General features: G+C 44.5%; 1 protein-coding gene across 1 annotated transcript; it reads right to left on the bottom strand.

Moving 5' to 3' along the window:
• Positions 1–22,263: 22,263 nt before the first annotated feature.
• Positions 22,264–61,945, bottom strand: FLCN (folliculin). The gene is made up of 12 exons (XM_073636313.1): positions 61,872–61,945; positions 59,432–59,723; positions 53,259–53,405; positions 51,231–51,452; positions 47,883–48,043; positions 43,260–43,351; positions 40,250–40,431; positions 38,454–38,567; positions 36,825–36,948; positions 31,957–32,085; positions 29,862–29,967; positions 22,264–25,656 (listed from the first exon to the last, which is right to left on the bottom strand). Exons 2-12 carry the CDS (start codon positions 59,672–59,674, stop codon positions 25,455–25,457), a joined length of 1,722 nt encoding a protein of 573 aa, XP_073492414.1. The 5' UTR covers positions 59,675–59,723; positions 61,872–61,945; the 3' UTR covers positions 22,264–25,454.
• Between the last annotated feature and the right edge of the window lie 10,144 nt (positions 61,946–72,089).

Genomic DNA, 72,089 nt, shown 5'->3' with positions numbered 1-72,089 from the left:
TCTAATAATGCTGGCTGTTGGTGGGGTCCATTGTTCCTGGGTTGGGTCTGCTGCAAAGTGATATTTTGTTGCAAGCAGTCTATTGTTGCTGGGGGGATCTGTTATTGTTGGGGGTGTCTTATTGCTGGGGGATCTATTTTTGTTGGGGGGGGGGGGGCACTATTGTTGCTGGCTGCCTGGGATCCAATTTACTGCTTTTCTTATTATAATTACCAAATTCCATACAGATTTCTTAGCATCCCAAAATGATACTTGGGTCTGTTTTCTCTAAAAGATGTGGTACTGGGAGGTGGGTAGGGGGTGGAAACAAGGGACGGTGCTTGGAGGTGGGTAGGGGGCGGAGAAAAGGGGTGGTGACTTGGGAGAGGGGAGTTCCTGCACCCATTCTCTGAGAAAAAAAGCCCTGGTTATCAGGACAAATGGAAAGGGTGAAGTTCCCCACCAGGGAAAACACAGACAGCAATAAAACCTGATGGAGCTTCTAACCCCTTACACCTTCTATCCAAAAAAAAAAAAAAAAGTTTTGGCTTTAAATGCACTTTAAATTTTTCATCAAAAATAAAATGGTTCATTTCCTCTCGTACATGTTAGTACATCTATAAGTACATTTCCGATCTTTATTTATTTTGGGTTAGTTAAGCGCTTAATCATTTCAGCATTGCCCCACACAAGCGCACCGTCATGGCATTATGTTGTACGCCAAACAGGGGGATGATGGTTTAGATCAGGAACGATAAATCTCTTGGTCTTGGGAAAAAATAGTGAGTCATCCCAGCAGTGGAAGAGATGTGTTTATGTTCCTAGCTGTGAAATATTGTTCTCCTAGCGATCGTTTCATGATGCCGTTCTCTACGCATTCAACATCTGGTACATATGTACATCTCACCGTTATGATTCACACGGTCACGTGACCTCTGCAGACACCAGAAAAATAGAACAGGACAGGCCCGTGTTATGTTTTTTTTCCAAGAGAGTTGACAGGAACAGGAATTGTTGTCTGGAAAGAACAGAGTTTTAGAACGGTGTGCAGGATAATGAGCATGGCCTCTTACCGCAGGAATCTCCATTGCTGGAAACAAAATGGCGCTACTCTTGCCTTAGGCTACATTCATGTAAAACGTTGCATATGATTTATTAATGTCTGGGTGATTTATGTTTTTACAAAAGTAATTACCTGTCGTCAAAAAGTGTGAGGATTCTGGACCAGGTCTGCGAGAAACAGATGTTCAGTCAGGAAATGTGTTGAACCCCATCCAACCCATGAGGCCTCACCTTGGTTATGCAAATGAATTCAGCACTGAAGCTGCATGGCTGGATCCCTTGGTGCGGTCATCCTTTGAAAGGAAGGTTTGTGAATTAGAAGTTAAAGCGTTGCCTCACCCTTCATACTACCAGCACTCTCCAATGAATCACAATGCATTGATGTCTGTATCTACTGTACCTGCCTCCTGTTTGCTGTGTATGGTGACAGCTGAAGACCCCCTGTCTGTTGCTATACTCAGAAAATAATGTTTTTTGTCTTTGCTTTTTACTGAGAACTGAATGCCTCTTCCATGTATGCAGAATGCCTCCTGCCTTCTGCGTATGCTGGGAGATGAATGCCTCCTACCTTCTCTGTATGCTGGGAGATGAATGCCTCCTGCCTTCTCTGTATGCTGGGAGATGAATGTCTCCTGCCTTCTCTGTATGCTGGGAGATGAATGTCTCCTGCCTTCTCTGTATGCTGGGAGATGAATGCCTCCTGCCTTCTCTGTATGCTGGGAGATGAATGCCTCCTGCCTTCTCTGTATGCTGGGAGATGAATGCCTCCTGCCTTCTCTGTATGCTGGGAGATGAATGTCTCCTGCCTTCTCTGTATGCTGGGAGATGAATGTCTCCTGCCTTCTCTGTATGCTGGGAGATGAATGCCTCCTGCCTTCTCTGTATGCTGGGAGATGAATGTCTCCTGCCTTCTCTGTATGCTGGGAGATGAATGTCTCCTACCTTCTGTGTATGCTGGGAGATGAATGTCTCCTGCCTTCTCTGTATGCTGGGAGATGAATGCCTCCTGCCTTCTCTGTATGCTGGGAGATAAATGTCTCCTACCTTCTGTGTATGCTGGGAGATGAATGTCTCCTGCCTTCTCTGTATGCTGGGAGATGAATGCCTCCTGCCTTCTCTGTATGCTGGGAGATGAATGCCTCTTGCCTTCTGTGTATGCTGGGAGATGAATGCCTCCTGCCTTCTGTGTATGCTGGGAGATGAATGCCTCCTGCCTTCTCTGTATGCTGGGAGATGAATGCCTCCTGCCTTCTCTGTATGCTGGGAGATGAATGTCTCCTGCCTTCTGTTTATGCTGAGAGATGGATGCCTCCTAACTTCTATGTACTGTATGCTGGGAGATGAATGCCCGGTGCCTTCTGTGTATGCTGAGAGATGAATGCCTCCTGCCTTCTGTGTATGCTGAGAGATGAATGGCTCCTGCCTTCTGTGTATGCTGAGAGATGAATGGCTCCTGCCTTCTGTGTATGCTGGGAGATGAATGTCTCCTGCCTTCTCTGTATGCTGGGAGATGAATGTCTCCTGCCTTCTCTGTATGCTGGGAGATAAATGCCAAAAGAAAAACGTGACAAGCACAAAGAAACTCTTCTATGAGGACAATTCAGTGATATAGGTACAAATCTTTATTAAAGACTATCCAAAAGTAAAATTCCGTATATAAATGACTGTTAAACTACAACCCTATTCCCAGTACACATTAAAAGACCTAAAGTCTGGAGGAGGAAAAGGTGGCCACCATTTTCTAAATCACCTCATACAACTCTCATTCTCACACACTCACATACACCAATAGATATTGATTGGTCATACAATCTGTTTGGATTGAAGGTGAAGTCATCAGGTGATAAATGCCTCCTGCCTTCTCTGTATGCTGGGAGATGAATGTCTCCTGCCTTCTGTGTATGCTGAGAGATGGATGCCTCCTAACTTCTATGTACTGTATGCTGGGAGATGAATGCCCGGTGCCTTCTGTGTATGCTGAGAGATGAATTCCTCCTGCCTTCTGCGTATGCTGAGAGATGAATGCCTCCTGCCTTCTGTGTATGCTGAGAGATGAATGTCTCCTGCCTTCTGTGTATGCTGAGAGATGAATGGCTCCTGCCTTCTGTGTATGCTGAGAGATGAATGGCTCCTGCCTTCTCTGTATGCTGGGAGATGAATGCCTCCTGCCTTCTGTGTATGCTGAGAGATGAATGCCTCCTGCCTTCTCTGTATGCTGAGAGATGAATGCCTCCTGCCTTCTCTGTATGCTGGGAGATGAATGTCTCCTGCCTTCTCTGTATGCTGGGAGATGAATGCCTCCTGCCTTCTCTGTATGCTGGGAGATGAATGTCTCCTGCCTTCTCTGTATGCTGGGAGATTAATGCCTCCTGCCTTCTCTGTATGCTGGGAGATGAATGCCTCCTGCCTTCTGTGTATGCTGAGAGATGGATGCCTCCTAACTTCTATGTACTGTATTCTGGGAGATGAATGCCCGGTGCCTTCTGTGTATGCTGAGAGATGGATGCCTCCTAACTTCTATGTACTGTATTCTGGGAGATGAATGCCCGGTGCCTTCTGTGTATGCTGAGAGATGAATGCCTCCTGCCTTCTGTGTATGCTGAGAGATGAATGCCTCCTGCCTTCTGTGTATGATGAGAGATGAATGTCTCCTGCCTTCTGTGTTTGCTGAGAGATGAATGTCTCCCGCATTCTGTATTTGCTGAAAGATGAATGTCTCCCGCCTTCTGTATATGATGAGAGATTAATGTCTCCTGCCTTCTGTGTATGATGAGAGATGAATGTCTCCTGCCTTCTGTGTATGATGAGAGATGAATGTCTCCTGCTTTCTGTGTATGATGAGAGATGAATGTCTCCTGCCTTCTGTATATGCTGAGAGATGAATGTCTCCTGCCTTCTGTGTATGCTGAGAGATGAATGGCTCCTGCCTTCTGTGTATGCTAAGAGATGAATGGCTCCTGCCTTCTGCGTATGCTGAGAGATGAATGTCTCCTGCTTTCTGCGTATGCTGAGAGATGAATGTCTCCTGCCTCCTGTGTATGCTGAGAGATGAATGGCTCCTGCCTTCTATGTATGCTGGGAGATGGATGCCTCCTGCCTTCTGTGTATGCTGAGAGATGAATGGCTCCTGCCTTCTCCGTATGCTGAGAGATGAATGTCTCCTGCTTTCTGCGTATGCTGAGAGATGAATGTCTCCTGCCTCCTGTGTATAATGAGAGATGAATGGCTCCTGCCTTATATGTATGCTGGGAGATGGATTCCTCCTGCCTTCTGTGTATGCTGAGAGATGAATGGCTCCTGCATTCTGTATTTGCTGAAAGATGAATGTCTCCCGCCTTCTGTGTATGATGAGAGATGAATGTCTCCTGCTTTCTGTGTATGATGAGAGATGAATGTCTCCCGCCTTCTGTGTATGATGAGAGATGAATGTCTCCTGCTTTCTGTGTATGATGAGAGATGAATGTCTCCTGCTTTCTGTGAATGATGAGAGATGAATGTCTCCTGCCTCCTGTGTGGGTGGCGGGTACCTGGTTTTGACAGTTCTCCTCTCCCCCTCCCTCCACTCCATGCCTCCTGCCTCCTGTGTATGGTGCTGAATTCCTCCTGCCATCCGTCTATCCTGAATGCATCCTACCTTCTGTGTATGCTAAATTTTAGTAATTAATTTCTAATAATTTAATATTGCAAGATTAAGCTACTGAAATTCATCTGTGTTGGTCTAGCCTTATAACACCAATGAACCCAAGGTACCTTCCAAAATAGTATCCCAGATTTTCTCAAATTTTAATTTCAAACTCACGAGAATTGCATTGTTTTTTTTCTCCAACAAGAGTCAGAATGAAATACAGATTGCTGAGCGGCCTCCATAGTGATGTTTTAATAGCTACATGGTGGTATTGCCACTAATTCCATAGTAACTAGGGGGAGTGTTTCTTCTGCCACAGAGTCATGTCTTATCTGCAACAACAAGGGCGACGTCTAAAACACAAATGTTTATTGTCCTCTTCGATGTCATTTGTTTCTCTAACACTTTCCTCTAGCTGTGTTATTAGTGCAGCCTGTCTCATTAGAAGAACAAAGCACAGAGTTGTTTTAGGGAAGGTATAATTATATATGCCTACTAACATAGAAATTAGTAACTACCGAGCAACTCTGTGCTGCCTATGTCAAAAACGAAATCATAATGTGAAAATTAACTAAAGATTAAAGTGGATATAAACTCAAAATAAATGGCATCTAGCATTCTAAAGCACTGTGTGTGATAAACATTTTTTTTTAAATAAAATACTTGTTTTGATCTTTTTTCATTCTTTGTTGCATCTCGATGTTGCTGATCTCCTGCAGGCTTTTTGGACGTTGTCGAAAGATTTACCGATCGACTTCTGTACAACCAGCCAGTTGGAAATTTTTTGCTCGATCAGTGTCTCCAGCAATAGCCAGCAGTGCTAATCAGTGTTCTCTGATGGCGGAAAAAACTCCCAGCTGTCAGAATACAATAGCTGCATGGGAGGGATTCCCTCATCCACCGCGAATGTGTAGATGGGGGGGAGTGGGGGGTGAAATGATTAATTTTCTTTTGTTCAACTTGATGATTGAACAAAAGAAAATGAATCATGTATGGCCTGCCTTTTGCTACCTGTATGCACCTCAAAGTTGAAGTGTATCTAGCCAAGACTTTTTTTTTTAATTTTTATTTTTTTTTAATTATTTAACTCTTTATTTAGGTATTTTCAACATACAAAAAAAACAAAAACCAGAAAGAATTACAGGCATCCAACATTTGGTGCTAAGCCTAGAGGGTCAGCACATATTTCAAAGCCCTACAGAGACTTACATATAACATATAAAAGAAAAAAAAAAGAAAAAAAAAGTGTAATACAAAAAGTATAGTAAAAGCAAAAAAAAAAACACAGATGGTGTCCTCAAGATAAAACATAGAGACCCACCTAAGAACCTGAGATACAAACTGGTGGGTGTGTAAAAAGTAATTCACCCTAACGAGTATCACTAATAGTGATAACACAATAACATGAGGCAATAACCTCAATAGGATCTCCAATACAGGGTCTGCCTGTCACCTCTAAAACGCTATCGGGGGGGGGGCTGGTCAAATCCGAAGACAACTTTTTGGGTTTTTTCATTGGGTAGAGTATGGAAGGGGTAAAACCCTGTCAAATTATTTTTTTTGTTATTTGTTTGTATTGGGGAAATATCCCTTTGCTTCCTGTCCCAGAGACCCATCACTTAGTTAAAGAAAGTGAGGAACATTTCCATCTTAGACAGGTGTCCCATTGGAAGACCCCCCCCCCCCCCCATTTCCTGTTCTGGGTACTACTGGGTACTACTAAATGTATGATTTCCCCTCACTTTGGCCACCACTACTAATAAAGGCAGAACTATAAACTTGACATCCCAGCCATTCTCAGTCAGGGTTCCGTAGGGTCCCAAGGTTCCTCCAGAGCTTAATAGGTATTTCTTGAGGAGTGGCTGATTGAACTCCCATTAGATGGTGTCTCCATAGTTCCAGAGCAATTGGCAAAGCCACCTGCAGGTCACTGTTCATCCTTTTAGCTGTCTGTAATGTTGGCCATAAGTGTTTTTTTTGCTTTTTTTTGTTCAGCCAGCAGGCTGAAAAAAAAGACAACATATTCTTCCATCCACACAAATGAGGTGGATGAAGAAATCCCCCTGGCCAGGACATTGTATTCTGATGCCGAGTACACGCGAGCGTAATTTCCGACAGAAAAAGTCAGACGGGAGTTTTTCATCGTATATTCCGATCATGTGTATGCCCTATCGGATTTTTTTTTACGTAGAAAATTCTGACAGACCTAGAAAGAGGACATGTTCTAAATTTGTCCGACGGAACCAATTCCTTTCGGGAAAACCGCTCGTCTGTATGCTGTTCCGACGTACCAAAAATGACGAATGCTCTAAGCAAGTACGAGACGGAAGCTACTGGCTATTGAACTTCCTTTTCTAGTCCCGTTGTACGTGTTGTACGTCACCGCGTTCTTGACGGTCGAACTTTGGTGTGACCGTGTGTAGGCAAGACAGCTCGAGCGGAATTCCATCGGAATTCCATCAGGGAAACCTTCAGAGTTTATTCCATCAGAAAAAACGCTTGTGTGTACACGGCATGACAGTTGCACACACCGCTATCAGAATACACTGATTAGCGGCTGCATCCACTGGTCAATGGAAAATCTTGCACCATGTCACTTCTACAGAATTCGATTAAACAATCGACTTCTGTAGAGCAGGGTAAGCCACAAATTGATCGAAATTCAACAAGTCAGTGTATAACCAGCTTAAGGGTGGTATTCAGACCAACACTGTAAGGCATTCTTCCCACTGACCACTAATGTAAGGGGCATTGTTCCCACTGACTACCAACATAGGGAGCATTCTTCCCACTGACCACCAATGTAAGGAACCTTCTTCCCACTGACCACCAACATAAGGAACCTTCTTCCCACTAACCACCAACATAAGGAGCATTCTTCCCACTGACCACCAACATAAAGAACCTTCTTCCCACTGACCACCAATGTAAGGAGCATTCTTTCCACTGACCACCAACGTAAGTGGTATTCTTCCCACTGACCACCAACGTAAGGGGCATTCTTCCCACTGACCACTAATATAAGGGACATTCTTCCCACTGACCACCAATGTAAGGAACCTTCTTCCCACTGACCACCAATGTAAGGAATATTCTTCCCACTGACCACCAATGTAAGGAGCATTCTTCCCACTGACCACCAATGTAAAGGGCATTCTTTCCACTGACCACCAATGTAAGGGGCATTCTTCCCACTGATCACCAATGTGAGGAATATTCTTCCCACTGATCACCAATGTAAGGAGCATTCTTCCCACTGATCACCAATGTAAGGAACCTTCTTCCCACTGACCACCAATGTAAGGAATATTCTTCCCAATGATCACCAATGTAAGGAACATTCTTCTCACTGATCACCAATGTAAGGAACATTCTTCCCACTGATCACCAATGTAAGGGACATTCTTCCCACTGATCACCAATGTAAGGAACATTCTTCCCACTGATCACCAATGTAAGGAACATTCTTCCCACTGATCACCAATGTAAGGGGCATTCTTCCCACTGATCACCAATGTAAGGAACATTCTTCCCACTGATCACCAACGTAAGGAGCATTCTTCCCACTGATCACAAATGCAAGGGGCATTCTTCCCACTGATCACCAATGTAAGGAACATTCTTCCCAATGATCACCAATGTAAGGGGCATTCTTCCCACTGATCACCAATATAAGGAACATTCTTCCCACTGATCACCAATGTAAGGAACATTCTTCCCACTGATCACCAACGTAAGGAGCATTCTTCCCACTGATCACAAATGCAAGGGGCATTCTTCCCACTGATCACAAATGTAAGGAGCAATTTTCCCACTGATCACCAACATAAGGAGCATTCTTCCCACTGACCACCAACACAAAGAACCTTCTTCCCACTGACCACCAATGTAAGGAGCATTCTTTCCACTGACCACCAACGTAAGTGGTATTCTTCCCACTGACCACCAACGTAAGGGGCATTCTTCCCACTGACCACTAATATAAGGGACATTCTTCCCACTGACCACCAACGTAAGGAGCATTCTTCCCACTGACCACCAATGTAAGGAACCTTCTTCCCACTGACCACCAATGTAAGGAACCTTCTTACCACTGACCACCAATGTAAGGAATATTCTTCCCACTGACCACCAATGTAAGGAGCATTCTTCCCACTGACCACCAATGTAAAGGGCATTCTTTCCACTGACCACCAATGTAAGGAATATTCTTCCCACTGATCACCAATGTAAGGAGCATTCTTCCCACTGATCACCAATGTAAGGAACCTTCTTCCCACTGACCACCAATGTAAGGAACCTTCTTCCCACTGACCACCAATGTAAGGAATATTCTTCCCAATGATCACCAATGTAAGGAACATTCTTCTCACTGATCACCAATGTAAGGAGCATTCTTCACACTGATCACCAATGTAAGGAACATTCTTCCCACTGATCACCAATGTAAGGGACATTCTTCCCACTGATCACCAATGTAAGGAATATTCTTCCCAATGATCACCAATGTAAGGAACATTCTTCCCACTGATCACCAATGTAAGGAACATTCTTCCCACTGATCACCAATGTAAGGAATATTCTTCCCACTGATCACCAATGTAAGGAACATTCTTCCCACTGATCACCAATGTAAGGAATATTCTTCGGAATGATCACCAATGTATGGGGCATTCTTCTCACTGATCACCAATGTAAGGAGCATTCTTCCCACTGATCACCAATGTAAGGAGCATTCTTCTCACTGATCACCAATGTAAGGAACATTCTTCCCAATGATCACCAATGTAAGGAACATTCTTCTCACTGATCACCAATGTAAGGAACATTCTTCCCACTGATCACCAATGTAAGGAACATTCTTCCCACTGATCACCAATGTAAGGAACATTCTTCTCACTGATCACCAATGTAAGGAACATTCTTCTCACTGATCACAAATGTAAGGAGCATTCTTCCCACTGATCACAAATGCAAGGGGCATTCTTCCCACTGATCACAAATGTAAGGAGCAATTTTCCCACTGATCACCAATGTAAGGAGCATTCTTCCCACTGATCACCAATGTAAGGAACATTCTTCTCACTGATCACCAATGTAAGGAACATTCTTCCCACTGATCACCAATGTAAGGAACATTCTTCCCTCTGACCACCAATGTAAGGAACATTCTTCTCACTGATCACCAATGTAAGGAACATTCTTCTCACTGATCACCAATGTAAGGAACATTCTTCTCACTGATCACCATTGTAAGGAACATTCTTCCCACTGATCACCAATGTAAGGAACATTCTTCTCACTGATCACCAATGTAAGGAACATTCTTCTCACTGATCACCAATGTAAGGGGCACCCTCCCTGTTCTCCATTCAGTACTGAAAAGGTTTTGCCTAGAGATACACTTTAAACGTTTTGACTGAAGTGTAACTATGCAATTATTTTTAGCAGATAAGTCTTGAGTTCACCTACTTTTACTCTAATCTGGTCATTATGGGCACATATGCATCCAGCTGGTCTTGTGGGGCGTCTCTGAGAAATGTTCCAGCTCACATGGTATGTAATTCAGGACTTTGGCACTAATCCTAATGTGAAGGTCTGCGTAGTGTACCAGCTGTACACCAGCGGGGTTAGGACCAAGGCACCTGTTCTATGTAGCAATGTCTTAACCCTCCCTCCCCTCTTTCAGCACATACACACCACCCAGCAAGCGCTAAAATGTTTATTATATTATCTTGCAAGAGGCACATTTGATACCCATAAAAAATTTGGAGATTCAGAAATTCCTGAGTTCCTTTTGTATCGTATTAGTCTCCCAGGCATGCTACAATTTTAAGGGGAACATGCTGCTTTTTTAATAGTTATTATTGTAATCTTTCCAGAAAGTGCACTCTGACTTTTACATTTTGAAGGGTGGATATCACCAATGAAATTCCACTTTTCACAATAAATATTACAACAGATTGCACTTTAGTTTTCTTATAATTTTTTATTAGGTCTGGGTACTAACCAGCTGTGTGCAAGGTGACAGTGATGGAGTAGGACATTCTGTAGATGATCATCTGAGATCAAAATAGTTTCCCCTTTTTTTTTAATTCTTTTAATAAAGTGGCAGGAATACACTTCTGACCTATTGTAACATACAGCAACATTCTCATTTTTCTGAAAAGTTTCAACTTTAATAATCAAAAATCCATCCTGAAGCTCCAGTCGGTGACTTTGTCTAGACTGAGATGATGTCATCATTCTGCTGCAGGCAATGAGAACCATTTCCTCAGTCTCCTGATCAGACTGTACATTATCTCCTGATCAGACTGTACATTGTCTCCTGATCAGACTGTACGTTGCAAATCTGTAGCAAGTCACAAGGTGAGAAGCTGCATCGGAAGGGTTGATCTGTGTCAGGCATTTATGAACACAGCACAGGCACCAGGATTTCCATGATTGCACCATCTGTGATGGATCCCAAAGTCATAGTTCCCAACTGTCCCTGATTTGGAGCAATGTCCCTCATTCCTCCTCATTTGTCCCTCATTTTGGGTCTGATCTATATAGATGTATATAAAATTCACTTTTTATCTATTAAAAAGTGTTTTCCAGCGCTAAACCTTTCGTCTGATTTCTAAATTGCTTCATTTGTAAATTCCAAAAGCCAATATAAAGGAATATTAGTGGTAAAAAAGCATATGTGGGTTTAACCAATCTTGTTTTTTTTTTTTTTTTTTGTACAATTCTCCTTTAAGGGGGAGTGGCAGGGGGTGTGTCCTATGCCTGCATACTTTTGCTGATAGGTGTCCCTCATTCCCATCTCAAAAAGTTGGGAGGTATGCCAAAGTTCCCACAAGAATCTGGGTGGCCATCTTGATGTAGAACCCTCCATGACTAAGCCCTGTGGGCGGGATGGACCGCGTCAAGCGGCGTGGCATGCATTTACTACAGAAACTGCTGGGTCATAATGGGGTATTTCTTCCATATACCTGCATCATCTGTGAGTTGGAATCTCAGTCCAGGAAATAGATGGTGACTCTGGATGATGCCTGAAAAACGATGGCACTGTCCTCCTGGCCATACTCTATTCAAATTTCAGACGGTTCCTGATGAACCGACCAAAATTTGCTCAGTCGGTGACCCTGGCAGCCAACTCTCACCTGACATCCTTCAATTAAAAAAATTGAAGGAACTAGGTGGAAGATTGTTGGCCTAACAGTGGCTGCATCCAACCGAATGTTCAGGTACTTTGACAGCTGTCTGGACCCGGCTGTCAAAATACAATTGCCACAGCAAGATATTCGTCCATCCGTGCCATGCACCATGGATGGAGGCATCTGATTTTTTTTCTAGTTCAGCGTGTCCAGCTTATCCACTTTATTACCGTACTATAGCCAAAAGATGGCTTTCTGTGACTGCTGTGTCCTTCAGAGCTGATCACAGATTGGGGTAAATGGCCAATCACAGCGGCCCTTTAACATGTGATCAGCTGTGTTCCAATCATAGCTGATCACATGTAAACAGACTTGCCAGTCACACACTGTGTCTGTGTGAGGAAAGGAGTGCCGATAACCGGCAAGGCTGTCAGCACACTCTTTACACTGATAATCAGGGCAGTAATCATTAATGTCCTGATTATCAGTGCAGTCTCATCCGGGCTGTCCATCAGTGCCGCCTCATCAGTGCTGCCTCATTAGTACTCATCAGTGCCGCCTCATTAGTACTCATCAGTGCCACCTCATTAATACTCATCAGTGCCACCTCAACAGTGCACATCAGTGCAGCCTCATCATTGCCACCTCACTAGTACTCATCGGTGCAGCCTCATTAATACTCATCAGTGCAGCCTCATCAGTGCAGCCTCATTAGTGCACATCAGTGCAGCCTCAGCAGTGCAGCCACATCAGTGCCCATCAGTGAAAAAGAAAAATCACTTATTTTCAAAATTGTATAACAAAGAAAAATGTTTTTGTTTCTACATTTTCAGTCTTTTTTTGTGTGTTTAGTGAAAAATAAAAACCTAGTGGTGATTAAATACTGATGAAATCTCTCATAAAAAATGACAAAAATGTCATGTTGGGTACAGTGTTGCATGACCGTACAATTGTCAAAGTGCAAAAGCGTTTCTTCTTTTTTTTCCTTTCGCTGCCCCCTTATTACCTGCCTCAGTGTTCATTTTTGTTGATGGATAGTTCACCAGTTGTCTTTCTGCGTCTCCCCTCTGGGTGATCTATGTACATTGCAGGGACATGAACCAACTTTGTTGCAGATTCCTACCTTTTGTTATTCAAAAGAAATAGCTGTTTGTATGTTGTGTCTATGTGCAAAATGAATGGGAATGGGAATGGGAGTGGTTTCAGTCAGCTGCTGCACTTGCAGGATTTTATTGAGGAAAGTGGCAGGGTCTGTATTCCTGCATCCCTTTAGACGTGATTTCCCTTTGGGAGTATCTCACCAAACATTTTTGTTGCTATGGATGCCCAAAATCTGACTTTTGGGTATTATGGTATATAGAATGCCCGGGGGGCATTCTGTATACCATCTGTGTACAGAACACCTCCAGGCTGCCCATAGGTGTGTGCAGCCTATTGCATTGGGGTGTTCACCCCAAAGCTCAAACACACATGCACAGTAGAGCAGTGGATGGTGTCAGTAGATTAGCAGATGGTGTCAGTAGGGCAGAGGACGGTGTCAGTAGAGCAGTAGACTTTGCCAGTAGAGTAGAGGACAGTGGCAATAGAGCAGAGCATGGTGGCAGTAGAGCAGAGGACGATGTCAGCAGGGCAGAGGACGATGTCAGCAGGGCAGAGGACGGTGTCAGTAGAGTAGAGGACGGTGTCAGCAGGGCAGAGGACGGTGTCAGCAGGGCAGAGGACGGTGTCAGAAGAGCAGAGGACGGTGTCGGTAGAGCAGAGGATGGTGTCGGTAGAGCAGAGGACGGTGTCGGTAGAGCAGAGGACGGTGTCGGTAGAGCAGAGGACGGTGTCGGTAGAGCAGAGGACGGTGTCGGTAGAGCAGAGGACGGTGTCGGTAGAGCAGAGGACGGTGTCGGTAGAGCAGAGGACGGTGTCGGTAGAGCAGTGGATGGCGTTAGTAGGGCAGAGGACGGTGTCAGTAGGAATGAAATTGGCGTTAGTAGTTTTTTGCTCTTTTATATTTAATTTTATTATTTATTTTACAATTTTATATTTTTAAATTATTTTTTTACAATATTATTATTATTTTTTTTATAATTTTTTAGAAGGCCCATTGAGGGGATTTGGTAAAATAGCAGAGAAAGGGACTGAGGACAGAGATTCCCCAGTCCCTTTCTCTGTAGCCTCAGCTGCCATGGGGTAGGGACATTCAGCAGGGAAATCTGCATCGCACAGGCAGATTAGGGTGTGCCCAGGCACACCCAGCACACCCTGTGTGCACGCCTATTGCCATATTGCATTTTACAGAAAATGACAGGGGCTGCAGATCGAAAAGGAAAAGGTAATATTAATTAACATTCAATAACAATATGACTTGTGTCGCAATCGTATATTCTGTAGTATCATTGCTTTTTATTTGCTATTTTTCCCCCCACTAAAGTGGAGTTACCCTTTAAGCCAAATATTTAGCTCCCACTGTAACTTCTACCCATTTTGCTATACCATTGTTGGATTCACATGCTAGAATTTAAGACATGGGATTGCCATGACTGAATTCTGCATTACCGATGTAATTACATTATTATGGACTTACTGCTGGTAGCCGTTCAGTGACACCACGTGATCCCACAGCTAACAAAGATAATACATCAGGGTGGGGACAAGACAGAAGAAGATCATCTAGAGATTAGAGCAAGAACTTTGACACCGGTATGACAGTTTTAGGGACACGACTTGAAAGCCCAAAAGGGACCTTTAATATCTTTGCTCTTCTGTTAGAGCTGATTTTACCATAATAGCGCTCGTGGGCTAGTGCCTAGGGCACCAGAATAAACGGGGCAGCGCCAAGACTTAAAACACACTAATTGTGATAAGTTTTTCATTATTTCATTCCCCTCTTCTAAGCCACTTCTGGGCATTTTGTGGCTACATTCAGCAGATGAACTATAGGGGTACAACAGCTTGCAGGAGATATTGAGGGGAGTCAGGAGACTCACTGTAGTTGAGAAACTATAAAAGCACCTCCTAATGTTAAATACATTCCAGGGTATATAGTAAATTAAAGGTCCGCGCTTAGGAGATTAAAGGGTTGCAGCCTCCCCCTAATTAGTTCCCATAGGGACCTATTTAAGTAAAAAGAGGAAAGATGGGGGATATGGCGCTACCCTGTAGTGACGCAATTTATAATTAGTGTAAATTATGATAAAATTGGTGAGTAAACAACTAGTGCACACCTTATATAAATATACACACTCTACGGTGCAGTTATGGAGTAAAATGTATATAAGTGCGTGAAGAATAAAAAACGCTAAATCACAAGATAGCTAGATCACAAAAAACACTCCATCACAGCGAAACAATAAAACAATAAATCACCACAGAGTCAGAGATGAAATTATTTGCAACGATATTGGAAAATATTTGAGTGTGTGATCAGTGTATGTACCAACTCGCTTTGCTCCTGGTGAGGTTAAGTATAAATTAAGTACTAAACTTGTGCTAAAAATTGCGTGTGAGTATACAATTATATAATTAAAGCACTGATTAATCCATAGAAAGTGTATTAAACAGTCCAAGCCGGGATACCAAGGGTATCCTCCCAACGTGTGCAATCCAGAAAAAAATTAATAATAAAAGACCGGTGACTTCTGTGCTCATAAAAACTGGTGACTCCAGGTGCTCCCCCAATGTTTCCCCACTCACCAGAAGTAGTCACCCCTGCAGGGGTAATAGGCATAGAGTGGGTAACTTAAGATGGGTGTCCCCTTAGATGTTCCGCCTTATGCTCCGCTCCTCCACAGACTTGCACCAATGATCCGATTCAGACCTCCCAGCATCCGCTCCAAACCTGGACCCCTCCGTGTCTTAGCACCACCAAACCGTCCTCTCCTCCATGCAAGAAAGAAACAGGGGACTTCCATAGTGAAGTAAGCTCAGTTTATTTAAAAAGTTGTATTCCATAAAACGATAAAAAGCAGACCTAGTACAGCACGGCCGTAAGCAAGGATGAGACCAGGAAGCCAGTCCTAGTGCGTGCGTCCCACCATGCGTTCCAGCCAGAGCTTCCGGGTGTGACGTGTGAGCGTGACTCCGCCTTACGCGTTTCGTCAGAGGACGTTGTCAAAATTTCTGCCAGGGTATGCAAACTTTTGAGCACAACTGTATACAGTGGTGGTGCGTACATAAGGGTACACGGGCGCCGCCCCCTCTCTCCAGCCACCACTCTAGCACCAATAGATAGATTCATGCAATGCATGAATCTACCCATGGCCGCCGCTGCCACCCCCTACTTAGACACCCGGCCCCCTTTCGGGGGCCAGGCGCCTGAATTACAGCGGCAGGGGGGGATGTTTTTGAAGCACCTGATTAGAGAGCCATAGGCTCTAATAGGCTTCAAAAAAGGTGACCTGCGAGCGCCATGCTGGGCGCTCGCAGGTCACTCCACTGTGTTAGAAAAGCAAATGAATATTCGCTTTCCTAACACTAAACCGCCTCTCTGCCAATCAGGTGTTCGGATCTGTTACCCCTCACCTGATTGGCTGAAACGACAGGCACTGTCATTGGACACCTATTAGGCGTCCAATCATAGCAGAGGATGCGATCAGAGGATGGGAGAAGACATCGAGGAGCTGTCCCACCGCCACCGAGACAGGGTAAGTACAGGCGGGGGGCACAGTGGCAGCATTTGATATGGAACAGTGGCTGCGATTTATGGAAAACTGAGAAGATGGAAATGTGGGGGCAGTTGCTGATGCTGACCACTACACATGGCCACCTATCGTGGTTAATGGACTATCTCAGTACTCATACAATGACCCAATGGTTTTATAATAAAAAATGAAATTTTAATACAAATCAGAAAAAAGAACCAACAAACAGAATATTAAAAAATACACCACAATTAACAAACTACTAACGGGTTTTCCCGTAGAGCTTCTGTTGGAGTGGAGTATACATGGTTTCTTCATACAGGAAAAGAGGATGGGAGAAGACATTGAGGAGCTGTCCCACCGCCACAAGACAGGGTAAGTACAGACAGCGGGCGGGGGGGCACAGTGGCAGCATTTGATATGGCACAGTGGCTGCGTTTGTTGGGGCACAGTGAGGCTGCATATGATGTCACAGTGGCTACATATAATGGGCACAGTGGCTGCATTCGATGCTGCTCAGTGGCTGCATAAGATGGGCACAGTAGCTGTATTTGATGGGGCACAGTGGCAGGATTTTAAGGCACAGTGGCTGCGTTTGATGGTATAGCGAGGTTGTATAAATGGGCTCAGTGGCTGCATAAGATGGGCACAGTATCTGCATTTGATGGGGCACAGTGGCAGCATTTTAAGGCACAGTGGCTGCGTTTGATGGTATAGCGAGGTTGTATAAATGGGCACAGTGGCTGCATAAAATGGGCACAGTAGCTGTATTTGATGGGGCACAGTGGCAGCATTTGACGGCACAGTGGCTGCATTTGATGGTATAGCGAGGTTGTATAAATGGGTCCAGTGGCTGCATAAGATGGGCACAGTAGCTGTATTTGATGGGGCACAGTGGCAGCATTTTAAGGCACAGTGGCTGCGTTTGATGGTATAGCGAGGTTGTATAAATGGGCACAGTGGCTGCATAAGATGGGCACAGTAGCTGTATTTGATGGGGCACAGTGGCAGCGTTTGATGGTATTTTGATGGTTGTATAAATGGGCACAGTGGCTGCATAAGATGGGCACAGTAGCTGTATTTGATGGGGCACAGTGGCAGCGTTTGATGGTATAGCGAGGTTGTATAATTGGGCACAGTGGCTGCATAAGATGGGCACAGTAGCTGTATTTGATGGGGCACAGTGGCAGCATTTGACGGCACAGTGGCAGCAATTGAGGGGCACAGTGGCAGCAATTGATGGGGTTTTTTTTTCAGAATTTTTCAGTTTGTTTGCGCCCCCCCAAAAATTTTGAGAACCAGCCGCCACTGACTGTATATTGTTCAGCAATCAGTTTGGGCATCTCATGACTATCCCATTCAAGTTTAATCCCCTCAATAAAAATACAAAACAAAGTTCAAGGACTGATTTTCTGCCCGAGGGTGAATGAGAACTGTGTGCCAGGCTGGGCAGGGTCACAGACGGACTACAACACTCAGCAGCCCTCAAGAGGGTACCGCTACATACGTGCTCATGACACGTATAGATGTGAACCAAGCCTTAGGTGGACTACACTGACATACACAGGCAATCATTTGGATTTTTTTTAATGCTAAATACATTTTGTGAGAGGGGTATATAATATTATAGAATGATAACACTGCACGGCGGGTAAAGATAAAGCAGGGCGTGTAACTGCAAACAGATTGCACTGATAAGCTATGACATGTATGCTGCTGGCCTAATCTGCGGAATGACTGGCTGGCGGTACATTGCCGGGGAGGGTGAAAAAAAAAAAAAAAAAAAAAAACATTGGCTCAATGATTTACATTCAGTTGTACATCGTTAGTGCATTAGGGAACCTCAGGAAAGCACCAACACAGTTTTATTCTATTGATCGGAAGATGGAGGAAAAGCTACTGAAGGTTAATTTTTAACAACCGCTGTGTAATGTGCTGAAAACCAAGGATTGAAAAAAAAAAAAAAAAAAAAGCTTACACTTACCCTTAGTTCACACCTTGGTGGTTTTACGTGTGTTTTGCAGAACGCACTACAGTCCATTTAACATGGCTTCCTATGGGACAGGTTCACATCTGTGCGTTTTTTGGAAAGGGTCAGGGACTCCCCCCCACCCCCAGCAGATTGCGTTTTTGGTGCAATAGACTTAATGGAACCGCACCAAAAACGTAAGTGTTAAGTGCGACTTTGATGTGACTTTACACCCTCTGCCACTCACATCAAAGTAGTTTAGGAACCTTCTCAAAGTCGCTGCAACTTTGAGAAGGGTAGTCGCTTGCTTGGTACAGCTACTATGCACAGATTGCCTTGTATTTTTTTTTTTTCAAACAATATATTCTCTGATTGGATAAGGTGGTTATTGTGATGTCACCTCCACACCTTGTCCAATCAGAGGACACCTTGTATTCATTTAAAAAAAAAAAAAATGCTTTCTGGGAACAGCCGTACTGAGTGAGCGAAATCCAGCTTTTCCTGGGACTCGTTAGAACTGCAGAAGCTACAAAATGTCTTCAACGTTATCGGACATAATCAGTTGAATGTGACTAAATCGCTACCAGCTATACTATGACCTGGATAATAGAGAGCCTTCATAGACATTCATTGTGGCAGTTCTCTCTGTGTTTGCAGACTGCCATCTAGTGTACAAAGTATATATTGCACATGCTATCAAAGCTTTGTAAAAGACATTGATTTATATAAGACTGTGCTAAGAAGGGGCATTGTATCCACTTGCCATGTACTGCAGCGGGCCGGTTTGTACAGGCACCGTAACTTACCTGTACCTAGGTCCTAGGGGCTTTCTCACTGGTACATGCTGTCATTCGCTGCAGCACAAGCCGATCAGTGGGCCAATGATTTATGGCTGAGCGAATGACAGAAGAGAGCCCTTTGTTGGTAAACAACACAGAGCTCTCTACACACAGCAGAGAGGGGGCAGTTTTTTTTTTTTCCTACCTGCAAAGCAAGGAGTAAAAACAGGCACATCGCTCAGTAAAAGCAGCACATACTACACATAGTAAACCCCTCAATTGCCCCCTAAATGTTAACCCCTTCCCAGCCAGTGTCATTAGTAAAGTGACAGTGTATAGTGCTAGCACTGATCACTGTATTAGTGTCACTGGTGATGTCAGTGTCAGTCAGTTGCCCCTAGCATCAGTTAGTGTCAGATTGCCCACTGCACTATTGCAGTCCCATTATAAGACACTAATCACCACCATTACTATTCTAAAAAAAATAATAATAATAATTCTAGTATATATACCAGCACTTGAAGACGCTATTAACTTGCACGCAAACCAATTAATTTATGCTTAGTGGATTTTTTTTTTTTACCGAAAAATGTAGCTGAATACATTTTGGCCTAAATTTAAGAAGAAATTATATTTTAAAAAAAAATGTATTGGATGTTTTATAGCAGAAAGTGTAAAATATTGTTTTTTTTTCAAAAATTTCGGTCTTTTTCATTTATATATAATAACAAACCCAGTAGTGATCAAATACCACCAAAAGAGAGCTGCGTTTGTGTGAAAACTGTTCTATAATTTTATTTGGGTACAGCGTTGCATGACCGCACAATTACCAGGTAAAGCGTAACTTCACTTTTGTTGAGAAAAAAACATTCCCCTCTGGGTGATCTATGTACATTGCAAGGATTACAACAACCTTTGTTGCAGATTCCTACCTTTTGTTATTCTGAAGAAATCCCTGTTTGTTCCTCTTTACTGAGTGGGTCTAATGGGAGTGGCTTCATAATTATCAGTCAGCTGTAGCAGCTGCAGGACACGAATGAGGAAATTTGCTGGGCCTGCATCCCTTTAGACGTGTTCCTATTGGGAGTATCTCACCAAAAATGACATTTTTGTTGCAGGGGATGCCTGAAATCTGACTTGTATCTTAGGCAGACTTCTAGGAAAATTGATGAGCCAATCACACAACCAGGAAATTATTTTTCTGGGGGGTGATCAGTACACACTCTGTGTAAAGAACACCTCCAGGTAGCCATATTGCAATGTGTTCTCAGAAAATTACAGCGACTGCAGATTGAAAAAGAAAGATAATTTTTTAATAACATTCAATTACAATATGATTAGTGTCGCAATTGTATACGCTATATTATTTTTTCTGTGCTATTTTTTTCCCCTCGCGAAAGTGGAGTTACCCTTTAACCGCTTCAGCTCCGGAAAATTTTACCCCCTTCCTGACCAGAGCACTTTTTGCGATTCGGCACTGCGTCGCTTTAACTTTTGCGCTGTCGTGCGACATTGCACCCAAACAAAATGTACTTCCTTTTTTTCACACAAATAGAGCTATCTTTTGATGGTATTTGATCACCTCTGCGTTTTTTATTTTTTGCGCTATAAACAAAAAAAGAGCATCAATTTTGAAAAAAAAAAAAACGCATTATTTTTTACTTTTTGCTATCATAAATATCCCCCAAAAATATATAAAAAAAAAAAATTTTTTCCTCAAGTTTAGACCGATATGTATTCTACATATTTTTGGTAAAAAAAACAAAAAACAGACGGACACTATTTTGGGACCATTGTCATTTATACAGCGATCAGTACTATAAAAATGCATTGATTACTGTGTAAATGACACTGGCAGGGAAGGGATTAACCACTAGGGGGCAATGATGGGGTTAAGTGTGTCCTAGGGAGTGATTCTAACTGGGTGGGGGGGGGCTTCAAGTCACATGACAGCGATCACTGCTCCTGATGACAGGGAACGGTGATCTCTGTCATGACACAAGGCAGAACGGGGAAACGCCTTGTTTACATAGTCACTTCCCCTTTCTGAGTCTCCGTGACATGATCGCCAGGAAACCAGCGGACATAGAGTCCCGCCAGTACGGTCACGCTGTACGCGGCAGGCACGCCTGCTATCCCCGGCTCTTAAAGGGGACATACAGGTACGCCCATTTGCCCACCGCTGCCATTGTGCCGACGTATATCAGCGTGCGGCGGTCAGCAACTGGTTAAAGTAGCACAGTGCTAAATAGCAAAAATGGTCTGATCATGAAGGGGGTACGACCCTCCAGAGCTTAAAGTGGTGTTCCGGCCGAAATGATACTTTATAAATAAAAATACTACTATAATACACAAGCTTAATGTATTCTAGTAAAGTTAGTCTGTATACTAAGGTCTGTTTTGTTTATAGTTTATAGCAGTAGTTTGTTATTTTATAAACTTACAGCAGGTTGTGGCCATCTTAAGTGTGGGCATCTGAAGCCAGACTGTATTTCTTCCTGGATCTCATCCTTGCAGATCTCGCACATGCTCAGTGCAGCACAAGCAGTGTAATAGGTTTCAGGTCAGGTTTCCATAGCAACGGCAGTGTCAGAGGAAGTTGCCGCCCCTTCCCAGAAGGCATTGCAAACAGGAAATGATGCGATGGGCCACGGCCAGGGAGGAGGAAGTGAAAAATGAATACAGCAGATATACAGTAAGTGCTGAGAAAAAAAAATAAAAAAATATCCAATTCGTTTACAGTGCACAGTTTAGTAAAGGAATGCTGAAGAGTTGTAAAAGTGGGTGGAACTCCACTTTAAGTGGGTGTTCTGACAGCGGCACCCACCACGGTCATAAATAGTCTGATCATCGGCTGGAGCTGTTGATTGGTGGCACATTTCCTAACATGTCCCTTCGACAGAACCTGATTTCTGTTGAGCGAGGACGGCCACACACTGATCAAACCTAGGCCCGGTTCGTGCCGTAGTCTGATTAGTGTATTGCCTGCTTTATTCTGGTATCCAAGATAAGAACTAGGAGGGCTAATAAGACTCTTTGAAAATTACACAGGAAGTGAGCACAGGACAAACAAAACTTTACACTTTCAATGGTATATTTAACAGACCACACAAAAAGGTACAAATAAGAGACGTTCATCGGCAGAAATGCAGAGGACGCTGCTCCCAAACCCTGAATCAGGTTATAAATACAGGTGCTACATTTCAACAGGGGCTCATACTAGATCTCAGAAATCACACAAGTCCGAGAGAAAGGGAGGAGCCGACTGCACCCTGGATAGGATCAAATGCTGGCAACTTTATCGTTCTGGACAAAGACTGCCCATCTGGGACCTCCTCCTCTGCCCCGCCATCACTACTGAAGGCTATATTAGGTGAAACATCTCTCCTAGTAAGTATTACATATTAACCTCTTCTGGTGAGAGCGTTATAATATAATAAAAATATTTGCTTTTATTACAAAAGTTTAAAATCAAGAAATGAATAAAACACATACAAATGATGTCCTATTTCCAGTATTGATGGAGCTAGATGTAATACGATTGTGTTTGTTGCTTTAAATGTCATCATTTACCCATCACAACTATGTACTGCATGTATATCCCTTCACTCCCGCTCCTCCTCACCTTTATGATGAAGCCCAGTTTTTAGGTGCAAGGAGTCAGAGGTGATCCCAGGCGTGACTTTTTGTTTGGGGGGGGGGGGGGGGGGGGGGGAGGAGGCCACACCAGCATTGTGCGTTACCCTTAGGGCCAGTTCACACCACATGCAGTCCAGCGCGTTTTTTTCTGCATCAAAAATGCATAGAAAGTAGGTTATATGGTTTTCAATGGCATAGTTCATGATAGTGCTTGCAGTTCCAGTGCGTTCCAGAAAAAAAAAAAAAAAAAGTAGAACATTCTGCATTTTTCCTGCACTGGACTGTACTGGAACGCTGTAAAAAGCACCAAAAACTCACGGGAACTCACCTAAACGCACAAAAAACGCACTGGAACACCTATGTTCTTATTTAGGGTTAAGAAAAAAAAAAGGGGGGAAAAAATGCACTGGACTGCATCAAAAACGCACTGGAATGCATCAAAAACGCACATGCAAAAAAAAGCATCTGGAGCGGATTCGGACTGCGTTTCTATGGTGTGAACTGGCCTTTATAAAACCTTTTATTGAAGTAATAAAACAGATGTATACTCACAAACATCATATGATCCCAAGCGCATCAATATCCAGTGTCTCGCATCGCCTGGTCCACTGTGCGGATCCCAACGTAGGGAAGATACTTAGAATGACTGACGCGCTTAGAGCCACTCGAAGCGTGTTAGTTATTCTAAGTGTCTACCCTATGTTGGGATCCACACAGTGGACCAGGCCAATGCAGGACACCGTGGACATTGATGAGCTTGGAAATCATATACTGTATTTATTGGCGTGTACCATGCACTTTTTCACCCTGAAAATTGGGTGCAAATAGTGTGTGCATGTTATACGCCAATACTTAAATTTTAGCTGCCTCTGAGGGGACAGGGAGGGGGGCGGGACGAGCGCCGTCAGATTACATACAGTGAGAATCTCCTGTTTATTTGGCAGCCTCTGTAATAGAAAGTCCCGTCTCTTGGACCACTGTTCTGTCTATCATAGGAGATTCTCACTGTATGTAATCTGTCGGCGCTCGTCCCACCCCCCTCCCTGTCCCCTCTAGGCTGCAGATGGGCATCGATCAGGCAGCACTGAAGGCAATGGTGAGGCTTCTGCATTGATGGCACTTGTGAGGCTGCAGATGGTCATTGATCAGGCTGCATTAATGGCACTTGTGAGGCTGCAGATGGGCACTGACCCTTATTTTACTTCAAAGTTCCTTATTTAAAATGTTAGTTTTTTCCTGAAACTTCCCTCTTAAAACGAATGTGCATGTTATATGCCGATAAATACGGTAAGTATACATTTGTTTTATTACTTCAATAGTGCACCCTCTTTTTTCTCCCCCAGTGTTTCTTTTGGGTTTCCCCAGTTCTTAGGGGGCTGCAAAGTTTTGCCAAAACTTGGAGTTATTGAAGATCCAAGGTACATCATTGCCGAAACATCTATCTTGAGCGCAGGAGGTTGTTAGTTTGGTTGGCGACTTTTTTGTTTGGCAGGAACAATAAAGCTGCCAGCGTTTGAATATTTCTGGAGCGCAGCTGGCTCTTTCTCCAAGAAAAGTTCATTGTTAGGGCTCATTCACACGGGTGTAGCAATCCATACGGCCATGAAAATTGCCATCTGCAGGTGCCCAGGATGCACAAGTGTTTCCATGCAGGCAGCCCGCTGAAATCAATGACAGGTGATTGGCTGCATGGACCTGCAAGTGCATTGCATAATGTAGATCCATCTGGGTGTGACGCACAGATTGGAACGCAGTCTGTCAGCATTCTGATCTATACATCAGTCCCACACAGATGTGCACTCTGGAATAGGTGTGGTAGTTTGTGCAGCCAGCAGCGTGTTGTCGATTTCAACGAGCTGCCTGCACACCCCTGCACTGAACACCTGTGCATGCCTGGGGGGGGGTTGCAGCAGTCCCTCGCTCAAGGGTATGGATCGGTATGCCCGTGTGAATGAGCCCTTACGCTAGGTTCACACCTATGTGTTTTTGCGTGCTGCGTTTGTGCAGCCACGGCAGCCCTTTCAAATGAATAGGCTGTTGTGCCTGCAAGGAAAAAAAAAAAAAGTGCCTGCAGCTTTTCCAAAACGCGGCTGCAGGAGAATTGCATGGTCGTGCCATGCAGAATGAATTCCACAGAGCAGTGCGTTTTCACTGCAGGTGGGAGAAATCGCTGATTCCCACACCCGCAGATGTGTGAACCTAGCCTTAGGGTTTACATATGCTTCATGTTGTCCAATAGGACACAAACTCTAGAATGGGGAATAGGGTAGTTCCTAACCTGATATATAGTCCTTGCCGTTTGAGGTGGTCCTGGCACTTGACTTCAATACAAGGGTTTCCTTGCAGTCATAGGCTACACATAACATTTTGCAGTCCTAGCATCTCTTAATCGTGGAAAATGCTGAAACCAAAATCATTGAGTCCAATGTGTGTTTCATTCTCTTCCCAATCATGATTAGAAGCAAGTAGCTGCGAGTACATTTTCTAAAACGTTTACAGCAATAAATAAAATCTGGCATTCGGCCTCTGGAAGACAAGAGTATAAAACATACTCGGTGGGTAAAAATACTGCTTTGAATTTGCTGGCTGGAGCTCAGTCTTTGAAGGCTCCAGATGGATCCAAGAAAGTCAGTTCCGGCATTCAGAAGAAGTGGGGCTGCGCACGCTGGACATCAGGTGCGATTTGTAGGTCTTGCTGAGTCCCGTCATCCAAAACTTTAGCAGCTTGATGTTATCCTCCTCTGAAGCCCCCAAAATGCCAAGCAGTTTCTGGGTGTCTTCTTTAGGGCGGCTGTCCACTTTGGTGAACTTAAACAGGACCTTCACTTTACTGAGGAAAGAAAGAAACCCAGTTACACGACATACACACTAGACATATGCAATTCGTTTAACAAATTTTAACAATTTTGACAAATTCAGAAAGAAAGGAAAAGGAAAAGGAAAAGGAAAAAAGAAAAGAAATTTTGACAAATTCATTTAGTTCCAAATTCATTAAAGAAAGGAAAGAAAGAAAGAAAGAAAGAAAGGAAAGAAAGAAAGGAAAGAAAGGAAAGAAAGGAAAGAAAGGAAAGAAAGGAAAGAAAGAAAGAAAGAAAGAAAGAAAGAAAGAAAGAAAGAAAGAAAGAAAGAAAGAAAGAAAGAAAGGAAAGGAAAGAAAGGAAAGAAAGGAAAGAAAGGAAAGAAAGGAAAGAAAGGAAAGAAGGAAAGAAGGAAAGAAAGAAAGAAGAAGAAAGAAAGAAAGAAAGGAAGGAAAGAAAGAAAGAAAGAAAGAAAGAAAGAAAGAAAGAAAGAAAGAAAGAAAGAAAGAAGGAAAGGAAAGAAAGAAGAGAAAGGAAAGAAAGGAAAGAAAGGAAAGAAGGAAAGGAAAGAAAGAAAGGAAAGAAAGAAAGAAAAAAAAAAAAGAAAAGAAAAGGAAAGGAAGAAAGAAAGAAATTTGAAATAATAACTAACTAGTAAATGATAGGTATTGGAATTTCCTTTCAAATTTGGCTGTTTGTGAACGTAACGAATAAAAATTTATCTGACGTTACGAATTATCCGAGATAACAAATTGTTTTTATTATTGTTAGATCGTTACGTTCCATTCGTTTAGATACAGCATTCGTTATTTCAGATAATTCGTAACTTCGGATAAATTCGTACTCATCACGTTCACAAACAGCCAAATTTGAAAGGAAATTCCAATACCTATAATTTAATAGTTAGAAAATCAGTAAAATTCGAAATAATAACCAACTATTAAATTATAGGTATTGGAATTTCCTTTCAAATTTGGCTGTTTGTGAACATGATGAGTACGAATTTATCCGAAGTTACGAATTATCTGAAATAACGAATGCCACATCTAAACGAATGGAACAGAACGATCTAATAATAATACTAAATAACAATAATAATAATAATAATAATAATACGTTTTTATTATTATTAATTATTAATTTGTTCCATTCCATTTGTTTAGATGCAGCATTCGTTATTTCGGATAATTCGTAACTTCAGATAAATTTGTATTTGTTACGTTCACAAACAGCCAAATTTGAAAGAAAATTCCAATACCTAAAATGTAATAGTTAGAAATTATTAGTTAGTTATTATTTCGAATTTTACTGATTTTCTTTCTTTTTTTCAGATTTACGAATTTTTGAATTTCGGACATTCGAATTTTCGAATTTCCTAATTTCCGAAAAAAGCAAAAAAAACGAATGAAACTAAAAACGAAAAAACGAACAATTTTTTTTTGTCAGAGATAGGAAGGCCTCCGAAATAAATCGATAAAATAGCTTCAGTGCCAGAAGAGTGAAGCTTGTCGTTTCTTTACACAGAGAGACTGATGTCCAACAATAATGATGGCCATACACACGATAATAAATAATTGATTTCTTTTCCAATTGATCTCTTTCAATAGGAATAATCGATCTATAGTTAACAACTCATTTGATTATTATGCCACACACAAGGATTCATGGTTAATATACAGTGATAGCTTACAATCATAAATGACCAATCACATCTGTTTGCATTAGGTAATCTCATTCATAATCTGATTCAGCAAAGTATAATTGTTTTCGTAAACCATAGTATCTTAGTGCTGCCAATCGATGTCAAATGATCGATAATACTCAGTCATGGCTTACCAAGTCAGTTTATTGGAATCTGATTGAAATGTAGTTTGAATCGGTCAGAAGAGAAGTTACAGCTATTCTACTGTGGATTTGATTGTTTTGAAAAAAAATTGCACAAGAATCAGTTAAAAAAAAATGTAAGTGCGTATGGTCACCTTAAATCCCACAACACGTGAACCCTTCCTGTAACCCCAAAAGCTATTTCTCATGATAACCATCATGCTAACACTTTCCTTCCTTGTACTTTTAACCCTAATCCTTACACTTAAGCCTCATACACACTATCAGATTTTCTGCAGATTTTTGTCTTCAGATTTACCAAAACCATATAATATGGAGGTCAAACTTTAGGAGTTTCAATTTTTATGCAATCAGGTAGGCCATTGCACTACATGTTTTTTTTTTGGTAAATCTGAAGACAAATCTGAAGACAAAAATCAGCAGAAAATCTGATGTGTATAAGTGTGTATGGGTCTTAACCTCCCCTATAATCCTAACATTAATCATCCCTGTAAACCTAACACTAATCCTCCCGCTAATATCCTCCCTGTAACCCTAACCCTTCTACTAACATCCTGTCTGTAACCCCAACACTAATCCTCCCACTAGTCCTTCCTGTAATTTAATACCCTCCCGCTAACATCCTCCCTGTAACCCTAACACTAACCCACCCGCTAACATCCTCCTTGTAACCCTAAGGCCCCTTTCACACTGGGGTGGTGGGTGCATCAGCAGTAAAACGCCGCTAATTTTAATGGCGCTTTACTGCCAATTTCGCAATGCTATTCGGCCGCTAGCGGGGCGCTTTTACCCCCGCGCTAGTGGCCGAGAAAGGGTTAAAACCACCGCAAAGTGCTGCTGCAGCAGCGCTATGGCCGCGGTATAGCCGCGCTGTCCCATTGATTTCAATGGGCAGGAGCGGTGGAGGAGCGGTATACACACCGCTCCAAAGATGCTGCTAGCAGGACTTTTTTTAGTGTCCTGCCAGCGCACTGCTCCAGTGTGAAATCCCTCGGGGCTTTCACACTGGAGAGACAGGAGCGGCTCTTTCAGAGCGCTTTGCAGGTGCTATTTTTAGCGCTGTAGCGCCCGCAAAGCGCCCCAGTGTGAAAGGGGTCGAAGACTAATTGTCCTGCTAACATCCTCCCTTTGACTCTAACACTAACCCCCCCCCCCCTGCATTCCTGTAACCCTAGGTCTCACACCAAAGCATCGTCCTAACATTCCCCGCGTCTATGTCTAATGTCGTTTGAAAGTACAGTGGAACCTCAGTTTGCGAGTAATGTGGTTAACGAGCGTTTTGCAAAACGAGCACTGTATTTCTAGAAATCCTAACTCGTTTCGCAAAACGAGCAGGATTCAGGCAAAAAGCAGTGTGCAGTACTGCTTTTGGCCTGAGGTGGGGGGGCGCCGGAGCCGAACAGCGCTGATCGTCGGCGTTCGGAAATGCACGGAAAGGCCCGAGGACAGTTCGGCTGACCTCGGCAAACCTCAGAAAGGCTCGTGAACGAGTCTTGTCGTGGTCAGCCAAAGTGTGCTCGGGACTTTTCGCCCGTTTCCGAGGCTTTTCGGTGCCCCCCGCCTCTGGCCGCATGCGGTATTGCATCCCATTGAAGTCAATGCGAAATAAATTATTTTCATTTCCATTGACTTCAATGGGAAAACTCGCTTTGATATGCGAGTACTTTGGATTACGAGCATAGTCCTGGAACGAATTATGCTCGTAATCCGAGGTTCCACTGTACTTAAAAATCGTGTTTGCTTTTAACATTCAGTTTGGAAAGGAATGGAATTTCCTGAATAAAAACCACATTCACAATGGAATTTTGTTTGATAAAAAAATGTCCACCCTGCCCTTTTAATTATGTCTTTTTAATCACTACGGTTGAAAAGAATTGTCGATTTGACCCTGTTAACTATTAGAAGATCAAAAGCTCCAAAAATATGTTTTTTTAAAAAGAAAAAATTCTTCCTATATTTTGCCATCTTACCCTTCCCTGTTATCAATGCCCGGTGCTGAGGATATGTTAACAAAGGTCCCCATAGAAGAATGGAGCACCTGGAAGCCATGCTATCAGATAGAAGAGTCAGAGAACCGTCATCATCATGGCTGTATGAGGTCAGAGTGATCACATGACATTGTTTAGAAACAAAACAAGCCGGCACTGGCCGTCTCTCATAGATGGAAGCACTCAGACAAAAGTAGTCAGCAGACTCTGGCTATTAAAGTAAAAGGCATCAACAAAAAACACATACGTTACTTTAAAAAAAAAAAAAAAATTAAGCCTCATTCACAAAAGCTTGAATGGGCTGCTTGTTTATGTGGCTGGTGCCCCCTGGTGGTGGGTGCAGGCAGACTATGCTATCCTATGGGGAAGCAGCGGCTGTCCCTATGTATTAGTATTAGCCTTACTTCATCCACTCCTCTTTCAGGCAAACCAGACACTGGTCCACTACATCCATAGACAGGTTCTCATTGCTCAGGGCAGCTTCAATCTTGTTCAGGATGGTCAGTCCGACTGCCGAATGTAAAAAAAAAATACTTTTTAGATACTTCATCAGGGTAAAGATCTAAACTTATGATCAGAATGTTACTTATTATTATTATACAGGATTTATAACAGTCTGTGCAGAGCTTTACAATTTAACCACTTGCCCTCCGGAAGGTTTACCCCCCCCACTCTTCATGGCCAGGCCATTTTTTGCTATACAGGACTGAGTTATTTTAACTGACAATTGCGCGGTCGTGCAACGCTGTACACAAATAAAATTGATGTATTTTTTTCCCCACAAATAGAGCTTTCTTTTGGTGGCAATTGATCACCTCTGCAGTTTTTATTTTTTGCGCTATAAAACAAAAAAAAGACCGACAATTTTGAAAGAAAAACAATATATAGCAATATTTTCTGCTATAAAAACACATCCAATAAAATAAAAAATCTAATTTCATCAAATTTAGGCTAATATGTATTCTGCTACATATTTTTGGTAAAAAAAAAAATCCCAATAAGCGTATACGGATTGGTTTGCAGAAAAGTTATAGCATCTACAAACGATGGCATTTATGCTGAAATTTTTATTTATTCATTTTTTTTATACTATTAAAGTGGTTGTACAGCCTGTACAACCACTTTTACCTACAGGTAAGCCTATATTAAGGCTTACCTGTAGGTTCTTGAAATATCTCCTAAACCTCCACGGTTTAGGAGATATTTACTAAAAAGACGAGTGTCGATGACTACAGCGCATGCGCCCTTTAGAAAGGGCACAGTGTGCCGTTTCCAATAGGGGTCATGTTGTGACTGGCGCGGGAGTGACGTCACGCCACTCCAGCCAGTCACAGAGCCGGAGTTCGCGGCCCCCAGAAGGAAGAAGGGCGAAGATGGACGCTCCCTGCTAGTGGGGACAACAGAGACATTGCGGGCTTCGGTGTCAGGTAAGTGACACATAATGGGCTACTATGCTTTACCTTTGCAGGGAAATAAAGAGGACATAAAACCCGCCAGGGTTTACGTCCTCTTTAATGGAAGCGATCAGAAAATTCTAAACGGGACTGTAATATTGTGGCTGACAATCTGGAACTTTGTGGGAACCAGTGACACTAATAAAGTGATTAGTGCTACAAATATGCACTGTCACTGTACTAATGACGCTGGCTGGAAAGGGGTTAAACATCTAGGGCGATCAAAGGGTTTATTGTGTGCCTAGCCAGTGTTTTTGTGTTTACTATGTGCTGCTTTTACTAGGAGATGTGCTTTGCAGGGAATCAAAATCCAGCACATCTCCGCTGACAGGACAGAGCTCCTCCTTGTTTACATAGGCAGAGCTGTGTTCTGTCGTTCTCCCCGCTGATCAGTGGGTGGGGGCGGACATCCATTGGCCGGCACCTGCTGATCGGCTTCTGCTGTGACTAATCACAGCAGAAGTGGTGTGCGCCCCCCTACCCGGAAATTAAGTTATAATCTTTCATTTTTTTAGCCTCTCTGGTACACAGGACAGTTTGATATTGGTTGGCTGATTGGGTAGTAATGTAAACAAGGTTTTTCCCTCAATCATGTATTCTTTGGGAACCTGAAGTACAGCTCACAAAAGGAGGAGTGTGGGGTTTTTTTCCATCTCAGCTCTAGTAACAGTTGGCCTCCAAATTGCAGCCCTTTGCTTTCTTTTATCTGGCCCTTGTCATTCCACCCAATGACACCAACGATGGGGCACAATTCCATGCAATGACACCAACGATGGGGCACAATTCCACGCAATGACACCAATGATGGGGCACTATTCCTCCCACTGACACCAATGATGGAGCACTATTCCATCCACTGACACCAAAGGTGGGGCATTATGCTTCCCACTGACACCAAAGATGGGGAATGATTTGCTCCTACTTGACAAGAAATTTTCTACTCCCACTGGCCACAGTCCGGCCCCCCTAAAGTCTGAAGGACAGTAAACTGACTCTTTGTTTAGAAAGTTTGGAGACCCCCGACTTACCCAGCCTGTGTACTTACCACGGTCTATAGCTACTGGGCTCCCGCTGGCCACTGAAAACTCATACTTGCTGAGAGGCTCGTCATCAAACAAAACAGGATAGAGATTGCTGCGTGGGGCAGTACGAACGTCGATCATGACTGCAAATTCTGTCATCACAAAGAAACCGCGGAGAGAGTTCCGATTAGTTTGCTGACAATGATTCATATAGAAAAGACCAACACTACAATAACATTCTCACTATTTATAGAATGCTGATAATACATTATTCAGTTCCCATTGGGACAAAATACATGTAATACTTTGTACCATCTTCCCCTCAGTGCACAGCCACCAGACACCACAGCGATCAAGAATACAGCTGGTTTGCTAGCGAGTGCCTGTCTCTGTCTCCCAGCACTTACCTGAGGAATGCATAGGAAGGTGGGGCCGACGCATGTCTTGGCATGCCTATGGCGGGTTCTGGGAACCAAAGACAGGCATTCACTTACAAAGCAGATGTCTTCTTCTTCATGCTAGCTACAGCTTGTGACGGTCATGCACCAATTGGGGGGCGTTTTCACCTTGTCCAACAAGGCAGCTAGCAAGACAGGTGACATTTATTTCCTGGTTCAGCAATGCAGCTTCTTCATTCAGTTTTCTGGTTTCCTATGGGCTCCATTTATAAAGCAGTAGTATGGCTTTACCATGGACATGCCACTGCTTTAATCCTTTTACTGGCACTGACGTATGTCATATGATGTTGGCAGTGGGGGGTTTTACACACATTCCCAACTGTGTGCATTCCACAAGCCAACTGTGGGCTCTCTACAGAGCTGCCCGATCGCTTTCTATGACCCCTAGAACTGTGCCCCACCTATGGACCCTGGGACAGCATGGTGGGTGTTGGTGGGTGGAGGGAAGGGAGACCAGCAAACATCCGTTCACTGATCTCCGTAAAGAAACCGGAAGTAATGTGTACAATATCACTTACAGTTTCTGGTGTCACTTTCCCTGGCCACTGTGGCCAAGTAAGAAGTTAATGGAGTTGACCTACGCTCAATTAGCTTCAATGGAAGACAGGTGAAACATTGGGGGTTTAAAAGACCCCCCCCCCGATGTCTCATTAAAGAGAACCTGTATCAAGGAATTTATACCACAGAGGGGACTTTCTCTCCCCTATGTGATACAAATAAAATAAAAAAAATCCCACCCCCACGATTGTAGATGCACCTGTCAGGGGCGACTACAAAAATGTCGCTTGTGCTACACATGCATATCGATGTGTGTACCGGAGTGAAAGCAATAATTGTAGGGCCAATATTCATGGCTAGCTCTAAAGTAATGAACTGTAGGGGTATTTAAAGCATTGCCTATGGAAGATATAAGGTACAGAAGTTCGCTGTTGCTGTGCAGACATGCACAATGTTGCAGCTTGACATGTTGTAATTCTTTACTCGGCAAAACCTTATCTTTTATGTTTTACCAGACTATTGGGCAATATATTCGTCTATGAGCCCCAAAATGGACTTTTACGCTTAAAAAAAAAAAAAAATTTACGCTTAAAGCGCAGTTCTGCCTGGGAATTTAAAAAAAAAAAAGTCAGCAGCTACAAATACTGTAGCTGCTGACTTTTAATATAAAAGGACACTTACCTGTTCAGGGAGACCGCATTGTCGGCACCCGAAGCCGATCTTCGGATCGACTCCCGGGTGCTGCCGCTGCCATTCCTGAAAAGGGAACTAGGAAGTGAGGACCTTCGACTTCACTCCTGGTTCCCTACTGCGCATGCGCGAGTTGCGCTGCGAGTTCTGAATGGTCCCTGCTGTCTTCTGGGACCTGTGTGTCTCCCAGAAGACAGCGAGGGGATGGAGGAGGGGCCAGACATGGTGTAGTTCACCGCAAAAAGTGGGAGCAAATACCTGGATTTGACAGGTATCTGCTCCCCCCTCCCCCTCAAAAGTGCCCAATGTGACACCGGAGAGGGGGGGGGAGGGATCCGATAAGTGGAAGTTCAATTTCTGGGTGGAACACCGCTTTAATACACTGCTGCACCAACATAATAAAAATTCAGAACTACCACCATTTTATTTTCCAGGGTCTCCATTTTCTCAAAACATATATCTGGGAGTTTAAACTAAGATTCAGTTAATTAAATTAATAAAACAGGGAATTAAATTAATAAATAAAAAGCCAGCAGGAGAGCCTTCTTCAATTAAGAAGAAATCTCTGCAGTGTTAAGCAGATCACCACAGGCTCTACACTAAGGCTGAGCCTAAGATGACTCAGGAAACACTAATAGTAGAAGTAGGAAAGTGATCGTCCTGAATGGCAGAAGTGTGTGTATGGCGATGAGTTGCTAAAACAAAAAAAAATCCTTTGTGGGGTAAAACAGTAAACACGTACAACAGTATCTCACAAAAGTGAGTACACCCCTCACATTTTTGTAAATATTTTATTCTATCTTGTCATGTGACAACACTGAAGAAATGACACTTTGCTACAATGTAAAGTAGTGAGTGTACAGCTTGTATAACAGTGTAAATTTGATGTCCCCTCAAAATAACTCAACACACAGCCATTAATGTCTAAACCGCTGGCAACAAAAGTGAGTACACCCCTAAGTGAAAATGTCCAAATTGGGCCCAAAGTGTCAATATTTTGTGTGGCCACCATTATTTTCCAGCACTGCCTTAACCCTCTTGGACATGGAGTTCACCAGAGCTTCACAGGTTGCCACTGGAGTCCTCTTCCACTCCTCCATGACGACATCACGAGGCTGGTGGATGTTAGAGACCTTGCGCTCCTCCACCTTCCGTTTGAGGATGTCCCACAGATGATCAATAGGGTTTAGGTCTGGAGACATGCACTCTGAATTTCCATAAAACTTGCTTGATGTACCTTTATTGTTACAATTATTGTCACAAGTGTATCAGACAAACACAGGACAAGCAGTTGACATGTTTCATGTCAACTGCTTGTCCTGCGTTTGTCTGATACACTTGTGACAATAAAGGTACATCAAGCAAGTTTTTTGGAAATTCAGAGTGCGACCATTTCTTTATTTTATTCGCATTGGACGGTGGTGAGCCGGGGTCTGCACCTTTTATCCATTTGCACCTGAAGATTTGCCTGGAGTGGTGTGTGCTCTTTTGGTTCATGTTGGAATACTGCCCTGCGGCCCAGTCTCCGAAGGGAGGGGATCATGTTCTGCTTCAGTATGTCACAGTACATGTTGGCATTCATGGTTCCCTCAATGAACTGTAGCTCCCCAGTGCCGACAGCACTTATGCAGCCCCAGACCATGACACTCCCACCACCATGCTTGACTGTAGGCAAGACACACTTGTCTTTGTACTCCTCACCTGGTTGCTTAGGTTTGCTTTAGATCCATTCTCTTCCTGTAGTGCCTAACAGTTCTTAAAAAAAAAAAAAAAAAAAAGAAGAAGGAAGAGAGACTATTCTTTTATAGCCACCCAGCAACATTCCAAGCCCTGCCATGGACCACCACTGGCACACGTGTCATACTTCAGCACCACTATAGACATTACTGTGGCATGTAAGTGTACCTGTCACCCATTCACAGGGAAGGAAGACTTTATGAGCCTACTCATTAACATACAAATGGTCCCTCATTTCTATTTTATTTATTATTTATTTCAGGTACTTATATAGCGCCGTCAATTTACGCAGCGCTTTACATATACATTGTACATTCACATCAGTCCCTACCCTCAAGGAGCTTACAATCCAAGGTCCCTAACTCACATTCATACATACTAGGGACAATTTAGACAGGATCCAATTAACCTACCAGCATGTCTTTGGAGTGTGGGAGGAAACCGGAGTACCCGGAGGAAACCCACGCAGGCACAGGGAGAACATGCAAACTCCATGCAGGTAGTGTCATGGCTGGGATTCGAACCAGCGACCCTAGGAATGGTTTGTCTCTACAGACATGATGTATGACTCTGGCACTGTTGATGCAGCCAGGGCCTCACAGCTGTCCCCTGGAAGTATACATGACTAGTGCCATTCCCTAGTGCAGGGGTCTCCAAACTATGGGCCTCCAGTTGTTCAGGAACTGTGATTCCCATCATGCCTAGTCATGTCTGTGAATGTTAGAGTTTCACAATGCCTCATGGGGATGTATAGTTCCGCAACAGCTGGAGGACCGTAGTTTGGAGACCCCTGCTCTAGTGCATGTGCTGTAAGGGACCTGGCATGGTTTTCAGGGCCGTGCTACCACTAGGCAAACTAGGCAGCCGCCTAGGGTACACTGCTGTCTAGAGCGCCCGGCCACTGGTGTTCCTACTCTCTTCTCTCTGCAGCAAGCAAGTCTCAGCATCAGCAGGCAGCCACCACTGCGTTCGCACATGGTGTCAGAGGCGCAGGCGCGGCGCAGGACTGTGTCTGTGTCCCGACTCCCGAATGAATGGAAGCAAGCATTCATTGATGGGTGCATTTGATGGGCACTGGTAAGGCTGCATTGATGGGCGCTGGTGAGGCTGCATTTGATGGGTGCCTCATTAAAAAGGTGGGGTATACATGGGCAGGGCAAAGGGGGTGGAGCCGGGGGGGCACAAAATGAGGTTTCGCCTAGGGTGTCAAAAATCCTTGCACCAGCCCTGATGGTTTGTTATTGTTCTATAGCAAACTATGATAGACCTATGGCATATACGCAAGATCGAGTGTCATTGGTGGGCCGGCACAGAAAAAGGAAAATGAGGACAGTCACCGATTAAGTTTATTTTTAAATGGCGGTGCATCCACAAAGAATAAAAACCTAAGAGACCAATCAAATTAAAGAATAAGTTCACCTTTTAACAAAAGATAATAAATGCACATTTTTTTTATGCACCATAGGATGTGTTGTCTTAGATAAGACGGTACTGTAGGACAAACTTACCAGAGCTTTGCACATGTGGGGGGATCTCAGCTTGTGGGCTTAATCCCAGAAAGTTACATCGATAGGTGTCCTCGTACTTCTCGCTGTACGGGATTATACGCACGCAGCCTACGGGAAGCATGGCCTGACACCAATAAGAGAAAAAGGTCAGCTACTTACATAGTTACATAATAGGTGAGGTTGAAAAATATACACAAGTCCATCAAGTCCAACCTATGTGTGTGATTATAGGTCAGTATTACATTGTATATCTCTGTATGTTGCGGTCATTCAGGTGCTTATCTAATCGTTTTTTGAAACGATCGATGCTCCCCACTGAGATCACTGCCTGTGGAAGGGAATTCCACATCCTTGCCGCTCTTACAGTAAAGAACCCTCTACGTAGTTTAAGGTTAAACCTCTTTTCTTCTAATTTTAATGAGTGGCCACGTGTCTTGTTCAACTCCCTTTTGCTAAAAAGTTTTATCCCTACTGTGTTCATAAACTACTAAAACATGTATAGAAACTGTTCTATTTTTCTGCAGCCTTCTGATCATTAAATCTTATTTAAACCCAACAATGACAAAAATTATTATATTGCAGCTTACCAGTCCTTACATGTGCTGGCTGCATTAGATTATTTTCCCTTTGGCTTTACCTGGTAACATTCTTCCTGTTCTAGGGTGACAACACTCAATGTATTGTATCTACAGAGGAGCAGTGTTGTCACTATAGGACAGATATAAAGAATGGCTTCCCCTCTTCTAAATAAAACGAGGAGGGGGAGCTGTAGTCTGTAGTAGAGGCAGAGAGCACAGTAAGTTACCAGCTAACTATTGAACAAATACAGCGTTACCTTGGTTTATGAGCAAAATTAGTTCTAGAAGAATGCTTGTAATCCAAAGCACTCATATATCAAAGCGAGTTTCCCCATAGAAGTCGGAAATGGAAACGCAGATAATTTGTTCCACAGTTGCTGCTATTGTATGCAGTACCGCATGTGGACAGAGGTTGGGGGGGGGGGGGGGGGGCGGAGACACTCGGAGCCGCACGGATGCACTCAGAGACTCAGAACGGAGTGTTTCCGAGTGTCTCCGAGGGGCTAAGAGTGGCTCCGAGCGTCACTGCCGCCCGCCACCTCTGGCCACATGCAATACTGCACACCCCAGAGGCTTGAATCCTGCTCGTCTTGCAAAACAACGCTCGCAAACAGAGTCACGATTAAAAAAAAATAATCGCTCGTATTGCGAAACACTCGTAAACCGCGCTACTCACAATCTGAGGTATTACTGTATAGCAAAATGTTTGCCTAGAACTCGGCTTTTCAAAATGAAAACACAATATCCCTCCCCTATAACCTTATGGCTTCCCTCTACTACAACACAGGCATAGACATAGATTTATTAAAACTGGAGAGTGCGAAATCTGGTGCAGCTCTGCATAGAAACCAATCAGCTTTCAGGTTTTATTGTCAAAGCTTAATTAATCAAGCTGAAGTTAAAAGCTGATTGGCTACCATGCACAACTGCACCAGATTCTGAGTGCTCCAGTTTTAGTAAATCAAACCCACTATATAAAATCAGTAACAACAATAATAGTCATAGCAAATTATCCTACACTCAGATATCTGTAACAGAGCAATAGACAGACCTGGAGAACATCGAAGGCAGACTGGATGAGCTCTTGGTTCTGCCCCTTCCATATGACTTGATTTCCCATCAGAACATGCCAGGCCAGCATACGGAAAGCAGACGGACCGAGCACCTAAATGAAAGACATCAGAGCGATCAAAACCTCTTTGTGAATAAAGCTACTGTATATACAGTTGTTTGAACACTCCTGGTCCAATATTTATTGGATGACAAGATCTTTTACATTTAAAGCGGGACTAAACTCCTAGAAATACCCGCTTCCTCCTTCCAGCGATGCAGCAGATTAAATGCCTCACCAGCTGCTGTCATCTTCTGCCCAAGTACTTCCGGGGGCAAGATATTTGGCCTCTTGATTGGCTAAAATGGGAATGATGTCATCTTGTGCACAGGAGTGTAGACGCTAGAGTTTACAGGACTGCTATGTTTGCTATTTTAATAAAAAAAAAAAATAAATAAAAATCGAACCTTTAATATTACTTTAAACTCGTTACGTAACCGCTTAAAAAGCGTTTACTGGAGTTGAGCTTTAATCAGGTTTTTTTCCTTCTTAAAGTCCTTGTAGACGCTATACCTTTTGCGCAAACCAATTAATATACGCTTATTGGGATTTTTTTTTACCAAAAATATGTAGCAGAATACATATTGGCCTAAATTTATGGACATATTTTTAAATTTTATATATAAATATTTTTATATAAATATTTTAAACATTTTTTATTGAATGTGTTTTACAGCAGAAATTAAAAAAATATTGTTTTTTTTTTTCACAATGGTTGTTTCTTTTTTTTTTGTTTACATCGCAAAAAATAAAAATAACACAGAGGTGACCAAATACCAGCAAAAGAAAGCTCCATTTATGGGGACAAATTTTTTTTATTTGGGTACAGCGTCGCACGACCGCAAAATTGTCAGTTAACACAGTGCCGTATCGCAAAAAATGGCCTGGTCATGGAGGAAAACCTTCCGGAGCTGAAGTGGTTAATAAATTGCTGCACCTAGATGGAGGCGCCCTCTTCCGTTTGTTTTATATATGTGCATTAGGATCTCCATACCGAAACTCATAAATTTTGTTAAAAAGCCCTAAAAAAAAAAGTTTCTTCCAGACCTGCTACTTAAATGGACTCCAGACATGGCAAACATATTTCATTTGTTATGAATTTGAGGAAATAATAATGTAAAGTAAAAATTTAAATTCATAAGGTTATTGCATGTTTAGAAGTATATTTTATATGCATTATATGTTAATCAGTCCATGAAGTTGTAATAGAAAAAAAAATAAAATAAAAAAAGGAGGACCTAATCTCAGAGCAGCTGCCTCCACTTTCACCTGGTGTTCCCTACCATTCTGCTGGCCCTCTTATGTACCTTGTTAAAATGACGGTTGGAGCCTAGTCAACACAATTGCGTATTCATTTTCTTTGGTTACCAATCTAATCCCAATTTGGGGGAAAAAGCAGTGCATAACAATCACAAATATTTATCACCCCCTCAATGGTCTAGCCCATCGCCCATCACAAGCTTCTCAATAGGCAGTTGTCCCTAATGAGAAAGAAGTACAAAAACAATAAAAAAAATAAATAAATAAAAAAAACACTAAAAGGAAACCCAGATTTCCCAAGTATATGTATAGAAAGCTCACCCTGCCCTAGCTCAACTGGACTCCTTAGCCTATTCGCAGATTTTTAATAGTTAAGTTTAGTTCCACTTTAAGTCTCGTCAATATTCCCTTTATCTTGTAGAACTTTCAAACAAACACAATCTCTCCCTCTACTGTTACCATTCATGAAATAGCACCTGTCTCATATGGCGGAGAGATCTGAACTCGGCCGTCCTGTGACTCCAGCTACAATCTGATAGCACAGAGGATTCTGTGGGACACTTTAACAGTTCTCTGCCCTCCAAGACATCAGGTATGGGACATGGCCTTCCCTCTTCTTCTTCACGGCTTTCCCAGGCTGCACATTCCTCCTCCAAGTCTGCAAGAAAAAAAAAAGGTTGAAATGAAAAAACTATGGGCATAATTAAAAGCAACATAGATGGCATAGGCCAGGCTTATCCAGTAAAGATTTCAGGGTTTGGGACAAACCAAATAACACTGCTGGGGGGAGACTTACAACAGCCAGCTTTTATTCATATGGTTTAACCACTTGCTTACTGGGCACTTAAACTCCCCTCCTGTCCAGACCAATTTTCAGCACTGTCGCACTTTGAAAGACAATTGCGTGGCCATACAACACTGTACCCAAATGACATTTTTATCATTTTTTTCCCACAAATAGCGCTTTCTTTTGATGGCATTTGATCACCTCTGCGGTTTTTAGTGTTTGTTAAAAAAATTGAAAAAGACAGAATTTTTTTTTTTAAAAGAATTATATTTTTTTTATATTTTGTTATAAAATTTTGCAAACAGGTAATTTTTCTCCTGCGTTGATGTACGCTGATGAGGCGGAACTGATGGGCACCGATAGGTGGCAGTGATGGGCACTGATGGGTGGCCGTGATGGGCACTGACTGATGGCAGCACTGCTAGGTGACACTGATTGGCACCACTGGTGGGCATTGATAGGTGGCACTTGTGGGCATTGATAGGTGGCACTTGTGGGCATTGATAGGTGGCACTTGTGGGCATTGATAGGTGGCACTTGTGGGCATTGATAGGTGGCACTTGTTGGCACAGATGAGGCATATGTGCCTCCTTCCTCTTCGGGACCGATGTCCCTTTGACATAAGCCGGTGATCGGCTTCGTGAGGAGAAAACGAAACCGTTCACCGAGGTTTTGTTTACATCATGTGATCAGCTGTCATTGGCTGACAGCTGATCACATGGTAAGGGGCCGGGACCAGCCCCTTACTCGGATCTGTGATCATCTGAGTCTCCGTGACTCGGTGATCACAGCGCGCACACCGCGCGCCCTGCAGGGTGCGCGCGGTGCGCGTGCACAGGGGAGGACATCCCATGACGGCCTCCCGGAAATTGAGGTCCGCGCTGTAGCCGTCATTCGGCTATGGCCCGGACCTCAAGTGGTTAAAGCCTAAAGTATTACTAAACCCCCAATAGTAAAATCAGTCTGTATCTGCAGTAAAGCATGCTCGTTATACTCACTGTGGAACTTAAGGGGTTAATCCTCCGCATTGTGTAAAAAGGCCGTTTGATCCTGTCTTCTCTGATCATCTCCTTCTTCCACTGTCTACAATATATCTCCTGATATTTACAGAGCTAGGGGACAAGCTGCACATGCTCAGTTTGGTCTGTAGTATTGCTAGAGGTTTTTTTTTTTCTTGGGAAGGTGCATGTGATCAGCACAGGGCCAATTAGCACTGTCCAGACAGAGGGTCGGGGTCCTGCATTCTCATAGGACAATCGTGGGAGAATGAAATCTAGATCCAGCGATGTGCATGAGAGCTGACGCTCTCTCTCCTCATTGGCTCAGAGGCAGTCAATCACAGCCAGTGAGTGAGGAGGGAGCAGGGTGGGGGGGCCCCAAGCCCCATTATGTGTGTTAATGGACGAGCACGCACGAGTACCCCCAGAGCAAGCAACTTGCTATGGGGGCACTCGGCAGGGGGGTTGGAGAGCCAGGAGCACTGATGGGAACCCGCGAAGAGGAGAATCAGGACTGCTATGAGCAGGCAAGTATAACATGTTTGCTATTTAAATAAAAAAAAAAAAAAAAAAAAAAAAATCGAACCTTTAATATTAGTCCACATGATGGCAACACTGCTGAGCAATTAGACTAAAGAACAGCATTGTCACCCTGTCAAAAAAAAAAATGAAAAATTAAAAGGCCTCATGCACACGAGCTTATGAAAATGAGCAGTGTTTTTTCTGCCAAAACGTGTACAATAAGTACGCCGGTTTATGCATGTATAGCGTTTGGGCGTAAGTGCATAGAATGCATGAAGGTAAAAAACCTTTGTGCCTTTACAACCAACCACTTTAAAGTGATTGTAGGCCTTCGTTATTTTTTTTTTTTAAATAACAAACATATCATACTTACCTCCACTGTGCAGTTCCTTTTGCACAGTGTGGCCCCGAACCTCGTCTTCTGGGGTCCCTCGGCGGCGCTCGTGGCTCCTCCTTGCATCAGTAAACCTCCTGGGAGAAGAGCTCTCCCTGGGGGTTACCTTGCGGATGCGCTCCCGGCGCCCGCGTCATTGGATTTGATTGACAGCAGTGGGAGCCAATGGCTGCGTTGCTATCAATCTATCCAATTAAGAGCCGGGACCCCGGGCAGAGAAGGAGAGCACATCTCCGCAGAGGGAACGAATGGGCTCAGGTGAGTAAAACGGGACCCGGGGGGGGGTGCTGGGGGGCCGGTCATTGTCAGAAGTTTTTTCACCTTGATGCATTAAGGTGAAAATAGAACGAGGGTTTACAACCCCTTTAAGCTGTTAAAAATAGGATCCAGGAAACACAGACTGCATCATTTATGACTTTTTTTTAATTTCGTCCAGAGTTTTGCTTTAACTTTCATTTACCTACCAAACAGGCTCAAAAATAAAGAACAACAAAAGAGACTTCATATCAGGAAAAGAGTGATTCACACCTCGGTGCTTTCGCTAAGATTTTAGGGACGAGAGGTTTACCAAGAGCTGTGCAAGGTGTGCCCAAAAAACACACACACACGATTTGCTAAATCATGCGCAGACCTACAAACCATGCATCTTAAAGGTAAATTCTGAACAAAAAAATGTTATTTTTTCAAACCCACCTAAATTAAACAAAAAAGCAGAAATAGCAAGGAAAAAAAATTGTATAACATATAGCATTCTTTTAACATGGCCGGGAAGGTTGGACACTTACCTGCTTGCTTCTCCATCTGCACCAGAGTGTCCTCTGTTGGGGCCCCTTCAAGAAGCTTTTCAGTAAGGCGACACCCACAAGCCTTTAACAACCTGCAGAAGACATATGAAAGTGTAGTACATCAATACACTATAATACAGTGCAAGAAATCTGGAGATAACAGTCAGTGTGTCATTATTGGGAAATACCATTTATGATGATGATAATATTCTGTATATTACTCTAAAGACTGTCTCCCCTTCCCACCAAGGGAGATTTAGGCTGAGCATCCTAAATGCATGCTATAGATGAGGAAATCTCTCCTGCAGGCTATTGTATGCCAATAACTGGAACCCTTGGCTGTAAGAGCACCTGAATAGTAACAGCAGATGACTGCCCGATCGGCTATAGTCACTGTTCAAGCTGAATTTTCTTCCACCCGGCTCCAATTTCTCAATCAAAGTTTGTCAAGCCAGATGACGTGGGCAGGTTAACCCACAGCTTAGATTTCAGCCGATTCAGCAGCATTGTTTTTGGATAAGTGGGGAAAGATAAGAACCTCTGGGGTGTTTAAATGCTGTATTCTCACTAGGGACATATCTCTTATTATCCCACAGATGTAACAGGAAACAAGTTGAAATCTCCTCCTAGGTTCACATTGATGCGATTTCAAAACGCATGCCAAATCGGCAGCAATTGCCGGCAATGGCACCGTCCGAGATGGTGCGACAACGACTTTGTGATTACCTCAAGTAGTTCCTGTAGTACCTTTGTCAACTTCGGGGTGCGATTTATATAGACATCTGTGCAGGAACCCACACAGATCTCTCTAAAATTGCCCCCGAAGTCGGACTGCATTGCCGGGTATGAAATTGTGCGAGTTCAGCTGAACTCGTACGATTTCAATCCTGCAGCAGTGTGAACCTAGACTAAGAGGAGCTTTATTCTCCTCCTTGGTTACACCACCCCCCCTTACTTTTTTTTCTGGGTTATCCACAAAAAGACATTCACACGCCAAGAGAATCCAGTGGTGTTCTGTAGGGTTTTGATGGTCTTCTGCTGCACATCCTCTCCTGTGCATCCAGCTGTGTTCTTTAGGGATTTGAGGGTCTTCTGCTACACAACCCTTCCTTTACATCCAGCTGTGTTCCCTCAGGATTTGATGGTCTTCTGCTGCACAACCCTTCCCATGCATCCAGCTGTGTTATGTAGGGATTTGGTGGTCTTCTGCTACACGACCCTTCCTTTACATCCAGCTGTGTTATGTAGGGATTTGGTGGTCTTCTGCTACACGACCCTTCCTTTACATCCAGCTGTGTTCTGTAGGGATTTGATGGTCTTCTGCTACACGACCCTTCCTTTACATCCAGCTGTGTTCTGTAGGGATTTGAGGGTCTTCTGCTACACGACCCTTCCTTTACATCCAGCTGTGTTCTGTAGGGATTTGATGGTCTTCTGCTACACGACCCTTCCTTTACATCCAGCTGTGTTCTGTAGGGATTTGATGGTCTTCTGCTACACGACCCTTCCTTTACATCCAGCTGTGTTCTGTAGGGATTTGAGGGTCTTCTGCTACACGACCCTTCCTTTACATCCAGCTGTGTTCTGTAGGGATTTGATGGTCTTCTGCTACACGACCCTTCCTTTACATCCAGCTGTGTTCTGTAGGGATTTGAGGGTCTTCTGCTACACGACCCTTCCTTTACATCCAGCTGTGTTCTGTAGGGATTTGATGGTCTTCTGGTGCACACCCCTTCCCATGCATCCAGCTGTGTTATGTAGGGATTTGATGGTCTTCTGCTGTACACCCCTTTCCCCTGCATCCAGCTGTGTTCTGTAGGGATTTGAGGGTCTTCTGCTGTACACCCCTTTCCCCTGCATCCAGCTGTGTTCTGTAGGGATTTGGTGGTCTTCTGCTGTACACCCCCCCTTCCTGTGCATCCAGCTGTTCTGTAGGGATTTGGTGGTCTTCTGCTGTACACCCTTTCCTGTGCATCCAGCTGTGTTCTTTAGGGATTTGAGGGTCTTCTGCTACACGACCCTTCCTTTACATCCAGCTGTGTTCTGTCAGGATTTGATGGTCTTCTGCTGCACACCCCTTCCTGTGCATCCAGCTGTGTTATGTAGGGATTTGGTGGTCTTCTGCTGTACACCCCTTTCCCCTGCATCCAGCTGTGTTCTGTAGGGATTTGGTGGTCTTCTGCTGTACACCCCTTCCTGTACATCCAGCTGTTCTGTAGGGATTTGAGGGTCTTCTGCTGCACAACCCTCTCCCGTGCATCCAGCTGTGTTCTCTAGGGATTTGAGGGTCTTCTGCTACACGACCCTTCCTTTACATCCAGCTGTGTTCTGTAGGGATTTGAGGGTCTTCTGCTACACGACCCTTCCTTTACATCCAGCTGTGTTCTGTAGGGATTTGATGGTCTTCTGCTACACGACCCTTCCTTTACATCCAGCTGTGTTCTGTAGGGATTTGATGGTCTTCTGCTACACGACCCTTCCTTTACATCCAGCTGTGTTCTGTAGGGATTTGAGGGTCTTCTGCTACACGACCCTTCCTTTACATCCAGCTGTGTTCTGTAGGGATTTGATGGTCTTCTGCTACACGACCCTTCCTTTACATCCAGCTGTGTTCTGTAGGGATTTGAGGGTCTTCTGCTACACGACCCTTCCTTTACATCCAGCTGTGTTCTGTAGGGATTTGATGGTCTTCTGGTGCACACCCCTTCCCATGCATCCAGCTGTGTTATGTAGGGATTTGATGGTCTTCTGCTGTACACCCCTTTCCCCTGCATCCAGCTGTGTTCTGTAGGGATTTGAGGGTCTTCTGCTGTACACCCCTTTCCCCTGCATCCAGCTGTGTTCTGTAGGGATTTGGTGGTCTTCTGCTGTACACCCCCCCTTCCTGTGCATCCAGCTGTTCTGTAGGGATTTGGTGGTCTTCTGCTGTACACCCTTTCCTGTGCATCCAGCTGTGTTCTTTAGGGATTTGAGGGTCTTCTGCTACACGACCCTTCCTTTACATCCAGCTGTGTTCTGTCAGGATTTGATGGTCTTCTGCTGCACACCCCTTCCTGTGCATCCAGCTGTGTTATGTAGGGATTTGGTGGTCTTCTGCTGTACACCCCTTTCCCCTGCATCCAGCTGTGTTCTGTAGGGATTTGGTGGTCTTCTGCTGTACACCCCTTCCTGTACATCCAGCTGTTCTGTAGGGATTTGAGGGTCTTCTGCTGCACAACCCTCTCCCGTGCATCCAGCTGTGTTCTCTAGGGATTTGAGGGTCTTCTGCTACATGACCCTTCCTTTGCATCCAGTGGTGTTATGTAGGGATTTGGTGGTCTTCTGCTGCACACCCCTTCCTGTGCATCCAGCTGTGTTCTGTAGGGATTTGCTGGTTTTCTGCTGCACAACCCTTCCAGTGGTATTTTCTAGGGATTTGACGGACTTCTGCTGCACACCTGTGCTCGTGCTGCCATTTCCTTCTTTGACATCATGAGGAGCCAGCTGTCTCTTCTGTGTACTTGCAGCTGGCCCCCTGATGACACATGTACTATAGCGCATCATCTGCAAGAACCAGAAAGACACAGCCAGCCCCCTCATGATGCACCACAGCACTTGTGCTCTAGAGTCCCCCAAGTCCTCTTGGGCTGCATGACGTGGGTATCCCAGGAGGTCACAGGGAACTGAATATGTCATTCTTACATAGGCAAGAATCCAAAATGTGTGTCAATGGGTTCCCTAAAAAAGGTTTAAAATAAAAAAAATTCTTATTGTAAGACAGAAGGGGATACGAGTAGAATGAAAAAAAGTGGGTGAGGAGAGTGAAGGTCCACTTTAATGATAAGGGAATCCAACCTTTGACAATTGCCACCAAAAGGTGTCCCCATTGGAAGATATTCCCTCTAACCCTTTTCAGTAGAAATTATGTATGTACCCTAACCCTCTGTCCCAATAATAATTTGACACTTTAACAAATAATGAGGGTGAATATTCCTGCAGGTATCAGTTCTAATTCTTCCCCACAATCCAAAACTAGGAAAAAAAAAAAAAGTTCTGGCTCGATTTCTTCTTTAAGCAGCGTTTGCTTTATAACAGTTCTGCAGACTATGACTTAAAAAAGCTTGTAGTGCTGCTCCAAGCAGGAGGAGACTCTTCCCCTGGTCCTCAGGTATGGGGGTGCCAGTCATCCAATAAAACTCATCCAGTAGTAACAATATGCAGTATCTGGGACGTCACTCTCCCGAACTGACCAGTGTGCAGTGTTAAGCAGCCTCAGGCAGCACTACTCCATTAACCATGCCCCTCTGATGCGTTTCACCCCACCAACCTCTGACTAAGTCCTGGTGGGTGGGGTGAAATGCATCAGTGAGATGTGGTTAGTGGGGTAGCGCTGGGTGATGCTGCTTAACACTGCACACTGGCTGGATAAGGAGAGTGGCGTCCAGGATACTGCATATTGTTTTGGAGACTAGATACAAACTTTACCATTGGAACGAATAAAGTACACCTCAGGCAGCACCGGCACTAAAACACACACACACTGAACTTTACAATTGGCAATAAAAAAGCAAAAATTGCCTGCTGACTGATATCTGCAGGATCTTGAGGTGTATGGTCAGGGAAGACATTCAGAAAGCAATGTACCATGCGAAAGAGGTGTGCAGACAGGCCCAGAGGTTGTCGTCGTTGGTGAGCGAGGTTAAGGAGCGAGCTGCATTTCCATTCCTCTGGTGCATGTATGGTGTGAAGGCCGTGTTAATCCTTAAAGGGCGCTGTGGGCAACCATACTGCTCTGCTTCAAACACCTGCAAGAGTGTGGGCAAAAGATTTCCCAATAAATAACTCAAGAAACAATAAAAATTGTACTTGGCTATCAAACACGTTGTGATAACTCAGCTCAGAGACAACACAAGCAGACCGCCATGATTCTTTCATAGTTCGTTTGGGCCAAATTAACTATGTCCCTGACTAACATATGAGGTCACATATGAGGTCACTGGATGTGCTGTATAAACTGTATGTAGTTGAGGCAGCATGCCGCACTGTGTTCCAGGTTTGACCCGTGAATTCCAGTCTCATACCTGAAACACAAGTGTGTCCATCTGATCGCCGCTCAGCCATTCAGAGAAAGCAATGTATTCTAGCAATGAATACAAAGCTTCCTCTGACTGGCTAAATCAGAGAGGCGGGCTGATGTTGCAACCTCTGATTCAGCCAATCAGAGGAAGCTATGTACTGATTAAGAGAATACATCGCTTTCTCTGAATGGCTGAGCAGCGATCAGATAAGGTTCTCTTGTGTTTCGGGTATGAGACAGGACGTCTCGGCTCGCACCCGGAACACAGTGCAGTATGCTATGTGTAGCCTCAGGTACATACAGTTTATACCATACGTCCAGAAGCCTCACGTTAGTGCGAGTAAAGTGTATCAAAAGCTGGAGTTCAGCTTTAAGTGCCGGTTCACACATAGACATGCAATACAATTTCAGCCATACAGATAGTATGATTGATAATCGCATCGCATTCGGACCAAACTCGCACAGGACCCTTTTTTTGGCCCGCACCAGAATCAAATTGCATGGGTGTTCACACCTATGTGATCAGATCTATTTCAGAACTGTCAGTTCACCCTGCGATATGTGAGCTGAAATGGGGGTGTCATTAACATTGCATTGACACTCCCAGCAGTTCACATATGGCAGTGTGAACTGCCATGCAAGTCGGGTGCGATGCGGGAACCTGCAAGTGTGAACAGAGAATAAAGCTGAAATTGAGGCAGATATAAAAAATGACAAACTAACCCCTTTACAACCGCCCAACACATACTATATGTGCGGTGGCAAAAGGGTGGGCTTTAACACTCACACGCTGCACATATGTGTCGCTGGGCAGCTGATGTCTATGTGCTGAGAGCGAGCTCAGCGCACACTCTCCGCACAAAGACAGTTCTCGTTCTGGGCTAAATATCGGTAGCCAGCGGAACTGGCTTCCGGTCATGTGACCACTGTAACGGTGGTCATGTGATCACCAATCCTTCCTGCCCCCAGAACTGTTTAGAGGGATGCCGAGGTTGGCAGTAAGGGATACAGCTTTGTATACATTACTACCTATTTGTTAAATGTAAGTAGTGCAAGAACCTGAACTGCTTTGGTATGAGCCTATTTCATTCCCCTGTACAGCAGAGCACAGACAGAGAGGAAATAAACACCACAAATAGCCAATCAGGTGTGCTGCAGTGCTTATGTGCTAACGAGGAGGAGAATGCAGAGTGATACGATATGACAGAGATGAACTCATCAGTCTTCTGCTTCTCTTTTCAATGTCCAATCACAGGCTAGGGAAGAGAGTTACTTGGTTGCAGCAGAGAAAATAAAAGATCTCCTGCCCTGCCAAAAAGAGCTGTGTGCTGTGTGGCAGAGCTCTGTATATCTCAGGACTGGATGGATAGAAATACAAAATTCTTCACCACTGCCTAAGAAAATTTGCTTTGTCTTTGCAACTGAGCCAGATATCGCCTACAGGGAACAAGCCAGTCCCAGGCATGCACTCTGACTTTCTCCACTCCTGGCCCAAACAGACAAGACTTACTGCCTAAACCTTTTTCTGTGCTGGTAAGTTCCTCAATAGATTGAGAAATTACTGATGCAATGTTGGACCCATCTTCAACAAACAGTACTTGTATCCATTTACATGCGACCACTTTTCAGGTGTTTACTGCTCAATACAATAGCTAGCAGCTGACATTAGATGGGGAATCAATGGATTTTTCTCTCACATTACCTATTTGGGTTGGAATGACTTTAAAAACTCTTATGACTATGAACGGATTGTATCTTCCGCCTCTTCTGATTAGTCTTCTCTCTCTGTTTGTTCTAATAAAGCTGACCATACACAGAGCAAATGACAGTTGGTTCCTTATGAACCAGGCGAAATGCGTTCAGTGGTAGGCCCTGTTGGCTACCTCCCGCCCGACATTCCTTGACTGAAAAATCAAAGGAGCCACATTGGAAATTCAGCAGCTGAATAGTGCCGATGTTCTGCCGAGAAAGGTCCCCTCGGCGGATAATGACCCCCCTGTACTGCGCAGGTGCATCATTTGCGCAGTACGAAGAACAAGGGAGCCACCGAAAATCTCCGAAGCTGAACAGCTGTGAGTCAGCTATAGACGGCGCCTGCGCAATGAGCAGGACATTGTGCCCGACGCTGCCGCACGCTCCCGATGTTCGTGCTACTCTGCAAGGGGTGGGTGTATTACTGTCATATCGTGTAAGGGGCGGATGCTACAGAAGAGGCCGAATATTAAATTAATGGGCAGAGCTGTATTGAAATCGCTCATGAAGATTGCAAAACCCGCCCTTAATGTGTTCAAACACGCCACACGCCGTAATATAGCCGCCCCTTGCAGAGTAGCACGAGCATCGGGAGTGTGCGCCATTGTCTGGTAGCATCGGGAGCGTGTGGTAGAATGTGGTGTTAAATGTGGTCTTCATTGCGCAGGCATGGTGTATAGCTGACTCTCAGCTGTGTATGTTTGGCTATTTTCGGCTCGGTAGTGCTTCATACTGCGCAAGTGCTGCGCCTGGGCAGTACAGGGGGTCATTATTCGCTGGGGGAACTTTTTCGGCAAGACACTGAACTGCGCAAGCGCTGCACCTGCGCAGTACAGGGGGGGGTCATTATCTGCCGGGGGAACTTTTTCGGCAAGACACGTGCATTCAAAATCAGAAGCAGGTACTGGTATTTTGACAGCTGATAAGGCTAGCTGTCCAAATATAGATAGATAGACACAGCAGGAGATTTGTACCAAAGAAATCAATATGTGTATGGCCAGCTTAGCTAGATTAAAATCCTTGGCGGAGAGACCGGGTGTCCTAGAGACTCTGCAAAGGCTCCCCCCCTCATTTCCCTCCTTCCCATGACCACATCGCCCACCGCCCATCCCCCATCCCCCTCGTCTCCATAGTGTGTTCCCTGGAATTAAGCTTGGACTCACCTTCATTGCCTTCCCCTGTAGCTCATCTATCACCCCTCTGATCTTAGCCAGCAGAAAGGGCCAGGAGTTGATCAGGTAGATTCTGTCCATCATGACGACGATGATGCTGTACCAGCGCTGGAAGCCTCGTGACAAGCTGTCCTTTATGAAGAAAGTGTGGCTGAAGACAAAGCCATGCTGCTCATCACCAAAGAAAATTGGACCTTCGCGGCCGGGGCAGACCTGGACAATGCAGAGAAAGCAGCCAGATTGTTATACAATACATTTAACGTGATAATAAAAAGGTTCCTTTTTTTAATTTTTTTTTTTTTTAATTAAATAATAAACATGTTATACTTACAATGGCTTTGCACAGAGCAGCCCTGATCCTCTTCTTCTCGGGTCCCCTGCTGGCACTCCTGACTCCTCCTCTTCGGTGAGTGCCCCCATAGGAAGCCGCTTTCCTATGGGTGCACTCGTGCGTGGGGCTCCCGAGCTGCCTTGTCTGCATTGACACAGACTAAGCGGGATGGCTCCGCCCCCCGCTCCTTGTCACAACAATTGATTGACAGCAGCGAGAGCAAATGGCTCCCACAGTCGTGTAGTGGGTGGAACTCTCACCTAGCAGTAAAAAGGGTCGCTGATTCGGATCCCAACCACGACCACTATCTGCCTGGAGTTTGCATGTTCTCCCTGTGCCTGCGTGGGTTTCCTCCGGGTACTCCGGTTTCCTCCCACACTCCGAAGACATGCTGGTAGGTTAATTGGCTTCTGTCCAAAATTGGCCCTAGTATATGAATTTGAGTTGGGGGCCTTGGATTGTGGGCTTCTTGGGGGTGGGGACCGATGTGAGCGTGCGATGTATGTGTGTGGATCGCTGAGTAAAATTGACGTCGCTATATGGGTTCCCTAAATAAATAATATATAATGGAGGAGCATCTTGATGAGACGCAATGTGCAGGGATAGTGACAATTGTGGACACTCACCCACACTCATTCAGGTTGAACTGGATGGACTGGTGTCTTTATTTAACCTTACTAACTATGTAACTATTAATCTGCCTAGAGAGGAGAGACAGAACCAGGAGAGCCTCGTCTTTTATGAACAGCGCTGGATCGTGAATGGGCTCAGGTAAGTATAAGGGGGGGCGGGGGGATTCTGTTATACAAAAGTCTTTTTACCTTAATGCATAGAATGCATTAAAGGTAGAAAAAAAAACCTTAGGCTTTAGAACCACGTTAAAACTGAACTAAACTAATCATCATGATTAGATTGTAAGCTCTTCTGAGCAGAGGCCTCTTAACCCTCTTGTATTTTATTGTATCTGTATTATCTCCCTTTATATTATAAAGCGCTGCGTAAACTGTTGGCGCTACAGTAAATCCTGTATAATAACAATAATTTTTAATCCTAATGCCCTGTACACACGATCGGACATTGAATGGACATTCCGACATCAAAATCCATCGGATTTTTTCTGACGGATGTTGGCTCAAACTTGTCGGAAAATCCGATCGTTCTGAACGCGGTGACATAAAACACATACGTCGAGACTATAAACGGGGCAATAGCCAAAAGCTTTCTTCTCTTAATTTATTCTGAGCATGCGTGGCACTTTGTGCGTCGGATTTGTCTACACATGATCGGAATTTAAAGGATCGGATTTTGTTGTCGGAAAATTTTATAGCCTGCTCTCAAACTTTGTGTGTTGGAAATTCCGACGGAAAAAGTCAGATGAAGCCCACACACGGTCGGAATTTCCGACAACACAATCCGATCGCACTTTCTCAGTCGGAAAATCCGACCGTGTGTAGAGGGCATTACTCTGCTAGCCTTAGTAAATAGATAGGAAAGCATATTATATTTACTTGTTTTGAACTTTTTATTTTTTTTAGGAGTTGACTGAATTCTAACCAATCAGAGAAACATTCTCCAGTAAAAATTTTTAACAGCAATTGTGTTTACAAACTTCAATTGCTGCTCCTCGATGCTGCTAAACCCAGATTGCAGAGTGCGGCTTTCCTGAACACCTTTCGGTGTATTATTACCTCACAACTCAAGCTGCGTACACAGGCCTGGCGTACGATACTGAACAGCTGCGGGTGATTGGGGTGCTGATGGCTGACATACTTGATGGACGTCTCCTTGTCGTGGCTAATGTACCCAGGATGTCCGGCAGCCAAAGACCGGCAACCCTAAAAACAGAAACGGAAGAAAAACTTTATTAAAAGGAAAGTGTATGCATACTTCTAACTTATTACTGTAGTGATTTTCACATTTTCAATTCTCGCCTTTTATTACTGTATTAATTGCAGAGCTTTCCAGATTAGCTGCTAGAAGCAGAATAGACCAAAGTGCATCTCTGAGAACAAAAATGTAATATGGTAAAGTCTCGTTTTTTTTCCTATAAAAATAACAAACATGTTATACTTACCTACTCTGTTGTAGTGGATATGCACAGAGCAGCCCAGATCCTCCTCTTCTCAGGTCCCTCTTCGCTGTTCCTGGTCCCTCCCTCCTGTTGAGTGTCCCCACAGCAAGCAGCTTGCTATGGGGGCACCCAAGCTGAGCTGCAGCTCCGTGTGTCCATTCAGACACAGAACTGCGGTTCGGCCCCGCCCCGCCCCCTCACACTCCTAAATGGCTAACTGACTGACAGCAGCAGGAGCCAATGGCGTTGCTGCTGTGTCTCAGCCAATCAGGAGGGAGAGTCCCGGATGGCTGAGACACTCATGGATATCGCTGGACAGAGATGGGGCTCAGGTAAGTATTAGGAGAGCTGCTGCACACAGAAGGCTTTTTATCTTAAAGTGGTTGTAAACCCTTTACAGCCACTTTAAACTACAGGCAAGCCTATAATTAGGCTTGCCTGCAGCTACACTAGATATTGCCTAAACCTGCATGGTTTAGGAGATATCACTGTATTTGCATGTGCCGCACTAAAGCAAACTGAAGCAACGGCACGTACGTGCCGTTGTACTGTGCCCGGCGGCACCCGCGCGGGATGCCATCACGGCTCCGGCCAATCACAGTGCCGGAGCCGCGATACCCGGAAGTAAGCCCCGGGAGAGATGTCGCCGGCCGCAGGGGGAGAGGAGGACGGCTGTGGGGCCTTCGATCTCAGGTAAGTAATTCATAATGAGCTAGTATGCTATGCATACTAGCTCATTATGCCTTTATCTTGTAGGTTTTGTTTTTTTTTGGGAATTGTTACAAAGGGTTTACAACCACTTTAATGCATTAAAGTGTTTAACCCCCAAAAAATTGTAATCCTGTTCCCTTAACGCACATTATACAGCATAGTGCTTGTGCTGTGTCATTTGGCCCGTAATACCTGGCTGATCCTGCCAGTTTCTACCCTCCCCTCTCTGCGCTGACTCCGATCTATCAGGGCTGCTGAGCTCTGACACCGGAGTCATCCGTACGTGTCTCTATCATCCGCAGCCTGCTCTCCTGTGTCTGTGTCTCCCCCTGTCCTCTCCCCCCTCCCCTCTCTGAGTGTCAGCTCCCCAATCCTCCCCTAAAAAACTTTTCTTTTTTATAGTTTCCTCTGCTATAGAACAGTAAGCTCCACAGTGCATGTCATTTATAAAAATATGCGATATAATAGCTTACTTCAGAGCGCCGTTGGGTGCTCACTTGACTGCCCGCCGGTCTCCTCCCCTCCTCTTGTCTGATGTCAGAGGGGGTTTCCCAGCACCTCCCCCTGCAGCTATCGCACCGGGAGAGGAGACCGGCGGGCAGTCACGTGAGCGCTGAACGGCGCTCTGAAGTAAGCTATTATACCGCATATTTTTATAAATGATATGCACTGGGGAGCTTACTGTTATATATCAGAGGGAGCTGTAGAAAAACTTTTTTTTACCTTAAACACTTTAAAGCGGAGTTCTGCCTGAAAAAAAAAAAGTCAGCAGCTACAAATACTGCAGCTGCTGACTTTTAAAATAAGGACACTTACCTGTCCACGGCGCCCGTGATGTCCTCACCCAAACCCGACCCGTCCCTCGGCTCCGGGTGGAAGCGCCGGCATTGCTGGTAAGGGAATCAGGAAGTTCAGCCTTGCAGCTTCACAGCCTGGTTCCCTACTGCACGTTCTGATTGGTCCCGCTGTCTTCTGGGACCTGTATGTCTCCCAGAAGACAGCGGAGGAGGGACAGAGGAGGGGGGCGGACATGGCGTAGATCGCCGCGGCTACTGCAGCAATCTTTCACTGGAAGTGGGACTAGATACCTGTATTAGACAAGTATCTGCTCCCCCTTCCCCCCTGAAAGGTGCCAAATGTGACACCGAAGGGGAGGGAGGAATCCGAACTGCGGAAGTTCAATTTTGGATGGAACTCCGCTTTAAGTTAAAAAACCTTCTGACTTTACAACCTCTTTCAGCTCACCAGTCCTTGGGCCCCATTCACCCAGGCACTCCTGCATTTACCTTTTCTACACACAGGAAAAAAGTCATCTGAAAAGTATTAACAGCTTTTATACTTCCCAGATCACTTTTTCCTGCTTTTAGAAGGTCCCGTTTTAACCTATTCACTGCCAGAGCATTTTTGCACACATTTTAAACCTCATTTTAGGCCTGATGATTACCCAAAACCCCCCACCCAAGACATACACATATATATATATATATACACACATATATATATATATATATATATATATATATATATATATATATATATATATATATTTTTTTTTTTTTTTTTTTTCTGAAAGCAGAAACCCTAAATATTAAAAAAAGGTGGCAATTCCAGATTTTCATGTCACATGATATCAACGCAATGCCTTGAAATGCACAATTTGAGCGTTGTCATGCGTTTTGGAGTGTTTTGTGCTGGTTGTTAGGAGCCGGCACTCACTGATGACCCAACAACCAGTGAATCATCCCTGCTGTCAGCAGCAGGGATGATTCATCAGTTGTTAAGAAGCCGGCAGCCGCCAGCGTCCTAACAACAATGAGTCATCCCTGTTGTCAGCAGGGGATTCCCTGTTGCTAGCAGAAAGCAAACAAAAGAGCCGGCATTAAAAAATAAACAAATACATTTGGTATGGATTTTAACCACTTGCTTACTGGGCACTTAAACCCCCCTTCCTGCCCAGACCAATTTTCAGCTTTCAGCGCTGTCACTCTTTGAATGACAATTGCGCGGTCATGCTACAGTTTACCCAAATGAAATTTTTATCATTTTTTTCACACAAATAGAGCTTTCTTTTGGTGGTATTTAATTGCTGCTGGGTTTTTTATTTTTTGCTAAATAAAAAACAAAAAGGGACCGAAATTTTGAATAAAAACAAAAAAAACTGTTTCATAGTTTGTTATAAAATTTTGAAAACAGGTAATTTTTCTCCTTCACTGATGTGCGCTGATGAGGCTGCACTGATGGGCACTGATAAGGCGGCACTAATGGGCACTGATAAGGCGGCACTGATGGGCAGCACTGATCTGTGGCACTGATTATTAGACACTGATGGGCATTGATTGGCAGCACTGGTGGGCATTGATGGGTGGCACTATGGGCACTGGTAGGTGGCACAGTGGGCACTGGCAGGTGACACTGGTGGGCACAGCAGCGGCTTTCTGAGTGAGGGACCAATGTCCCTCTGACAGAAGCCGGTGATCGGCTTTTTTTTCCCCCCTCACACTGACATAGACTTGGTGATCACAGAGCGTGCCGCTTGCTTGGGAGGACGTCCTCCCAGCAATTAAGGCCCACGCTGCAGCTGTCTTTCAGCTATAGCATGGGCAGCAAGAAGGTAAGGAGGATCCCAAGCCAAAAAAAAATATGCATTGTGTTCCTCCTAATATATACATATCAGGACTTTCAGTCTGATATGGAATTTAAAGGGAACTGCACACCAAAAAAATGGCATGGGCCCCCCCTCAAAATCCATAAAAGACCCTTACTTGAGCAAGCAGCCCGGCAGGCGAGGAGGGGATGAGTGAGCGGCCCCCCCACCTGAACAATAGCAGGTCACCTCAACATGGAGGGGAACTTTGCTGGGGGGAGCTCAAAAACATGTTAAAAACAATGTATAAAACCGTGCAACAAAATACCCGAACAACGCTCAAAAACGCGACGCTCAGGTGTAAATGCAGCCTAAGTGTTACCGAACTGCAGCAGAAAAAAAAAATCAGGTCCATTACCCTGCCAGACAGGGTTGTATTATGTGGCAAAGCTGTGTAAATCGCAAAACTGGATGGACACCGATGCAAATCCTTTGGCAGGTAAAACACCTCTCATATACAGTGCCTTGAAAAAGTATTCATACCCCTTGACATTTTCCACATTTTGTCATGTTGCAACCAAAAAGGTAAATATTTTATTGGGATTTTATGTGATAGACAAGGGATAGGCAATTAGCGGACCTCCAGCTGTTGCAAAACTACAAGTCCCATCATGCCTCTGACTCTGAGTGTCATGCTTGTGGCTGTCAGAGTCTTGCTATGCCTCATGGAACTTGTAGTTCTGCAATAGCTGTAGGTCCAATAATTGCATATCCCTGTGATAGATCAACACAAAGTGGCACATAATTGTGAAGTGGAAGGAAAATAATAAATGGTTTTCAAAATTGTTTACAAATAAATATGTGCAAAGTGTGGGGTACATTTGTATTCCGCCCCCCTGAGTCAATACTTTGTAGAACCAACTTTCTCTGCAATTACAGCTGCAAGTCTTTTTGGGGATGTCTCTACCAGCTTTGCACATCTAGAGAGTGACATTTTTGCCCATTCTTCTTTGCAAAATAGCTCAAGCCTCTGTCAGATTGGATGGAGAGTGTCTGTGAACAGCAATTTTCAAGTCTTGCCACAGATTCTCAATTAGATTTAGGTCTGGACTTTGACTGGGCCATTCTAACACATGAATATACTTTGATCTAAACCATTCCATTGTAGCTCTGGCTGTATATTTAGGGTCGTTGTCCTGCTGGAAGGTGAACCTCCGCCCCAGTCATGTCTTTTGCAGACTCTAACAGGTTTTCTTTTAAGATTGCCCTGTATTTGGCTCCATCCATCTTCCCATCAACTCTGACCAGCTTCTGTGACCCTACTAAAGAAAAGCGTCCCCACAACATGATGCTGCCACCACCATGCTTCACAGTGGGGATGGTGTGTTCAAGGTGATGTGCAGTGTTAGTTTTTCTTTTAGGCCAAATACTTCAATTTTGGTCTCATCTGACCAGAGCACCTTCTTCTACATGTTTGCTGTGTCCCCCCCCCACATGGCTTCTAGCAAACTGCAAACAGGATTTCTTAAGGTTTTCTTCTTGCCACTCTTCCATAAAGGTCAGATTTGTGGAGTGCACGACATTATAGTTGTCCTGTGGACAGATTCTCCCACCTGAGCTGTGGATCTCTGCAGCTCCTCCAGAGTTACCATGGGCCTCTTGGCTGCTTCTCTGATTAATGGTCTCCTTGCCCGGCCTGTCAGTTTAGGTGGACGGCCATGTCTTGGTAGGTTTGCAGTTGTGCCATACTCTTTCCATTTTCGGATGATGGATTGAACAGTGCTCTGTGAGATGTTCAAAGCTTGGGATATTTTTTTATAACCTGACCCTGCTTTAATCCTCACCACAACTTTATCCCTGACCTGTCTGACGTGTTCCTTGGCCTTCATGATGTTGTTTGTTCACTATGGTTCTCTAACAAACTTCTGAGGGCTTCACAGAACAGCTGTATTTATACTGAGATTAAATTACACACAGGTGGACTCTATTTATTAATTAGCTGACTTCTGAATACAATTGGTTCTACTAGATTTTAGTTAGGGGTATCAGAGTAAAGGGGGCTGAATACAAATGCACCCCACACTTTTCAGATATTTATTTGTAAAATATTTTGAAAACCATTTATCATTTTCCTTCCACTTCACAATTATGTGCCACTTTGTGTTGGTCGATCACATAAAATCCCAATAAAATACATTTATGTTTTTGGTTAGAACATGACAAAATGTGGAAAATTTCAAGGGGTAATATGTAACATCTCTGTATTAGCAGTTTTCCTGAAGTTGAGGTTTAAGCTCAGAGCCACAGATCCAGAACAAGTAGAAGGATCAGACTTCACCTGCTGTGTGCTGGTTCTTCATCAGTGATGAAAAGTACTGGAGCCAGAGACAGCCAGGGAACTAGCATTTTCAGCCATCAGTTGTATTTCTCTTAGGAAAGGCTTATTTTCTATACTTCCCATAGTAGAGGTCCAGATTTGCTTTATTGTTACTCACTTCACACATTTCAGACTTCCTCAGCCTCGGGCTGTTGGATCCTGCGCTCGCTCCATCCGCGGGGCTGTGTGACCGGATTCTGCTGCTCATCTGGATCCCCCCTTCCTCCTCCTCCACCTGCTCCCCCAAGCTGTCCCCGCAGCCGGCTCCCTGGGGGATGGGAGAGTGCAGGGCCTCTGTACAGAAAAGGGTGCGCGGTCCATGGAGTTCACAGAAGTGGCATAGAGCTACGATGGCGTTCATTTCCACTGCTCGGAATCCAGCAACCTACAAAGTGCCGGCTTCAAAAGATCTAGGGGGGGGGATCATAGGAAGGAAGTCAGCAGACAAATACAAACATTAAATACAAGCTCTTCCTTAGGCTCATTCACACAGGCAGAAAAAAATGCTGCATTTAGATTAGTGCAGTGTAAAGTTTTGTGCCCATCTAAATGCCCCTGAGAATGAGTCCTTGAGGTATGTTTAGATGTGCGGCTGTTATTGCGATCTGAGGTGGATTGCTTTTCAGGAGGTGTTTGACAGGCAGAGAGGAGACAATATGTTGCCTTCACACCATGTACTTTATTCCCGAAAATGCTGCACCACTCTGCCACAACTGTGTGCATTGCATGAAGTTACAGCACAGTAATGCCCCCCGCCAAACACAACAGAGGGCATGTGTACACCTCTGTCTGGCTGCCTTTGTAGCTCAGCTTAAGGGGGAGTGGGCAATAAAAACGCAGCTCAACCACCTGCTTTTACTGCCCCCAACCACAATTCTAAATGAACCCTTAGTTGTCACTGGAATAAAGTGCCCCCCTGAAAGATTCTACCAACCCCCCTTTATACCCCCCTACCATCCATCATCCCCTATTACACCTCCCAACAGCTCAACCCCCCATTAGACGCTACCACCTCAACCCTCCCAAAACCCCCCCTATCATCCCAACCCTCCACAATCCCCCCTATTATCCCAACCCTCCCAAAACCCCCCCTATCATCCCAACCCTCCATCACCCCCCCCTATCATCCCAACCCTCCATCACCCCCCCCTATCATCCCAACCCTCCATCACCCCCCCCTATCATCCCAACTAAGGATGAGCTCCAGCGTGTTCGCATGCTGCACGTGCCGAGCCTGCCAAGAAGTCGGCACGGCGCAGCACTAATCACAAGCAGTGAGACATTTCCCGATCTCTGCAGCCGCGCATCAGGAAATGTCTCACTACCTTTGATTGACGCTGCGCCATGCCGACTTCATGGCAGGCTCGGCACGTGCAGCATGCGAACACGCCGGAGCTAATCCTTAATTTCAACCCTCCATCACCCCCCTCTATCATCCCAACCCTCCATCACCCCCCCTCTATCATCCCAACCCTCCATCATCCCCCCCTATCATTCCAACCCTCCACCATCCCCCTCTATCATCCCAACCCTCCATCACCCCCCTATCATCCCAACCCTCCATCACCCCCCCTATCATCCCAACCCTCCACCCCCCCATCATCCCAACCCTCCACCACCCCCCCTATCATCCCAACCCCCCTTTCATCCCAACCCTCCACCAGCCCCCCTATCATCCCAACCCTCCACCCCCCCTATCATCCCAACTCCCCTATCATCCCAACCTTCCACAAGCCCCCCTATCATCCCAACCCCCCTATCATCCCAACCCTCCACCAGCCCCCCTATCATCCCAACCCCCCTATCATCCCAACCCTCCACCAGCCCCCCTATCATCCCAACCCCCCTATCATCCCAACCCTCCACCAGCCCCCCTATCATCCCAACCCTCCACCAGCCCCCCTATCATCCCAACCCTCCACCCCCCTATCATCCCAACCCTCCACCAGCCCCCCTATCATCCCAACCTTCCACCAGCCCCCCTATCATCCCAACCTTCCACCAGCCCCCCTATCATCCCAACCTTCCACCAGCCCCCCTATCATCCCAACCTTCCACCAGCCCCCCTATCATCCCAACCCCCCTATCATCCCAACCCTCCACGAGCCCCCCTATCATCCCAACCCCCCTATCATCCCAACCCTCCACCCCCCCTATCATCCCAACCCTCCACGAGCCCCCCTATCATCCCAACCCTCCACCCCCCTATCATCCCAACCCTCCACCACCACCCCCTATCATCCCAACCCTCCATCACCCCCCTTATCATCACAACCCCCCATCCCTACCATCCCAACCCTCCATCACCCCCCATCAACCGCCCTACAATCCCAACCCCCATTACACCTCATCCCCCTATTATACCCCCCACCACACCATCATCCCCCATCCCACACTTTATACCCCCTCACTAACTCAACGCCTCATTATCCCTCTATCTCCCAAGCCCCCCATTATGCCCTCAACTACCCCAGCACCCTATTATCCAACTACCGCTCCAGCCCCCATTGTGCCCCCTCCCAGCTCTCCCCCAGCACACAGACCCCACACAGACCCACCTGTCAGCTCTCCATGTTTACATCACATGACATTCCCTGACTTCCTTCTCACTGGGCGATCACATGGATCCTATACAGCGGGGGGGGGGGTTCAGTCCTTACAAAAAAAATCCCAAATACCAATAGAGATACAAATCTACCTCTCTTACATACTTTCAGTTTCATGACAATAAAATAAATTGCTACTCTTATATTCGAGAAAACCGATGAGAGGTTTAACAGAAGGGCTCTGTGGCTCCCCCCATCGGTCCGGAGAGAATGGTATAAGCCGGAGTGTATGTCACGGGACAAGTCTTCTGATTCAGAGCTCAATTTCCCCCCTCCCAAGTGTGTAAGGTGGTATCGTCCTGTCACATGTGTTATGCAACTTCTGGACCGTACCATTAACATTATGGGGGGGGGGGAGTTATGAAAAAGTATAACGAAAAAGCTGGTTCTTAAAAAAACATAAAAGTCTGGCTTTCTGCCTAGATGTAGATGACTTGACACTGAATGAGAAGATGACCCTTCGGGGCTTAGTGGAGGAGAAATTGCCATCTTGTTTATTAAATGCTGAAGTGTAACCATTTGTCTACCGGAGCAATGATTAAATTACTGAATTAGTGTAAACCAAAAAGTATATATTTTCTGAAAGCAGAGACCCTGGTGAATAAAATGGTGGCAGTGTCAATTTTGTACTTTGCTCGATATTTGCCCAGATATTTACCAAACAATAGTTTTAGGGAAAAGTATACTAAAATGAATTTTACAGCAAACACGACATGTTACCCAATTGTTTGGTAAGATCGCAACGATTTCACATCTAACACGTATGTCGAAATTGATATTTACATACACATGCTGCGCTTTTTTATGGGGGGTGATGAGAGTGCTTTAAATGTTTAAAAAAAAAAAAATATATATATAGATATAATATTGTCAAAAGTATTGGGACACCTGCCTTTACACACACATGAACATTAATGGCATCCCAGTCTTAGTCCGTAGGGTTCAATATTGAGTTGGCCCACCCTTTGCAGCTATAACAGCTTCAACTCTTCTGGGAAGGCTGTCCATAAGGTTTAGGAGTGTGTCTATGGGGATGTTTGACCATTCTTCCAGAAGTGCATTTGTGAGGTCAGGCACTGATGTTGGACGAGAAGACCTGGCTCACAGTCTCCACTCTAATTCATCATAAAAGGTGTTCTACTGGGTTGAGGTCAGGACTCTGTGCAGGCCAGTCAAGTTCCTCCACCCCAAACTCATCCATGTCTATATGGACCTTTCTTTGTGCTCTGGTCTAAATCATTTGGTGGAGGGGGGATTATGGTGTGGGGTTGTTTTTCAAGGGTTGGGTTTGGCCCCTTAGTTCCAGTGAAGTGGCATCTTAAGGCGTCAGCATACCAAGACATTTTGGACAATTTCATGCTCCCAACTTTGTGGGAACAATTTGGGGATGACCCCTTCCTGTTGCAACATGACTGCGCACCAGTGCACAAAGCAAGGTCCATAAAGACATGGATGAGCGAGTCTGGGGTGGAGGAACTTGACTGGCCTGCACAGAGTCCTGACTTCAACCCGATAGAACACCTTTGGGATAAATTAGAGTGGAGACTGCGAGCCAGGCCTTCTCATCCACATCAGTGCCTGACCTCACAAATGCACTTCTGGAAGAATGGTCAAACATACCCATAGACACACTCCTAAACCTTGTGGACAGCCTTCACAGAAGAGTTGAAGCTGTTATAGCTGCAAAGGGTGGGCCAACTCAATATTGAACCCTACGGACTAAGACTGGGATGCCATTAAAATTCATGTGTGTGTAAAGGCAGGCGTCCCAATACTTTTGGCAATATAGTGTGTGTATATATTTATATATTTATTTATTTTACTTCATTGATATCACAAGGGGACTAAGAAGCCCCCTATGTGTTAAAATGGGCAGGTACCAAGTACTCATTATGGAGACATCAGGGGTCTATTAGAGTGTAAATATACTGATGGTGTCAGTAGAGCAGTGGGTGGTGTCAGTATTTTTTAATGTTTATTATTTCATTTTTCTTTTTTTTTTAAAAATTCTTTTTTTTACAAATTGTTTAGGAGCCCCATCAGGGGGTTTGGGTGAAATATCAGGGGTTTAAACAGGAGGAATCTGCGCCAAACAGGGTGATTAGGGTGTGCCCATTCACACCCGGCACACGCCTATACTAGGTAGACAGAGGGACCACCTGATTGTATTCAGCTGAACTTGAAAGTATTTAAAGCGGAGTTCCACTGTTTTGTTAGTTTATTAAAAAGTCAGAAGCTACAAAAAGTATAGCTGCTGACTTTTAATAAACAAACACTCACCTGTCCCACGGTCCAGCGATGCGGCCGCCCGAAGCCTCCGTTCTCTCCCCCTCCTCTCCGCCGGCGCCGACATTGTGAGTGGGGGCGCCCGGCTGTGACAGTTTGCGGTTTCACAGCTGGGCGCGAGCCGCGCTGCGCCCCGTCAATGGTCAGGCAATGTTCTGGGACTTGTTACGTGTCGCAGAACGTTGCCGGGAGGGAGGGGCCGCCTAGGAATCGCCTAGGCCAGTGATGTTTTAGAACAACATTTCCCACGATGCTCAATTACACTGCAGAGTGCATGAGCATCATGGGAAATGTAGTTCCAAAACATCTGGGGTTCCAAGGTTCACCATCACTGGCCTAGGTGGTTAGAAGCCCGGAAGGAGAAAGTGGGACAGGAAGTCCCACTCCAAACCAGGTACCCAGCCACCCCCCCCCCAAAAAAAATGACATGCCAATTGTGGCATGTCAGGGGGCGAGGAGTACTTAAAGCGAAAGTTCTATTTTTGGGTGGAACTCCGCTTTAAGGGCGATCATGACAGGTATATCCGTGTTATGATTAAGCATATTCTGCGTGGAACGCGTTAACCATTGTCACTGTCATCTTGTGCTCTGGGTCTGTGATGTTTGTATTTTAGTCTCTATTAGAGCTCTACTTTTTCTAAAGATTGGAGTGCGGTTAACCCCTGTTTGCTTACACTTGGATTGCTTGGATCACGGACTGGACCGGCACCCATTTGTTCAGAGAGGGGGTTAAACGGGAATGCCTCACCTGGAGCGGTCTTTACTTCCTCTACCTTTAGGGGTCTATTAGACCCTCAATATCTCCCCCTGCCCTCCAATGCAGCTATGCAAGCACAGATTGTGCTCGCAGACCTGCATCTTAACCCCAAAAGTGAGGTAATACACCTCAATTCTGGGGTCATTTATTGCAGGAGGGATCGGGGATTAGTTTTCCTTGAGTTCCTCCTGCTCTCCCTGGGTAAGACGCTTCCCAGTGAAATGGGAGAGCCTGGGAACCACCGTGGGTGCCGGGGAGTCTGGTCAGTAATGAGATCCGACAACGCCAGGAGCGGCCCAGTGTTCCGTCAGAATCGCCAACTCGTCAGATTAGGTAACGGAAGTGACATTCCGTCAGCTGCGCATGCGTCCACCGCTTCCAGGTTTCCTAATCTGACAGAACACCTGTATTCTATCAGAAAGCTGCTACTTATCAGAAAATGCAACCTTAGTGACGTTCTGTCGTGGCCATCATGGTACACCCGCACTCGTCCGCAGTAAGCCTACAGTCCGAAGTCGGCAAGCGGACATCTTTTTACACCCACTGGAGTCTTGCATTTCACACTTATTTTTACCAGTAAACTGAGAGTTTATATTGTGAAATACAGTATTTAGAAATCCGTCAAACTGTTTTGATGTGGAATTTTAAAAGCAGCAGTGTTCTGTCAGATTAGCAAACCTGTGAGATCAGCAGGCTTGCCGATGCTTTTAACCCCTTCAGATCCGGGCCATTGCCAAATGACGGCAACAGCGCGGATCTAAATTGCCGGGACTACGTCTATTGACGTTGTCCCGTGCACGAGCGGCCTGCGCACCCCCTGCAGGGAGACTCGCCTGATCACAGATCAGAGTAAGGGGTCGGTCCCGACCCCTTATCACATGATCAGCTGTCAGCCAATGACAGCTGACCATGTGATGTAAACAGAGCCGGTAATCGGCTACTTTTCCTCCTCACGTTGACAGCGTGAGGAGGAAAAAAAAACCCGATCACCGGCGGCCGTGATCGGGACATCAGTCCCGATCACGGCGATCCTCTGTCACAAAGCAATAGGCAGCAGTGCCGCCTACCAGTGCCCGCCAGCGTCACCCATCAGTGACATCCATCAGTGCCCACAGTGCCATCCATCAGTGCCCACAGTGCCACCCATCAGCGCCCACATCAGTGCAACAGTGCTGTACATCAGTGCCACCTATCAGTGCCCATCAGTGTCACCTACCAGTGCCCATAAGTGCCACCCATCAGTGCCCCCCCATCAGTGGTACCTATCCGTGCCACCCATCCGTGCCACCCATCAGCGCCCATCAGTGCCGCCTTATCTGTGCCCATCAGTACCGCCTTATCTGTGCCCATCAGTACCGCCTTATCTGTCCCCATCAGTGCCGCCTTAACTGTGCCTATCAGTGCCGCCTTAACTGTGCCTATCAGTTCCGCCTTATCTGTGCCTATCCGTGCCCATCAGTGCAGCCTATCAGTAACCACCAGTGCCGCCTCATCAGCGCATATCAATGAAGGAGAAAAATTACCTGTTTGCAAAATTTTATAACAAACTATTAAACATGATTTTTTTTTTTTTCAAAAATTTCCATCTTTTTTTGTTTGTTTAGCAAAAAATAAAAACCCCAGCTGTGATTAAATACCACCAAAAGAAAGCTCTATTTGTGGGAAAAAAATGATAAAAATTTAATTTGGGTACAGTGTTGAATGACCACGCAATTGTCATTCAAAGTGCGTCAGCGCTGAAAGCTGAAAATTGGTCTGGGCAGGAGGGGGGTTTAAGTGCCCAGTAAGCAAGTGGTTAAAATTCAACTTCAAAACAGTCACACGGACATCCAAATACTGTATTTGACTATATAAGCTCAGTTTACTGGTACAACTAAGTGTGAAATGCATAACTTCAGTGGGTGTAAAAAGATATCCGCTTGCCACCTTCTGACTGTAGGCTTACTGCGGACAAGTGCGGGTGTACCAAGATGGCCATGCCAGAACATCACTTCCGTTACATATTCTGATGGGTAGCGGCTTTCTGACAGAACGTCTGCAGTCAGAAGGCGGCAGACATCTCACTACACCCAGCTATATCTTGAATTTCGGAGTAATTTTAGCAATAAAGTGAGTGTCTATAAATATAGTATACTGATATCTGTGATGCATGTTTAATTTTGAAAGCCTAAAGGTTTAGTGCTGAGCAGTGAGGGGTGTACCAACATGGCCTCCGCCACCTTCCTACTGCTGGCATCCAGCCTCTTTCAGAATGTAACATTAAAACAGCATCACAGATGTCATTATACTGCATTTATTTATATACGCTCACATTATTGATAAAATGACTGTTAAATTCAAGACGTAGCTGGGTGTAGTAAGATGTCTCCTGACGCCTTCTTCTGATTGCAGGTGTTCTGTCAGATGAGCCAACCTGGTAGCGGTAGACGCATGCGCAGTTGACAGAACGTCACTTCCGTTTCCTAATCTGACGGGTCACCGATTCTGATGGAACACTGGCATGTTCCCTCAGTGTGAAGATTTGTCATAATGTGCACAGCAGGTTCTCCTCCGGGGAGATGGTTCAATCAGAATTATTTATAGGTCGTCCATTCTGAACAACCTGAATCAGAGATGGTGCAACCAGACCATTCCAATCCGATTGTACAACGTTTGTGCAAAGATTGTTTAACCACTTGAAAGCCAGGCCTATGCGAACACTTTTTTAAAACTGCATTTTTTTTTGTTTTTGCTAAAAAATTTACATCGAACCCCCAAACTATATAAATTTATTTTTAGCCGAGACCCTAGAAAATAAAATGATGATCATTACAATTTTTTGTGTCACACTGTATTTGCACAGCGGTTTTTCAAATGCAGTTTTTTTGGGGGAAAAAAATACTTTGGAATTTTAATGAAAAAAAAAAAAAAAAACTCAATTTTTTTGTAAAATATACAAGATAATGTTATGCCAAGTAAGTAGATACCCAAATTGTCACACTTTAAAAGTGCGCACACTCGTGGAATGGAGACTACGGTACTTAATCTTCATAGGCGACACTTTCAAACTTCTTACGTTACCAGTTTAGAGTTACAGAGGTCTAGTTCTAGAATTATTGCTCTCTTTATAACATTCGTGGCGATACCTCATGTGTGGTGCAAACACAGTTCACATGCGCGTCCTACACATATGCGTTCGCCTCTGCATGTGAGCATGGAAGGACAGGGGAGCTTTAAAGATTAAATATTTTATTACTTTTTTTTTTATTACACACGTTCTCTTTAATTATAATTTTTTTTTTTAAAGCACATTTATTCCTATCACAAGAAAAGTAAACATCACTTGTGATAGAAATAAGGCTTGACAGGTCCTCTTTATGAAGACATCTGTGGTCCATAAGACCCCACATCTCTCCTCTACCCTGGAAAGCCTGAGATTTATGTATTAAAAAAAAAAAAAAACACACAACACTACACACATTGATCTCATGCCTTCCAAAAAAAAAAAGATGTCAGTGTTTACATTTCTCCCACACCAGGAAGCGATATAATGAGACCATAGAGATGGCCAGGGATCTTTCAGTCCTCAGCCAGCTCTATGATAATCTAGCTGCATCCCCGGATCAGATAAAGCATGAGAGAGCCGCTATGGTGGGCAGCAGGATTGTATTAGATGAAAGAAAATCGCTGGCTAAAAAAAACAAAAAGCAAACAAAAATACTAGGGTCATGGCATACAGCTGCAGCCGTAACCCCAGAATAACCACTTGAAGCCAATCCTGTACCTGTACGTGATTTGGCGGCAAGTGGTTGAAGTCCAGGGACGTCCTCGGGTTGAAGTAGTTATACCGGGATGATGCCTGCACCTACAGCCAGTGATTCAGTTTTTAGCAGAAGTAATTTGAGTGACCTTCACTTCTGCAGGTGGCAGCAGGGGGGCCCATCCTGGCATCTGACCGTAGAGCCCGGTAGCGATGCAAACAGTGGCGATGGCTGCATGGAACAGAGAGAAGAAGTGACTTTCCCCTCTCCCTGTGACCGGTGAGTATGTTGTCACTTCCAGTACCTCCTCTGTGTACCATTAGCGGCCAGGAAACAGGGCCAGGACAAGGGGTGGGCAGGAGGGACAGCTGCCCTGGGCACAGTGGTATCATGTAAGATGGGCGGGGCACCACAGGGAGGTTAGGGTGATTTGGGGGGGGGGGGGCTAAGAGTGGTGATCTAGGGGGTTTAGTGTTGGGAGGGGGGAGATCTGTGGTGCTAGGAAGGGGTATTTTGAGCTGGGAGGGAGGGATTTGAAGTGTAAGGTAGAAGATGTGTACTAGAAGGAGAGACATTTTAGCAGTAGAGGATTTGTGCTAAGAGGGGTACATTTTATTTTTTTTTGGGGGGGGGGGGGGTCGATTGAGCTGGGATGATGAGGGAAGCAAAGATTTGTGCTGAGAGGGGCGTAGATTTGTACAATATCTGTACACACTGTCCAGTGTTGGAATCAGATTGTTTAAACGCATCAACACCACCTTTGAGATTAGCATACCAGGATCATGGCTGCAGCTAGTCATGAACCCGGTTGTTTATAAGCAGTCACTGGCTTGTAACTGATAGTCTTGGCTGTCTGCTTTGGAGTGCAGAGAACAGATATGGGGGTCCAATAGATTGCATATCTCTCCCAAAAAAAAAAAAAAAAAAAAAAAAAAAAAAAAAAAAAAGGGAGGACCTGTTGCAACCCATGCAGCACAAGGGATGTTATCCAATCAGATTGATTGAACCAATTTGTTTGGCACAATTTGGTCCGTCTCAGATTTGATGGGACGTCTCTGTACAATCAGATTAGCCCATCTGTACAATCTGATGGGACCATCTCCTCCCGTACAGAGACAGTCCCATCAGACTGGACCAATGAGAAGAAGAGAGCAGCGCCACTCTTAGTGCAGCAGGTGGGTATAATTGAGTTTATTCAAACTCACATTTAAGATGTAACAAACAAGCATGTGTAAAGAATCCTTCAGGCTCCCTTAGTGTCTGGCTGGGCAGTGGAAATACAACAGTCCCCCCGCCGCTTCAGTGGTCTCCGCAACTCCGAGGCTGGATGGTATCAGCACTAGTGGACAGGCTGCGTGGTTCTCAACGTGCCGATACCATCCAGCCTCGGAGTTGCGGAGACCACCGAAGCGGCCAGGGATCAATTTATATCACCACTGCCCAGCTGGACACTAAGGGAGCCCGAAAGATTCTTTACACACACACACACACACACACTTGTTTGTTACATCTCAAATGTGAGTGTGACTTGAACGTATTAAACTCTATTATACCCACATGCTGCACTCAGAGTGGCGCTGCTCTCTCCCTTTTTTTCTCATTGCATACAGAGCTTCTACTCTCCAAAGTTGGCTGGCATTACTGATACTGACCAGAACCTTTAATACAGGTCTAGTTCCAGGAGCATATGGACTTTTGACTTAGGGCAGTGATGGCGAACCTTGGCACCCTAGATGTTTTAGAACTACACTTCCCATGATGTTCATGCTCCCATAATGCTCTGGAGTGTAGTTAAGCATCATGGGAAATGTAGTTCCAAAACATCTGGGGTGCCAAGGTTCACCATCACTGCCTTAGGGCATACTCTGGACTGTTGGAATTGTCCTATTTTTCACTAGCTGCCTATTCAACGCTCCATTTTGTTTTTATTCAGATTGGGCCAATCAGATTAGTCACATTAGGGAGGGGCAAGTGGGACTTTAAATGAAGCATGTCAATTGAAAGTATAATAATGAATACATGTGAGTAGGTAAAATGATTGGATTTAATTTATAGTCAAGTCCATGATTTTGATGCATACAGTACCAATAAAGTAGTATAGATACAGACATAGTCGCATGAATTGATATATAAGCATATTTAGCAGTAACAATCATTGAAGACTCAGTAGTGTAAACAAATCAATGGACATACATATATGCAATTCATAACAGAAATACATGAATTAAAATTGCCAATCAAAATCACAAAATCGCATGAAATGAGAAAACTCGATAAAAAATTGATAAATGTCAGGGATATGATTTAGGCTTGATAGGGCATCCTTAGTTTGCGAACCCGACGCGTTTCTTGGCTTCTTGCCAGTCATCAGGGGTGGGATGCATAATTTAAAAAATAGCCCAAAAGTCAAGAAGAGTCACCAGCAATGGGATCTGTTAGGGTGTGAGATATAACCGTCTCAACCAGGGTTGAGGCAGGGCACCGACCATCCTCCCAAAGTGATTGGAGGGTGGGCCAGGAGAAACCACAGCCGACTGATTCCTGAACCCTCAATATACTGGTCAATGAGTTGTGCTTCGCTAGGAAGGGACCGCTCTGTTAAGCAGCCACTATTCAACACATGGATTTTCCCATTTACAACTCATTGACCAGTATATTGAGGGCTCAGGAATCAGTCGGCTGTGGTTTCTCCTGGCCCACCCTCCAATCACTTTGGGAGGATGGTCGGTGCCCTGCCTCAACCCCGGTTGAGACGGTTATATCTCACACCCTAACAGATCCCATTGCTGGTGACTCTTCTTGACTTTTGGGCTATTTTTTAAATTATGCATCCCACCCCTGATGACTGGCAAGAAGCCAAGAAACGCGTCGGGTTCGCAAACTAAGGATGCCCTATCAAGCCTAAATCATATCCCTGACATTTATCAATTTTTTATCGAGTTTTCTCATTTCATGCGATTTTGTGATTTTGATTGGCAATTTTAATTCATGTATTTCTGTTATGAATTGCATATATGTATGTCCATTGATTTGTTTACACTACTGAGTCTTCAATGATTGTTACTGCTAAATATGCTTATATATCAATTCATGCGACTATGTCTGTATCTATACTACTTTATTGGTACTGTATGCATCAAAATCATGGACTTGACTATAAATTAAATCCAATCATTTTACCTACTCACATGTATTCATTATTATACTTTCAATTGACATGCTTCATTTAAAGTCCCACTTGCCCCTCTCTTTTTCTTTTATATATGAACCCGGGATGGAAGCATGCCATTGATATTTAGTTATGTGACTGGTCACTTTCTTTTGTTTATAGTCACATTAGGGACAAGGCACAGACATCATATCTCTTTGCTGAGTGTCTGTCATGAG

Source organism: Aquarana catesbeiana, linkage group LG06 (assembly GCF_042186555.1).
Source record: "Aquarana catesbeiana isolate 2022-GZ linkage group LG06, ASM4218655v1, whole genome shotgun sequence".
Classification (NCBI taxonomy): Eukaryota; Metazoa; Chordata; class Amphibia; order Anura; family Ranidae; genus Aquarana; species Aquarana catesbeiana.
The sequence above is the reverse complement of the archived record's forward strand: the minus strand, read 5'-3'. Positions and strand labels throughout refer to the sequence as shown.

Bases quoted from the DNA above. Each gene is read 5' to 3' on its own strand.
- FLCN (XM_073636313.1), bottom strand. From the start codon at position 59,674: ATGAACGCCATCGTAGCTCTATGCCACTTCTGTGAACTCCATGGACCG. The intron at 53,406-59,431 runs GTGAGTAACAAT...TTCTGTTTTTAG, and splicing joins GGAAGTCTGAAATGTGTGAA to GGTTGCCGGTCTTTGGCTGC. The intron at 38,568-40,249 runs GTGCTATTTCAT...TCTTTCATTTAG, and splicing joins CTCTCCGCCATATGAGACAG to GTGCTCGGTCCGTCTGCTTT.